The 72,089-nt window shown below is 36.7% G+C and overlaps 2 protein-coding genes and 1 pseudogene across 3 annotated transcripts; all 3 read right to left on the bottom strand.

Moving 5' to 3' along the window:
• Nucleotides 1-9,271, bottom strand: part of LOC120770693 — a 26,019-nt pseudogene extending 16,748 nt beyond the window's left edge.
• Nucleotides 9,272-34,988: 25,717 nt separating this feature from the next.
• LOC120770692 lies at nucleotides 34,989-36,799 on the bottom strand. The gene is made up of 4 exons (XM_040098275.1): nucleotides 35,517-36,799; nucleotides 35,173-35,456; nucleotides 35,076-35,107; nucleotides 34,989-35,031 (listed from the first exon to the last, which is right to left on the bottom strand). The coding sequence occupies exons 1-4, from the start codon at nucleotides 35,566-35,568 to the stop codon at nucleotides 34,989-34,991; spliced, it is 411 nt and encodes a 136-aa protein (XP_039954209.1). The 5' UTR covers nucleotides 35,569-36,799.
• Nucleotides 36,800-37,807: 1,008 nt separating this feature from the next.
• LOC120771922 (odorant receptor 74a-like) lies at nucleotides 37,808-42,159 on the bottom strand. Of its 2 annotated transcripts, XM_040100212.1 has the most exons (6): nucleotides 42,101-42,159; nucleotides 39,469-39,856; nucleotides 38,830-39,373; nucleotides 38,454-38,555; nucleotides 38,164-38,346; nucleotides 37,808-38,085 (listed from the first exon to the last, which is right to left on the bottom strand). In XM_040100212.1, exons 1-6 carry the CDS (start codon nucleotides 42,150-42,152, stop codon nucleotides 38,035-38,037), a joined length of 1,320 nt encoding a protein of 439 aa, XP_039956146.1. In that variant the 5' UTR covers nucleotides 42,153-42,159; the 3' UTR covers nucleotides 37,808-38,034. The 2 variants fall into 2 exon arrangements, with proteins under 2 accessions (XP_039956146.1, XP_039956147.1); XM_040100213.1 differs by lacking the exon at nucleotides 37,808-38,085 and having other exon boundaries at nucleotides 38,255-38,346; nucleotides 38,416-38,555.
• Between the last annotated feature and the right edge of the window lie 29,930 nt (nucleotides 42,160-72,089).

Genomic DNA, 72,089 nt, shown 5'->3' with positions numbered 1-72,089 from the left:
TTCATACCTTATTGGCTTTCGTATACTTGGAAATCGATATTCTTTCGTATATTTGGGAATCGATATACATATATATTTTTTCGGTTTCCTAATCGATTCCCAATAGATCTGTCGCCAACCTTTATCATTTTTTTTCGGAAATTTAATTTAAACAAGCAAACTGATCAAGCCAAAGCCAACTATCGCCAACCTCTCTCCTAGTGAGAAGTTGATCGACTTAAAGTCATTAAAGCGTCAAAGGACGATGGCGAAAAGTAGCATTTTGCTCATAAACACGGGTCTTCTAGAAAAGACTATGTCATTAGATTCAAGCGAATAGGAATGTCGTCTTGATATACTAAACTCACATAGTGAAAAATTGATGAAACGTCAATGTAAAACTGAAGAGATTGATGAAAACGACATGGCCCAAGAGGAGTTAGAGGACATAATTGTAGAAAAAAAATTATAATTGAAACAATTTTGGCCAAAAAAAGAACGCCTATTGCTGAAACATCATTCGTAACGTCTCACAGCTCCCAAAAATGAATTCGCCGAAATTCAAGGGAGAATACTCGGAATTTAAAAATTTCATGAATTTTTTGAGAGTTTGATTTACAATGATCCAAACATCCCAGATATTGAAAAATTTAACCATCTGGTTAATTGTCTATCTGGACACGGTAAAAGAATTTCAAATGTCGGATGAAAACTATCCGAAGGCGTTGGCAAGTCTCAGAAAGGTTTACGACAATAAATGTTTAATTTTTTTAATACAATTTCAAAACTTTTTGAGCTACCAACTATCCCGAAGCCAGCTGGATTACGACAAGCTACCATTTGGGAAGGATTGTGAAGCTACCTTAAATAGACGTTACCAGCACCTATCAGCTGTAGGAGCATCATCTTCGAAGACGAGACCCATAGCAGCAGCCAGCGCGAACCACGTGAAGCAGTCTCACATAAATGGGATGAAGTCCGCTTTAGTTGCAGCGAATGCAAAGCAGCCGACATGCAAGCAGAGTAAATCGAAGTGCTATTTAACAGCTTGCCCCATTTTTTAAACTCTCTCTGTTCAACAGAGATTTGAGTTTATCAAATCGGTGACCTTATGCATAAATTGTTTGCGTAAGGGACATACGGTATTCAAATGCAAAGCGGTTCGATGTCACGTTTGTAATCTGCCCCACCACACATTACTGCAGCAGTATCCTGTATCCTGAACCTCATCCGCAACCAACAACAACTACACACGCAATGCATATAATAAGTGTGGCTGATCGGGTAATGTTGGCAACAGCAGTTATTCTTGTGGAGAATACCTGCCCGCAAGAGCCTTGTTGGACTCAGGTTCACAAGTCAACTTCATGACGGAGGATTTGGCCCAAAAACTGCGGATATTAATAAAGGTTGTTGCAGTTCTGCGTCACTTTTTCCTTACCTCGGGTGGGGGGCAATAAGTAATAGCTAACGGCTCCTTTATTTGAAATATTCCTTTTTAAGTTTTCTTTTATCCCTTACCACTGGTGGGGGGAAGTAAAATATGTAAATAAAAAGAATCTTTTCAATTGAGATTGTCTTTCAAATCTGATTTTTATTTAGTATTTTCCTTGCTTATGTACAAATTTTAAAACTATCTTGAATAACTAAATATATATGTATGTATGTATGTTTATATGTATTGCAGTATATTGTTTATTGCTGCTTGACATGGGGTTGTTTTGATACATTTTAATACATGTGTGTGTGTGTCTAAGGCACGTGAGATTTTTGATGAAGAATACAATAACCACCATAAGGGTTGTTTTTCTGTATTGTATTCTTATTACATATTTATACTCTCGCAACAATGTTGCTAACGAGAGTATTATAGTTTTGTTCACATAACGGTTGTTTGTAAGTCCTGAAACTAAAAGAGTCAGATATAGGGTTATATATACCAAAGTGATCAGGGTGACGAGTAGAGTTGAAATCCGGATCTCTGTCTGTCCGTCCGTTCGTATGTCCGTGCAAGCTGTAACTTGAGTAAAAATTGAGATATCATGATGAAACTTGGTACACGTATTTGTTGGCTTCATAAGAAGGATAAGTTCGAAAACCTATAAAGTGTCATCACTCAGCCAAAGATAAAGATATTAAAGTGAAATTTGGCACAAAGGATCGCATTAGGGAGGGGCATATTTGGACGCAATTGTTTTGGAAAAGTGGGCGTGGCCCCGCCCCTACTAAGTTTTTTGTACATATCTCGGAAACTACTATAGCTATGTCAACCAAAGTCTATAGAGTCGTTTTCTTCGGGTGTTTCCATATACAGCTCAAAAATGGAAGAAATCGGATAATAACCACGCCCACCTCCTATACAAAGATTATGTTCAAAATCACTAAAAGTGCGTTAACCGACTAACAAAAAACGTCAGAAACACTAAATTTTACGGAAGAAGTGGCAGAAGGAAGCTGCACCCAGGCCTTTTTTTAAATTGAAAATGGGCGTGGCGTCGCCCACTTATGGACCAAGAACCATATCTCAGGAGCTACTAGACCGATTTCAATGAAATTCGGTATATAATATTTTCTTAACACCCTGATGACATGTACGAAATATGGGTGAAATCGGTTCACAACCACGCCTTCTTCAAATATAACGCTATTTTGAATTCCATCTGATGCCTTCTCTGTATAATACGAGTATAAACATTAGGAACCAATGATGATAGCGGAATAATACTTTACAAAAATACGGTATTTGAAAAATATGTAAATGACGTATTATGAAATCTCGATTATCACTTTACCATGCGAGAGTATAAAATGTTCGGTGACACCCGAACTTAGCCCTTCCTTACTTGTTTTCTTTTATTTTGCTGCATTTTTGTATGCGGTCAACTGATAGTGGACTGTATTATTATTGTTCAAGTAATTTGAACATACTGCCTAGGGCCAAAAAATGTGGTTATAATAATATAATAATTACATTTTTTTTGATTACATTATGTGTTCGTGCGATTAGAAAGATTAATCGTAATTTTGCCCTTTGGCTTGGATTTGTAGCGTACATAACATATAAAAAAAATAACAATTATTATAATAACTAATATAAGAGATATGTGTCCGCTATGATTTTTTAGATTTAAATTCTTTAAATTAAAATCATTATTACTTATTCTATTGATCTGCTCCTTAATTATTCCATGAGGTTGTAAACATCACGTAATTGACTGTCGCTTTGGTGTCGAGGAATTTGAAGTTTTGCAGGTATTTTTTCTTTAAGAGCATCAATTCTTCACTCAGTTGTAAGGGAGTTAAAAGAGCTGGATTAATTCTTCCCTGATTCAAATCGATTAGTAATTCAGTTATGGATCTTTGTGTGTTTTCAGATTCGCTCATAAGAATGATAATTTGTGTTACCAGCATTTGAAATTGTATAGCCATTTTATATCGATTAATATCTTTTATTATCTAAGAATGATACTTATTAATTTGAGTTTGAAGTTTTGTAAATTGCTCATTTACTTCATATATGCTCTTGTTGATAATATTTGCTGTCGCATTGATTACAGAAATTTGCGCCTTGAAACCTTCTTTTAAATGTTTGGTCTTGGTCATCGGCATCCATCAACCCAAATAGCATATTGTAAATGGAACCAACCCATTCCAAAGGTGCTCTTTTTTGTCTCTTGTTATATACAATCAAATTGTGATTATGCGTTATTGCTTCAACGTTACCACACGAACGCGGCCATCATTTCCTTGATGACTTTTTATAATTTTAGCAAGAGATCACTTGGCGGGTTCGTCTTTTGGTATTACCACATCGCCCACCTTAATATTGTCTGCCGGAGTTTTCCACTTGTTTCTTTGCTGAAGTGTATGAAGGTATTCATTTTTCCAACGATTCCAAAAATCTCGTTGAATTATTTGTGCTAACTTCCATTTGCTTAGTGTTGAGTAATTGACATCTGGTTCGAGAGATGGAATTGACTTTATTGGTGTTCCGATTAGAAAATGACCCGGTGTTAATGCATCTATCCCATTATCGTCGTTTATTGCATATAATGGACGCATTCCTCCGAAATGTGGGCCTGCCGGGGGAATAAAATACCAAGTTATTTGTTTGTTGGCCAAAATTACATCTGAGTTTTGCTTTATTGCTGCTGTAAACTCTTTATCAAGCCACGTATTTGCTCCAACAAAATTGGATCCATTGTCCGAGTAGATATGAAGACACTTTCCTCTTCTGCCGAAAAATCTTCTTAGCGCTGTCAAAAACGTGTCTGATGATAACTTACTGACTGCTTCAAGATGACTAGCTTTAGTTGAGAGGCATATAAAAACTGCTATGTACCCTTTGAAGGACTTTTGACCACGTTCTTTTGAGCATCTCATTTGGGATGGTCCAGCGTAATCAACTCCAGTATAAGTAAACGGACTCGACATTGATACTTTGAATTCTGATAGATCGCCCATTATTTGTTTTGCAGAGACTTATTTTTATCGTATACACTTACAACAATTTCGTATACAACTTTTTATTGCGTTTTAACTCCGATTATCCAGTATTGTCTCCTGATAATTGCTTCTGTTAACCGGTTTACATCATGTATTATTGCATGGGGTGGGTCTTTAATTATTAATGCAGTTAAAGTTGATTTATGAAGAATTATTGGGTGCTTCGAACTAAAAGGCAATACCGCGTTTGTCAGCTTACCTCCAACTCTCATAACGTCACTTTCATCTTTTAGTTTATTCCTTTTTTGAAATTTATTTTCCATACAAACAAGCCGCGCCACAGCTTGCATGCGAGAATCACCCAAAACTCTATCTTCTTTGAAAGGGATTTCTTCAATAAATCGCCCATCATCATCTTGTTTGATGGTTTCTTCAAACTGCTTTAAACATGCATCACCTTCTTTGACATTAAGGCGGGTCGATTCGGGATCTCTAATAGTGCGGAAAAGTTGCCTTAGTACTTCCTGATTCCAATGCAACTTTTTGTTTTGAGATCGGATTGCATCTTCAACCCCAACTCCGGCCTTGAAATTTCGGAAATTCGTCTAAAATCGTGAAATTGTCTACCTAGCGCCTGAAATACGCATCTCATGGCAAAATGTATAAAACAAAAGTTATTTGTCACGTCATTTGCTACCGAAATGGTATATGTGATCATGGCCGTAGGACTAACCGTTCCCGTGATACGAGCGAAAAGGCGGCGCGCCACAGCACAAGGTGAAAATTGTTGAAGCTCTCAGCTAACCTGTATTGCTCACCTAGAACCCACGGCGTGGAGGTGGCTACTCTTCGGGTTCCTCCCAAGCCCAACCCAACCAACCAACCATATGTCAGGCTTGTTTTAGTCTTAATCTGTGTCAAATTTATTGATAAAATAAGATTTTGTACTAAACTTTGGTACTTATTGCCTAGATTTCAGTGTAGAACGTATAAAATGATCACGAGATTAGGGGCCAATAACTTTAGAAGATGCCTCTGTCACCAGTTTGACGGTTCTCTCAACTGCCACGGTGTGAGAGGGGAATTCACTAAATTTCCATACCTCTGCAGTGTCTCCCGACAGCCCTTTTATGAGTTCTTCGTTAGAAACTGAACAAAGAACTGGTGGAACAGTCAAGGTAATAGTCTTCCAGTTAATCATATCGTAATAATTATTAGCTTTGAAATTCAGCTTTGGCACTTTATTACATCTAACCCTTCCATTTACAGTGTCAGACTCTGCTTCTCTGGCTGCCAGAAGACGGTCAAGGGCCAACTTTCTGACTTCTATCCGTTCCTCAGTCATCATACTAAGGAGAATGTTTTCTGGAAGAGCAAAGAAAGCATTCTGTTGAATGGATGAATCGACAACCTTGCGCAGTTTAGCAGGTAAGTATCTCGACCTTTGAATTGCAGCATAGAGATGGCGCGAGCCATCTTTGATTGAACTGTTGAATCTTATTGAGACCCACAAAGGTGAGTAAACTGTAAATATGTACTTGACCAAAATCTTTATTCCCTTTGTTGGTTTGTCAGTAGAAATGTATAATCTCAGAATTCTATTTGCTCAGGTGAGCCAGCGAGATTTGCACATGTTACCTGGATGCATCGACGCTAAATCTGAGGAACATTGACTGGAAGTAACAGCTTCTGATATTTTATAGAGATAAGCTTGGTCTGTGCTAAGTTGGGTCGGATTAATAACCTCAGAAGGTAATTGGCAGGATGGACAACTTTCAAATTTGGAAACAAGCAACTTCTCACAATCAGGGAGCAGTTTACCTATGTCGCCAGAGGATGTATTTGGACTCTTTGAGACACCATCTATGTGTTCGAAAAGAGCACGAAATGGAAGTTCGTTGAAATGTAGAAGACAAACAACCCACTGTAATGGCATACCTATTCTTTCTTCTAGTTTCCGAATGATTCCACCTTTCCAACCTGTGTTCGTGTTGGTGCCATCAGCACCGACAACTTCTAGATGTTCCACATCAACTGAATTGTCTTGTAAATGTTGCCATATAGCTTGCGTCTTATCCTCAGCTGACCCGGAAGGAGAGGTGACGTGGCCAAAGTAATGACAACCAGGTTCCGCTATAAAAGAAATATGTTCCTCTTTGCCAGTGTCGCGGTAGTACTTTTCACCTTCGCTGACTTGTGTAAGTGTATTGTCTTTGCGGCGGTCAAAATACAGCCCATATACAGAGTCAATACTTTCGGTGTTTTGGAGCTTAACTCCAACACTTTTTTTTGCCCGACTAATCTTGCATTTGTCAGTGACAAAGCTAGCCTGATCCTCTGTTATCAAACCTTCTTTTTTGGCATCCAGAAAAGCAGATGAAACAATCAAGGCCGCTGCCCTATCACTTACTCCAAATCTTTGAGCAGCTAAAGCAGTGTGTTCTAATACCAGTTTCTTTTGTTTGGTTTTAGAGGATGGAAGAGAAAATTCATCATCAGCATCGTTTTTGGAAGAATCCATGTGCAACGCACCTACATTGTTGTCGTCTGTATGAGAGTCTGGTTGATCTGAATGGTCACGTGTTCTAGCTGATACTTTTCTGGTAAGTGTTGATGTTGAATGACGTTTTGAAAGCTGTTCTTTACGTTCATTTTTCTTTGTAATCTTTTTTGTTTGAGGTAGATCAACACTTCCAATGCGACCAATCCTTCTGGTTCTCTGGTCTAAGAGAAATGGTTGTTCATTGATAGGAACTTTCCTTTCCTTTGGACAAGTGCAAGAAGAAAAATAAATGCATTTACAAGCAGCGATGTCAAATAATTTTCCGGCAGAAGAGACAAAGTCGTCTCTTTTAGAGCTCAAACCTATTGGGTTCCTTAAAAACATTTGTTTAACAGTCAGAAATTTCTTGTGGTTGTGGTGAGCATTTGTACAACTCTGGTGTGTGAAACTATCGGAATAGATGACTTTTTGAAAGTATTTTCAACCTTTTTTGCAACTATTTCTGTAACCTCTTTATTCCTAGGTTCATAGTTGTCGCCTCGGAGCCGTCCTATACGAAATCTTTCAAACTGATAACACAAAAGAACATCCTGGTAAGTAGGTAACTGGGACTCAGAGAGATTGTACGGATATATGCCAAACAGGGCATTTCTGTCTAAATTTAAATTTAGATACAGACATTTTGAGTTCTGTGTTCTGTTGAGAGAATATATGTGATAGAACTCGGCGAAATCACCGACAAGAGTGAAGGAACTCGATGAAAAAATATTTGTGTGGAGACCTATCCGAACGTGTCCTTTGGCGTAGGTGAATGAACGTGAGTGATAGCACTCGGCGAAACCAACGTCAAGAAGTGTGGCCGCAAGCCGATTTTAACCTTGTGCTGTAGCGCGCCGCATTTTCGGTCGTATCTCGGGAACGGTTCGTCCTACGGCCATGGTTACATATACCATCACATATACCACAGCAAATGTCGTGACAAATAACTTTTGTTTTATACATTTTGCCATGAGATGCGTATTTCAGGCGCTAGGTAGACAATTTCACGATTTTAGACGAATTTCCGAAATTTCAAGACCGGAGTTGGGATTGAAGATGCAATCCGATCTCAAAACAAAAAGTTGCATTGGAATCAGGAAGTACTAAGGCAACTTTTCCGCACTATTAGAAATCCTGAATCGAAAAAAGTCCGGAATCGACCCACCCTATTCGGCATTGTTTTCATCTGGTATTTCCTCCAGTTCCCAAAATCGCTCTAAGTAGGTAGTCGTGGATGTTATCTTACTGAATTTTTTTTTGATTGATGATTCCGGATAAAATCAAACCGAATTTTGTTGCTTGTCCCAGGACTCATTTACTTTTTTTGACACCGTTTTCAATGATTCGGCTAAAAATGTCTCCACCAATTACCATATCTATTCTATCTGTTCGATTAAACAATGGATCAGCAAGTGTATAATTTTTCCAATGTCATATCATATTTAAATGATTGATCTGGTTGAGTAGTGGTCAGTGATGTTAAAACTACTGCATCCACTTTTTCCACATGTTGGCATAGGAATCTTGGTGTTATTTGTACATGTACCTTGAATTTTGATTCGCCAACTACAACACCTCCCAGCCCATGGAGTTTTGTTTGGATTTTTGTTCTTGGTGCACCTAATATCTGCGAAGCTTCTTCAGATATTGATGTTATCTGAGACCCTTGGTCAATTAAAGCTCTTAACAATGTATATTCGCCATTCGCAGCTTTTGCTTTTATCTGACCTGTGGCCAGATTTACTTTTGTTGATGTTGATTTTGTAGACATTGCTGCTTTACTATCCCCAGACTCTGGATGTAGAAGTTCGTTATGACTTTTATTGCAAATTTTGCATTTAAAATTATTATCACAATTTTCGAACCAATTATGGTTGAGGCATCTATAGCAAATTTTTTTATCTTTTGCATATTTACGTCTTTCTTCTAAAGATATGTTCTTAAATTTTCGGCAATCAGTAATTATTTGACCCAATATCTTGCAATAGGTACATTTTATACTTTGCTGCCTTACGTTGAAAGACAAATGGTTTACTTTGTATGTTTACAGCTTGCGGTTTTTGTACAATTGTTGATTATCCTCTACTGCTTTTAATGTTTGGAAGTGTTGGTCCAGGAATCTTTCTTACAAACTGCTCATATAATCTGAGCCCTTCCTTGTCTAGCTTCCGTACAATGACTCGAGCTATAAATATCTTCTGTTTTAACGCCCAATGACTTTATTGCATTGAGACATTCGTTTGTAGTGTCTAGCAACTGCCTTACACTTTCGGCGTTGTCACTATTAATGACTGGCTGATCCATTATTCTGTCCCACTGTGTCGTGAACAAAATCCGTTTGTTGTCGTACCTTTCTTTAAGGATATTCCACGCTGCTTTGTAATTATCGGCTGATATCTGTAAATGCTGAATCAGACGAGCAGCTTCACCTTTCAAGCAAAGGCGGAAACGAAGCATTTTTTCAGAACTAGATATGTAATAGTTATTATTATTATTATTATTTATTGAAAAGGATAATACAATTACACCTTAACATTCTAAAAATTTTACAGCATTAGCAACTAAGGCCATCAGCTTCTTAAATATTGGTAAACGAATATACAATGGTTTCGTTTTTTAAGAGTATCAAACTTCAAAATAGATATCTAGTGTACATATAAATTTAATAAACTCTTTTATATTAGTATGTGTTACGTTTGTTAGTAATTCTGTTAAGTTTAAGTTGAGACGGTTGTGTTCCAATGATGTGCAGTTTTGTATTAGATGTTGAGTTGTGAGATTCTCGGTATTACAATATCGGCAAACTGGTGTTTGTGAGTTTTCCAATATATGTTTGTGTGTTAGTTTGGTGTGACCCAACCGAAAGCGAGTGTATACAATGCAATGTCTTCTGGATATGGTTGTAGGGAAGAGAGGCGATCTTCGTTGAGGGTTTATTATTTTGTAATAGTGGGAGTATTGGCTCCAGTGTTCATTTTCTGCCTCACGATAGGATTTTTTAGCAAAATTTTTAATGTCGTTTTTGTTGTTGGTATTTATAAGTTTTAAGGGTGCTCTTGTCGCATGTTTGGCTTGGGCGTCGGCTAGAGTATTGCCTTGTATACCAATGTGGCTGGGTATCCATAATAACTTGATTTTACTAATATTGTCGATGAGGATATCTCTAATTTGAGAAACGGTTGGATCAGCATAATTGATGTTTAGTATGGCTTTGAGCGACGATAATGAGTCACTGAAGATGAGGTGCTTACGTCTACTCTTTTTTGCTATTAGGCAAGCGTGCAGGATGGCTGTTGCTTCTGCTGTGAAAATTGAGGCAAAAGGAGGTAGCATAGCTGACATGATTACTGAGTTATCCTTAACGACACTGAAGGCCACATTATTGTAATCCTTTGATCCGTCTGTGTAGAGTGTATCCCAATTTTTATGAGAACTTATTATTTCTGCGAAGTATTTTAAATAAATGTCTGGAGGTGTAATTTCTTTTTTAAATTTAGCCAAATCCAGAATAACGCACGTTTTTGTAAGACTCCAAGGAGGAGCGCGAAGGCTTGGGATCACTGGGTTATTTAAATGAATATTCATTTCCTTTGCAGAATGGATCAGCGTTTGCAAGGCTGAGGTTTTCCTGGTTTTTCTTTTCCGGTGTAGCCTGTTTGTTAGTGCGGCTTTAACAGGAGAGCCTTCGGCATTGATGATTTTCGTAATCATGCTTCTGGTGATGTAAAGCAATCTGTTTTCTAAAGTAGGTAGTCGGCTAGAATGTTTTCTATAGGGGTAGTACGGAAAGTCCCAATGGCAAGTCGGGCTGCAGTGTGGTATGCTGACGCCATCTTTGACCAGTTTCTTTTTGATGTTTTGCTGAATATAGGGAACCCATAATCAATTTTTGACAGAATTATTGATTTAACTATGTGAGTGAGTGTGTTGGAATTACTTTCTAATTTTATATTGCTGAGGCACTTAATTACGTTTAATCTATTATGAAGTGATGAACATAATTCTGTTATGTGATCATTCCATGTATACTTATGATTAAATATTAAGCCTAAAATTTTAAGTTTATTTACATTTATAATATTACAGTTGTTGATGCTTAATGAGGTATTATTACAATTTCGTTTGTTACATATGTGTAGGTGTTTAGATTTATTAGTAGAGATTTTAGTACCACTGATATGACACCAGCTTAAGATATTGTTAAAAAGAGTGTTAATTTGGTTAGTAAAAGTATTTGAATTTCGCACGACGTTGAAGATATAAAGATCATCGGCATGCAGTAGATGTTTAAAGTATTTGTGTTCATTTATTATACGGCTTAAATGATCGAAGGCTATAAGGAAAAGTGTTACAGACAAAGGAGAGCCTTTTGGAATACCGTTCTCAATTGGACATTGCTCACTTATAACACCATTAACTTTTACGCGAATTTTTCGATTGAGAAGGTAGTGCCGTATATAGTTAATTATTTTTGTACCGAGTTTCCAAGTGGTTAGTTGTGCTATGATAGTATGGACACCCACTCGGTCGAAAGCTTTTTCCATGTCAATCGAGATAATTGAAAAATGGTTTTTACTAGAGAGAGAGTTTGATATTTCCTCATCTAAGGTAAGAAGAGCATCAATTGTACCGCGACCAGGCTTAAATGCTGTTTGTCGGTTAGAAAGTAGATTATTATTTAAGAGGTACCACATTAATCTTCTTGCTACCATTTTTTCCATTACTTTCGATAGACATGGAATAAGTGAAATTGGGCGATAACCTTCAGTGGTGTTTTTTGGTTTATTGGGTTTTGGTATGGGGATAGTGAGACTTGTTTTCCAAAATTGAGGTAATACGCTATTTGTAAATATTATGTTGTATAATTGGCATAGTTTAGTTTTACCAATGGGGGGAAGGTTTTTAATAAGCGGATAGGGGATTTTGTCCAAGCCTGGAGTTTTACCTTTCAGTGTAGAGAGGCAAGAATTAAGTTCAAGTGTAGAGAAAGGAAGATCTATTTGCATTGCTTTTTGACTTAGTTGGTAATTAATATGGACAGAATTAATATATCGACTTTTCCTAATTACGTATTCATCGCTAAAATTGCTATTTTTTGAATAGTTTGACCAGGTTTTGGCGAAAATCTGTGCTATTTCCACTGGAGTGGAAGCGCTTAAATATGTAATAGTTGTTGTGTACCATGTCTTGGAACACGTTGAAAAAATTAGCCCATTCTTTTATTTCCCCATAGAAATTTGGAATTTTCAGTTTTTCCAATTCCAAATTATGGCGAAATGCTACTTTTGGCTCTTAAATTTTTAAGAAATTTTTTAGACGAGGGAGCTCTTTAAAATATTGTGCTACTATTTCGTCGTAAGTTTCCTCAATTTCCAAATTAAAATATTTTGAAAGATCGCTGCTGTACATGTTTTCTATGTTATTAAACAACGTTTCCAAATATGCGCTTTTATTCTTCAAAGGGATCCTTGGAGGTTTAATGATTGGTCGCCTAGTTGAGTATCCCTTTGAATCGCAATTAAAGGATTTTTGCGTATAGTCTTTTGCTATTACGGCTTACGTATCCTGTTCCTTATTCTCAGTATAAGGCTTTATATTACTCAATTGCTGAGTTTATTGTCGCTTGAGCTAAAAATATTGAGGCTCAAATGGACCAAAATATTAATAAAGGTTATTGCAGTTCTGCGTCACTTATTCCTTACCTCGGGTGGGGGCAATAAGTGATAGCTAACGGCTCCTTTATTTGAAATATTCCTTTTTAAGTTTTCTTTTACCCCTTACCACTGGTAGGGGAAGTAAAATATGTAAATAAAAAGAATCTTTTCAATTGAGATTGTCTTTCAAATCTGATTTTTATTTAGTATTTTCCTTGCTTATATACAAATTTTAAAACTATCTTGAATAACTAAATATATGTGTATGTGTGTATGTTTATATGTATTGCAGCATATTGTTTATTGCTGCTTGCATTTTAATACATGTGTGTGTGTGTCTAAGGCACTTGAGAATTTTGATGAAGAATACAATAACCACCATAAGGGTTGTTTTTCTGTATTGTATTCTTATTACATATTTTTCTTTTATTTTGCTGCATTTTTGTATGCAGTCAACTGATAGTGGACTGTATTATTATTGTTCAAGTAATTTGAACAGCGGATTCGACGCCAAAACAGAACTCTAAATATTATAGGAATTGGAAATTCAAGTACAAAAGTCGGGGCCAAATTAAGCGCATTTGTTAAGTCGCGTGTAAATGATTGTGAATTTTTGGCGGAATTCTGGATTATGCGATGTTTTTCGGCTAATCATCCAGACCATACCATTAATATTAATGGTTGGAAAATTCCGCACAATATTAATTTGGAGGATCCAGAATTCCAAAAATCTCAAAAGATCGATATCTTATTAGGAGCAGAAACCTTTTTCGATCTGTTAGTTGTTGGCCAAATTAAAAATGACCTTAATCTACCAACGCTACAGAAAGCTATTTTGGGATGGATTGTGTCTGGCAAATATGTCAGCAGTCTTAGTCCTTCTCCCGAAGTAAATAGCACATTATGCCAAACTGAAAAAAATGTAACGTCAATAGATTCAGTAGTCCAAAATTCTGGGCTCTAGAGGAACTTCCTTCAGAAACAATTGGCAACAAACTCACACCTGAACAAAAGGGGTGTGGACAATTTTTCGTCAATACAACTGAAGTATTAACTTCAGGAAGGCTTCATGTCGGAATGCCCTTTAAGGCTGACCGTAAGTTACTCGATCACTCTTATGAAATCGCAGTTCGGCGGTTTCAGGCCCTGGACATTGAACATTGAAAGATCCAGAACTTTGTAAAATGTATCTGGACTTTATGAATGACTATAAAGCGCTGGGTCACATGAGCCCAGAAAATAATAAGATCCCGAGTGAGCCACACTATTTCATTCCGCATCAGTGCGTTTTGATGTCCGAAAGCACAACAACGAAATTGCGAGTTGTCTTTGATGCGTCGAGTCTTACTTCTTCTCAAATTTCATTAAATGAACTTTTGATGGTAAGGCCAACCATCCAAGAAGAATTGTACTCAACTCTTCTTCGTTTTCGTTTACATAAGTACGCGTTAACGGCAGACATTACTAAAATGTACCGCCAAATAATCATGCATGAAGAAGACAGAAACTGTCAGCTCATTGGAGAGAGCATCCGTCACTTACGGCACTGCCCCTTCACGATTTGTTGCAACTCGGTGTTTACAAATACTCAAATACCCACTCGGTTTATTGGCGATTAAAAGAGACTTTTATGTTGATGACTTATTAACATTGTCTCAAAAATTTGAGTCTCTAGATCTTATAAGGAGTGAAGTAACTAAAATATTAAACTCGGCCGGAACCACCTTAACGAAGTGGTTTTCGAACCACCCTAAATTTTTCGACAGTAATTGTACTGAAAAGTCATTAAGCTTCGATGACAAAAACTCAACTAAAACACTAGGAATCCATTGGTTGTCGAAAGAGGATTTGTTTCGATTTGTTTTGGATGCCAATTTTAATGATCTGAGAGCTACTAAACGAAACATACCGTCAGTCTCTGCTCGCCTTTCCGATCCTCTACCGCTACCCGCAAACTTGCTAAAACTCAATCCGTTCTTGCATGAGTACTCGGATATGTCGCTTTCATTCAAATTAATCCGAGTAAGAGGTCGCCTTTTAAATGCGCCTCTCCCATGCGATGCCAAATTACCATTATTACTAATTAAAAATTCGCACTTCGTTATGAATTATTACGATGGCAATTTGTTTGCTGTCTCCAGCAACAGTTTTGGCGACAGTGGTCCAAAACGTACATTACGAATCTTAAGGTGAGCAACAAATCTCATCCTCGTACACGAAGACAACATGTCACCGCAGCAGTGGACACTAGGACGAATCGTCGCAATCGTAGAAGGACGAGACGGAAAGGTACGAGTGACAGACGTGGCAACCAAGGCAGGCACAATTAAGCGCCCTGTTCACAAGCTCGCCCTTCTGTCTGTCGAACTTGAAAGATCATGATCCTGCCAAGGTGAACGGTGTTGCGTCAGGCGACTTTATAAATCTAAAAATAATGTTTAAGAAAGAAATTTGTCTAATTTGAATTATATTTGAATATATTTTAAAATGTTTTATATCATGTGAAATACTTAAAATTTTTATAGTATATTAACAAAAACATCATCTACTACCAATGTATTAGAATACTCTATTACCATGAATTATGAGATTGCTGAATTGAGTTATAACTACATATACTTACCCCTATTTTTGTATACATACTTACCACTAGTCTAAGCCGTTAGGTTAAGGTTTAGGCTAACTCATGAAACTAATGTAATAAAGAATTCTATTGTTAAAGACTATACCCGCGAACAGTTGTTTTTATAATCGGAATTCTTAAATTCAACCAAAGCACAGGCAATTAGCTTTTGAATCAAGTTGCACACCTCCGTGAGTCTAACTTTGTAAATTCAATCTCAAAAACGCTTAAGTTTTTTTCGGCTGTATTACGGCCATCTCCCAATCACTCCCAATAGGTCTCTTTTGAGAGTTTTTCTGATATATCTCACGTTTGAACCCAGTTCTTAAAGGCCGCTGTCACATTTTATTTATTTTTTTATTTTGGCTAGCGTCTGGTTTCGTTCTAATTCTCTTCTCGATCGGTTTCTTTTTCCTAACCACGTCTACCCATTTTTCGCCAGTGAGCTTATCTCCCGAACTGTTTTTATGCATGATTGTAGTGACCTCACTATATGTTGCCTGCAGTTGTTGAATCATGCATTTGGGCTTCTTCGTTGCTGGTAAATATCCCAATATCTCGCGTGGTCTATTTGCTGTATTTCATCAATTTTTGATAGGGGATACCTTTCCCTACCATGGCTCTTTACGAGGGGTTCTCTTTTTTTTCTGCTTTGTCATATAAACTTGTGATACAACTTACAAGATCACGCATTGATTTATATGCCTTTGACCAGACTTCATGCTTTCGAGCTCTCTAATTTTTTACCTAGTTTGCAGAAAATGTTTTCACTATCTCGCAGCTGCTCAGATTTGCCGTCTTTGGCCATTTGGTCCATATTTTCACATTTTTTTGTTGATCCAGCCGTGGTGGATTTTTCATTTTTGCCTTTTGGAGGCGTTCTCAAAATTTTTGAGTTCCTCCGAAAAGGATTATCTGGTGTACATCCCAAACTATACTCAGAGGCCATAACTTTGCCATGAAATAGTTGGGCACACCTGTCAGTGGGTACGTGCAGTCCTTTGCCCTAACAAGTCTTACTTGTGTTGTGCCAAAAGCAAAAAACGAAGAAGGAGAGAAAGGAGAAACGCAAAGAGAAAACAGCTGATAGACCAAATCAAAACAGCAGAAAAGAATTTAGTGCACGTTTTCGCTGTTACTTGGGGAAGTTCCTATTTAAGTTTAATTTTTATGCTCTTGCAACCGTTGCTACAGAGAGTCTTATAGTTTTGTTCACCTAACGTTTTTACGTATCACCTAAAACTAATCGAGAATGATATAGGGTTATATATGTATATATAAATGATCAGAATGACGAGAAAAGTAGAAATCAGGTTGTTTGCTGCCGGGATGGGATATAACTTTGCACGAATAATGTCTTTAGTATATAATAAAAGCTGTTCAAGCCCCTAGGCACTGAATATTTGGACCCGGTACTTATACAAGTAGTTGACTTTTGATCGAAAATGTCGATCAATGTGTGATATATATAACTGAAATTAAGAGTTAACCCTTCTCTTATAATGGTATGTCAAAAAAGGGTTGATTCGGACCATCCTGCTGACTTTACTATATATGATTGCTTTTACACCTTAAAGTATTTCCCTGGCTTTGATTTTTGCAATTTGCAAGAGCATAAAATGTTCTTCCTTAGTTGTTTATATATAAATTTGCCAAGAAAGGATCAGGTAAGTGCAAAATAAATTCAATTGAACCAAATTTCTTGTACTTATCTAACTTTAATGTTAATTTTCCCGGTACGCCCTAAACAAAAACCAATTTGCTATAACTACTAAAAACCACAAATTCTTGCAGATGTTGAAGACCACTAAGAAAACAAGTATACTTTCACTGGCAGTAAATGTATTGTCCGTCGTATTCGTGTTTTTGTTTGTATGTAGGGGTAGCTGACTTTAATAAAGGCTTAAGAGGATCGGCATCGGCGAATTATGCTTTATAAACAATAGTTGTTTGTGCTGCGCGCAAGTACGTTGGCGTAAAATACAAAAGCATGGGTACCTAAAAGTAGATTACGCCGCTGATTACAATGGCTGCTGACTTGTGGAATATCTTGCTGCAAGCGGAAAAGCCACGATAGAAAGTGACTTGCGTTGTACAAAATGTTTGAGTATTTAAATTTAATACAAATAATAATTACGTCAGATTTTATTGTAGTTGCCAGAGAGAGCTGTAATTTTCCTGCATTTTCGACATAATGTTTATAGGTACTTCAGAGTGCATTAATTATGTGCTTGCATAAATTCAGTGCACATACTCCTGCAAAATAAAATTAAATAAATGGAATGGCAAAGCATGAAAAGTTAATAGAATTTTCATTAATATTTGTCGCCCTATTCTTGGCTGATACTATGTTTACTTTCTTACTATTTCTGACTAAGTTAGTCAATTTGGATATAGTAGGAGAATTTGAACTGTTTGAATTTAAAACCTATGTTTTAGGTATATATTTTTTAAAAACACATTTTTAATTTCAAAATCCAATTTAGAACAAAAAATTAAAGGCTTTTCAACACCGTTTAACACTTTGTCTTATTTACATTTAAATATTTTTAATTATATAGTAGTTTTATCCATTTTCATTTCAGCTTATAATTAACAAAAAAACAAGTAAGGAAGGCCTTAGTTCGGATGCATCAAAATATTTTATACTCTTGCAACTTGCAAGAATCGAAGCCAGGGGAATATTTTAAGGTGTGAAACCAATAATATAGAGTAAAGTCCTCTGGATGTTCGAAAATCCTGATACGTATATTAGTTATATAGTGGCATGGTCAAGTTTTCGCTCAAATTTATCTATTTTAGGCACAAAGATACAAAACTAACATTTTGGCCGATATATGCGTTACAATGTCACCCGGAAGTTCGAAAATCTTAATATTAAGTATATGAGGCTAAGGGAAGTACTGCTCCGATTCAACCCATATTTGACATACAGATATGACATTTTAAGACAAGGATTATCCCCTAATTTCAGTAATATATACCACAAATTTATCGACATTTTTGATCAAACGTCAACTATAGGTACCGGGGTCTAAATATTCGGTTCCTAGGAGTTTGAACAGTTATTATTGGATTTTTAACAATTTTTGATCATTAGGTGGCACATACTAAATACATTATTCCTTCAAAGTTTTATGCACCTATACTAATTACATTTTGATTTGTGTACTGGAATGTGAAAGAATCACATGAAGTTTTAAATTGTGTTATATGGGAAGTACGCGTGTTTGTAGTCCGATTTCGCAATGAGACATAAAATTGTCAAACGAATGCCCGGTAAGTAATTTTGTAATCGGTTCAATCGGTTAGATGGGTCCCGAGATATGGGATTTCACCGAAAAGTGGGCGGTGGCACGCCCATCGTCCAATTTTCACGCCAACATAATCGTCAATTTTAATTTAAGTAACAACTGCCGAGAAGACCAATTCCGAAAAAAGTGTTGCATTATGGAAGACCACACGTACAAAGACCACCCATTATAAGATATGCTCTTGTATACTGAGTAGTATTCTTGGGTTACAATTAAAAGAAAGATAAGTTCAGAATTAATTATTTTCCTTAGTAAAATTTATCGAATTTTGATAAACTCGTTGAAAATGGTTATTATTCATTATATAATACTTATTATTCGATATATAACTTCAAATTGCTTACTTTTTCTAACTTACTTCCTTCCGCAGCCCAGTACTCTTACCCTCCTATCTAGCTAACTGCCTCTTGGATTCTAAATAACGGAAGGTAGTTTATATATGCAACTAGAGCAACAAAACCACGTTGTCCACTGTTGTGCGGTAATTATTTCAAGAGTTTGCTAAACTTACGAGGCTCCATGAAGCAGTCGCTTCAGATACATCCGCGCGGCAATATGCACTGATATGCATACCACACAAAAATACATGAGTAAGACATCATTGTCAGTTCAGTTCTGCCTTGCACTTGGCAGTGTCGTGGCTGGGCGGAGCCCTTCACATAAAAGCTCCGCTATATATACCTTCCTTGAGGCTTTCATCAACGTACGACCGGTTGCGATTATTGCAGCTTTTAACAAGTTTGAGCTTCGAAAATAGTCTCAAGCATACCACCTATAGTCTCCTTTTTGACAGAACGGTTCTGACGAAGAAGGAGCTGTCCTTCGGAAAGTAAGTAGGGGCACCCCGCTAGGTGACATCCTTTCCCCTTTTCTCCTAATCATAGTGTTCTAAACACCGTTTACGATTCCAACCAACCTAAATGTGGTAACCAAGTGGGCAGAAAGAAATTAAATAGCCATGAATCCAAATAAAACTGTGCTTGTTTTATTTAATAGGAAATAAAAAATCTCTGATGCTACTCTTCCCTCCTTGGCAGGCAAGTAGTTATCTGGTGGAGCAGCTGGAGCATTTCAAACAGCAGCTGGTAGAGGAGTATATGACATTAGTAACATCTTAAAGTTTATTCCATATTAGATTTGTAAGGGTTCTCGGCCACAGTAGAATCTCCAGAAATTAGCGATGAGCTTGTTATAGAAAGCTCTGCCTTAATAAATTTGCGGTAAGTTTAAAGCGCTTCGTCGATCTATGAGAATCTGGTTATCCACTTTTATCAGTTTAAGTGAAAAACAAAGGACGAATATCTATCTAAGTGAGATCATACGATTTTGGATCAACCTTACGACCTAACTTAAGGGGGTATTCTAGTATAGAAGCATGAATTTCAGGTAATTTTTAAAGAGTATTAAAAAAAAGCAATTAATATTTTTACAATCCATTTTTTCTCAGTTATTTGTTAATTTTAGAAGAGTACAGAAAAAAACTAAAAACTAAAAAAAGTAAAAATTTTCAAAAATTATGAGCTGACGAAGTGGGGGTCTCTAAAAATTTCCACCTGACCGTACCCATGATTTTAACTCTCCTAGTTATCTGAAACCAAAAAAAAAAGATTATTAATTTAGAATAATGTTGCAATGGCCGGAACTACGGACAAGTGGGAAACAATTTTTTTCACAAAAGGGTGACTGCCTGAAAAAAAAAGTTTTTTTGGATAACTTTTTCTGACAATTTCGAATTTTTTAAAAATAATAAAAATAAAAATTTGGGAATGAAGCTAGTTCCAACCATAGACAAGCCTATAAAGAAGACTGCATAAAAATTTCAAGTAAATCGGTCCAGTAGAACCTGAGAAATCGTAGGTATCGTTCCGAAAAAGTCAGTTTTGAGAAAAACGCGTTTAAAGTTTCGCGTAAAGTCTTTTGTTCGATTATTCCGGCCAAACCAGTTTGGATGCTGGGTCAGAAAAATGCCTACATCTCCGAAAATAATTTGAATTTTGAAAAATCCTCTTGTACACATATTCTTGAATAGCTAAACTTTGAAAATATAAAAAAAAAATCGATTTTTTTTTTAATTTCTAGACCAGAATACCCCCTTAACCCAACCATGGGCACATTAAGGTGGCATCACTACCGAATGAATACCTAACTAAATCATATGTTAAGAACTTATTCAAATGTGTATGTGTGCAACAATGGGTGTGTATATCGGTGTTGTTGTAATCTTTGTGCATAATCAAAATACCGTTGCAACGGCAAATAAATCATTATTTGCTCATTTGCTGATGGATGTGCTTCTCTGTGGCCATGCGTGTGTGGTGTGTATCATTTGCTTTTGGCATTACAATTAGCACAAAAGTGATACTAATTACATTATAACCGCAACACTGGCACTTAACTGGAGCAAAAGCATACCAATTTACACTTCAAAGGCGATTGGATATTAAAGGTATAATTCATACAAAATAAATGTATTTTTTATACAATGTGAATGGTATATTCCTAAAACAGGGTGGTTCATATGTACGAAGTGTTTTGAAATGGAATTTCATAAAATATTATTTTATAATTGATTTTAACTAATTTCTGAAGTGTAATTTTAAAATGAAGTAGCGTGTATATCTATTTTAAGAAGGCATACCACAGGTTGCTTTTTCAGTATGTACTATGCTTCTTACGGAAAGCTAGAAATACCACCTCACCTTCTTCTAATTAATACAGAATCTGGGGGCACGCAATGGGCGTCTTAAGGATAGTGCATTATGTTAAATTATAAAAAATAGACGTTGGAAGTACTAACTATTGTAATTTTTCTCATCCCTTTTTAGTAAATATGATGCAAAATCTTAACAGAAAACCCCCATTCTGAAGCGAATGGTAACAGGAGACGAAAAGTAGATCAAATACGACAATAATGTGCGGAAAAGATCTTGGTCCAAGCGTGGTGAAGCTCAACAAATGTTCACAAAGGCAAAATTGACGCTTCGAAAGGCTGAGTGTTTGGTCGGATTTGGAAGGAACCATCCACTATTAGGTGCGCCAGCCTGGCCGAACGAAAGATTCTACATTTTACTGCCAAAAACTAATGAGATTTTACGTTTGCATACGTACGTGTGAAACAGACGTGTTTATTTTGCGATCTTAAAACTTCAGTGTATACTTCATGATTTTTGTTGTGGAAAATTGTTATTCTCAGCGAAACACTCCAGGATACAGAACCACAAATGCGGATACCAAATTTGGAGGAAGAGATAAGTACAAATTGATTTTTAATAACATAAATCTCATTTGCACTTACCTCTCCGTTTCTTGGCAAATATATAGGCAAATATAATCTTTTCACCTTATAATAGCTTGCAATAAATAATTTTTTGTTCTGTCGTTTTGTTTTGGTCGATCAGCAGTACCCGTCCTCGTGTTTTCGTTTTCCTTTTGGTTTCCGCATTGCCAACCATCGAAAATACAAAAATCAGCTGTTCGCTTTCTTTCTTGGTTTTGGCATCATTTCCGATCATTTTTATTTTTAATTTAAGTAATAAAGTTTAGGACTGAACATATATGTACGCTAAAACGGTGTGCCCAATAGGGTGCTTCCCAAAAAAAGTTTTGAAATTTTTTCAACTCTTACCCCCTCAAATGTTAGTGATTGACAAACCAAAAATCCTCCCTTAAGCCAGGCGCTGTAGCTTAACTCTAAGGGGTCGCTATTTTTTTTTTTAGGTTCCCATACATTTTACATAGGAATTTTCGTTTTTTCATTCAAACTAAAATTTCACCCACTAATTTTCGTTTCTCAGAAATATCCATCACATATTCATATAGTTGTCTTTTCAAACTTTAAATATTTCCGCGACAAATTATTATTCTCAGAAACTTTTTTTATTTTTATTGAAAAAATTCCAAATTTCAAATTACTATATCTAATAGTCTAATTGTGATAATCAAACTTTGACGCAGTGAAAAGTGAACTTTCTGAATATGTGATGGTTATTTTTGAGAAACGAAAATTAGTTGGTTAAATTAAGATTGGGTGGCCGATCTGTCGTCTTCGAGAATACTCGCCTATCCCTAGATGCTATAAGTGTTCCCAACGGGGTCACATAACGTGTAATTGCTGCAGTTCGACAGACAGATCTTCTCAATGCACTAACGTTTCGAGCTGAATACTCTATATAAGGGAACACTCAGTATTGAGCACCACTTGCCTCAAGTACCAAGAGATGATAAAGTTTCTAAGAAAATGACGATTATACAGCTAAACTTAAATCATTGCACATTGCGCAGGATTTGCTAGATCAGACAATTATAGGAGAACATTGATGTCGCCATACTAAGTGAGCAATACTCCTAGCATCCGGAAAGCACATGAGTTGCTGATAAACCGGCAAGGCAGCAATATGGTCCTGCAAGTACAACCTCTTAAGACCTGTTCCAGAGAAGCTCATAACTGTTTCACATGGGCGAATATACAGGGGATATATTTTGTAAGCTGCTATGCTCGTTCCAGCGCAGCAAATACAGAATTCGAAGATTTCATCTTAAGATTGTCTTTAAAAACCAGAGGCAAAACACCGATTGTAATAGCGGGTGGTTTTAATGCACGGTCTTCCCCATGCAGCAGGTGTACAAACCTTCGCGAGCGGCTAATTCAAAAATTTCTCAGTCAAACGAACCTAACAATAATAAACAGTGGAATGCAAAACACGTACGAAAAAGGAAATAAAGGATCCATAATTGATATTATGTTGGATTTGTTAACAGGCTCATTAAGTGGGCGGTGTCAAACATATACGCAAATAGCGATCTTAGCTCAAATTTCGTGCTCCCGAGAGCCGGAGCCCCTTAGCAGAAACACTTCCCGAAAGCGAAGCGGGAAGCAACAGAAGTTCGACTCAAACCTATTTGAGCTAGTCTGGAGTGCATCAAAAGTATCAGGTGACGACACCGCCCACTTGGTATCGGCAGTGCGAAAAGAACTGGTCGCAGAATGCGATGGAACAACGCGTAGAATAACCCATCACAACAAGTGGCGGCCTCACAAAACGACGCGTATCTAATGAATATTTTGACGGGGAATTTAGCATAGATGTCATTAACAGTACTACCAACTTACAAAAAACAAATTTATCGATTTGAAAAACACGCGAAGTATAAATAAAAAATTCACCTTTCAATATGAACTCAGTAGTACAAATTTTTTTTTTTTTTTTGCATTTATTTATTTACAATCTATCAATAAGACAATAAGTAAATTAGTTCAAAAATAATATTATAACATAAATAGTTGAACTCCAGTGAGAACAGCTATTATATTCAAAATTCTATAATTAAGAATTTATTTACAATTTATTTACAATATTTACAAAGTTTAATCTCTAAAAGGTAAATCTAAAACGTGATTTCTTTTAAGCCTTCGAGTTGTATCGCTACTATCCAGTAGAGTTATTGCCAGAACATTTTCATGACCATGTAGCTTTTCAACATACCTTGTGCTTATACTTTTTATTTCTTCTTTAACATATTTAATATTTAAATCTTTGTGTATTTGATCATTAGCCACAAACCAAGGGGCGTCAACAACAAGTCTAAGAGTGATGGACTGATATCGTTGAAGGATTTCAATATTTGATTGGCTTGCAGTACCCCATAACTGGATACCATAGGTCCACATAGGCTTCAAGATAGCCTTATAAAGTCGAACTTTGTTCTCCAAACTAAGCTGTGATTTTCGCCCAAGAAGCCAATTCATTTTTTTTTGTTTTAATATTGAGCTTCTTTCTCAAGCTTTTAATGAGGCTTTCCCAAGTTACTCTTCGATTTATATCGAGTCCGAAATAATTTGCGGAATCACTATGTCGATTTGTGTATTATTCAGTCTCCTCTTCTCAGAGCAAATGTGACGTGTTTCGATTTCTCAGCATTAACCTTTATTTTCCATTTCTTAAGCCATCACTCAATTTTTATTATTTCATTTTGAATAACTTGAGTTACTTCCACCGCAGTATTTTTGGATGCAATTACAGCTGTATCATCAGCGTAAGTGGCTACTTGAACATCACCAACAACAGGAAGATCAGCAGTGAATATTGTGTAAAGGACAGGTCCCAGAACACTGCCCTGTGGGGCGCCAGCACGGATTTTGCATAGTTTTGACGTTTCTCCTTCCATTTGAACATAGATGTGGAAAAGAACAGGTGGTACGATGAGGAGTGCCGTGTCGCAGCGGAGAGAAAACAGACTGCCTACCTCGCTCGACCACAACACGAGAGGGATGGGATAGATATCGAGAGTTGAAGAGGGAAGCGAGACGCATTTGCAGACAGAAAAGGAGAGTATCCGTAAGGCGTGAGTATGAAGAGCTTTACAAGCTGGCCAGCAGGGGTAATGATCGAAAATACCACGATCATCAGTGCGGCTTTAGGCCTGGAAGATCAACAATCGAACAGATATTCACAATGTGTCAAATCTTGGAAAATACCCGTGAGAAGAGAATCGATACATACCCCCTCTTCGTCGATTTCAAAGCTGCTTTCGACAGCACGAAAAGGAGCTGCCTTTATGCCGCGAATTTGGTATCCCCGCAAAACTAATACGGCTGTGTAAATTGACGATGAGCAACACCAAAAGCTCCGTCAGGATCGGGAAGGACCTCACTAATCCGTTCGATACCAAACGAGGTTTCAGACTTCCTCAATCTTGGAGAAAAGAATTCGAGCTCCAGAACTTAATCGAGCGGGTACAATCTTCTATAAGAGTGTACGGCTGCTGGCGTATGCTGATGAAATTGATATCATTGGCCTCAACACCTGCACCGTTAGTTCTGCTTTCTCCAGACTGGATAAGGAAGCAGATGGGTCTGGCAGTGAACGAGCGCGAGACGAAATATCTTCTTTCATCATCGCACTCGCGACTCTATAAGTTTCTCATTATTCCCATCCTTATATATGGTGCAGAGGCATGGACAATGACAACATATGATGAGTCGACTTTACGAGTTTTCGAGAGAAAGGTTCTGCGAAAGATTTATGGTCCTTTGCGTGTTAGTATGAGTTATATGACGACATTATCATTATCTTGCTGTAGTATCCATTTCAGCTGCATGTTCTTGGGCTACACCTCCGTGAGCTCTGTAAGAAAAACAGCCCCAAACCATGATTCTCGAAATGCCATGCTTCAAAGTTTTTATGGTGAATCTGTGGTCGACCTCTGTATTAGGAAGATGTCGTACAGTACATACAGACGGAGCCGTAAGGAACCACTTCTGACTCTTCAGTCCACAAGATGTTGCGTCATTTCTCAATCGATCAAGTTAATGTTCTGTGGCGAATTAAAGATTAGAGCTACATGTTTTTTTGTTTTAATAACGGTACTTTTCGAGGACTGTCGGCCTGTAAATTATGTTCACGTATAATTCTTCTCACTATATAAATACCGGAAAGAAGGTTCAGTTCGTTCCGAAACTCCACAATGACATTATAAGTCGAGCCTTAGCACGTCTTACAACTTTTCGTAGTAAATGTATAGCTATGTTTATGCTATATAAGTCCGATCTGAACAGTTTCTTTAGGTATGAAACCGTTGCCTTGGACAACAATCTGTGCTAAATTTTGTGAAGCCATCTCTTCAAATAAAAAAAGTTTTCCATACAAAGACATGAGTTTGATCATGCAGTTTCTATGGAAGTTATAAACTAAAGTAAACTGATATTGGTGGTTCTGACAAATGAACAGCTCTTCGGAAGGAAATTACTTGTATAAAATTTTTTCCTAATAAATGTCTCAAAAAGTGCGAAAATAGTTCGCGTATATACAGTCAGACAGACGGACCTACAGATGCACGTGGCTAAATCAATATAGTAGTATGTATTGTGATAAAAAAATACGCCGAAATTGTAATTAAATTCACCGGGTAAAGGATAATTCAAAAAAATGTATTTTGTTAAGTTGGCAGGGCTGTCCTTAATTGCGATCCCAAATTGATCTGTCAACCACGTTTACAATAAATAAAAGTGTCGAACAAAAAAATTGTATTAAAATTTTGTATTTCGTACATAATTTCGTATCCGGAATAACAGAATGCAAATATTGGAAAAGGCTTACAGTGATTTTGTTTTATCAATATCTCAATCCCACGAATAGTAGAAGCCTTCAAAGGCTTGCAAATCCTCAGACAAGTGTTAGAGAGATGGCGAGAGAGCCTGACATCTCCCGTAAATTCGATCAAACGATTTTGGCGGATATTTTGGGTACGAAACAAAAGTTTGACTTGCAAAGAAGTCAACAATTATAGAAATGGAGGGAAGAAAACGAGCCGAAACCAAAACCACGCCAAAGCCGCTCAAATTAAATCAATGTTATGCTCATTGTTTTCCGATATTCGTAGTTTGGTAATATACAATTGTATTTGTCCCGGAAGGATGGATGGTCAATAAGCAGTTTTAGTTCTAGTCATCCGTCGAAACCGACCGAAGTTTATGTATTTTACACGGTGATAACACACCATCGCATCGAGCCACGATTCTGACCTAATTTAAAGCCAAAAACGCAATGAATAACATCAACCATCGTATTCACCAGATTTGGCTTCGTGGGATTTTTCTTGTTGCCCAAACTGAAATGCCGCTCCGTGGAACGCGTTTGTAGTCGATCGAAGAGATAAAACGAAATTCGCAGCAGGAGCTGAAGGCCATTCCAAAAAGTGCTTATGAAAAGTGTTTCGAGGAAAAATTAAATATTATGAGTTTTATTTACAATTTCCGGATAATTTTGTTACAAATACAGGACGTCCACCGTTTCCTTCGGGGTGTTACAAGATTTCTAACAAACTTAACATATAACAAGAGAAAACGTTAACTTCGGCTGCACCGAAGCTAATATACCCTTCACAGGTGCATTTCTTTTAGTAATTATGTGTTCAGGTTGTATGGAAGCAATATACTTACCATAACATAATCCGCGAAAGTTTTCCAAACAAGCCCTTGATTCCGATCGTTAGGTTTGTATGGCAGCTATATGCTATAGTAAGCCGATCTGTGCAATTTCTTCAGATATTACATTATTTCTATGAACAATAGCTCATACCAAATTTCGTGAAGATATATCCCATGCAAGCATTTGATTCCAATCATTCAGTTTGTATTGCCTTAGAAAATAACCTGTGCCAACTTTTGAAGGTACATTGTCAAATGTGAAAGTTTTCCATACAAGAATTTGATTTCAATCGTTCAGTTTGTATGGCAGCTATATGTTATAGTTGTCCGATATCGGTAGTTCCGACAAATGAGCAGCTTGTGGTAGAAAAAGTAATGTTTGCAAAATTTCAAAACGATATCCTAAAACCTGAGGGACTGGTTGGTATATACACAGACAGACGGACAGGCGGACAGACAGACAGACGGACATAGCTAAATCGACTCAGCTCAACATACTGATCATTTATATATCGTCACCTGAAATGCAAAATAACGTATCATCAAAAAATTCAAAATTGAGGTTTTTACTGATTACGATTCACCACATTGTACTCGTATCACATATGCGTCACAAATTTTAAGCTTCTGCGATCATACATACCCAAGCTATATTAAAAATTCAAAAAAAACGTATCATCAAGTGCCTGATTTCGTTAAACAAAATAATACAAATCATCACTCATATATGTAAATATAATAATAACAATAACAGAATGTTTGTTTTTTTAAACTCTCGCAACAAAGTGGCTAAGGAGAATATTATAGTTTTGTTCTCATAACGGTTGTTTGTAAGTCCTGAAACTAAAAGAGTCAGATATAGGGTTATATATACCAAAGTGATCAGGGTGACGAGTAGAGTTGAAATCCGGATCTCTGTCTGTCCGTCCGTTCGTCTGTCCGTGCAAGCTGTAACTTGAGTAAAAATTGAGATATCATGATGAAACTTGGTACACGTATTTGTTGGCTTCATAAGAAGGTTAAGTTCGAAAACCTATAAAGTGTCATCACTGAGCCAAAGATAAAGATATTAAAGTGAAATTTAGCACAAAGGATCGCATTAGGGAGGGACATATTTGGACGTAATTTTTTTGGAAAAGTGGGCGTGGCCCCTCCCCCTACTAAGTTTTTTGTACATATCTCGGAAACTACTATAGCTATGTCAACCAAACTCTATGGAGTCGTTTCCTTCAGGCATTTCCATATACAGTTCAGAAATGGAAGAAATCGGATAATAACCACGCTCACCTCCCATACAAAGGTTATGTTGAAAATCACTAAAAGTGCGTTAACCGACAAACAAAAAACGTCAGAAACACTAAATTTTACGGGAGAAATGGCAGAAGGAAGCTGCATCCAAACTTTTTTTAAAAATTGAAAATGGGCGTGGCGTCGCCCACTTATGGACCAAAAACCATATCTCGGGAACTACTAGACCGATTTCAATGAAATTCGGTATGTAATATTTTTTTAACACCCTGATGACATGTACGAAATATGGGTGAAATCAGTTAACAACCACGCCTTCTTCCAATATAACGCTAGTTTGAATTCCATCTGATGCCTTCTCTGTATAATATATAAATACATACGGAATAAAACTTTACACAAATATGGGATTTGAAAAACATGTAAATGACGGATAATGAAATCTCGATTATCACTTTAATTATGCGAGAGTATAAAATGTTCGGTGACACCCGAACTTAGCCCTTCCTTACTTGTTTATATCGAAGTTAGCCTTCATTTATTGTTTATGTTTATTTTTAATGATTAAGTTCAATGTGCTTTGGCTAGTTTAGGCTACATCGTTGATCGAACGTGGACTACTATATACATGTATGTAGTCCGTTGTGAGGCCATAGAAAAGAAGAACCCCTGTGTTCGAACTTATAAAATAACAAAACCCTTTCCGCCAGTTCGGTGGGATGTCTGAAGGTATGCGCCTCCAAGTGATTAAGTCTTGACCTCCCTAACGCAAGACAGCCAAGAAGGAAGTGTTGAGTTGTTTCCACCTAATCTTCTTCCATACAGCTTCTGCAGATGGTGTCTGGTAGGATTCCCAGCCTTACTGCGTGGAAGTCAATAGGGCAGTGGTATGTTACAAGTCCCAAAACTAAGGAAAGGCTGCCTTACTGAGGGCAAAGAGATCACTAGATCTCATGCGAACGATCTAGGGACAAAATGCTTTTTCAACAGTGTGTGTAAAAATTGTGGCCCAGCTCCGCTCTGAATTCTCTCATTGTTAATGAGTTCAAGGCTGTAATCGTCGCTCTGCTATCTGAGTCGATGGTCACACCTCTGAAGGAGGCTGCACTCCGGAGTAGTAAATCCACTGCTACCTTAATGGCTCCAATCTCGGACTGGAAGACACTGCAATACTTGGGAAGTTGGAGAAACTGGAGTTGATAGAGAGCTCCTGACAGTAGACCCCTCCACCTTTGACCCATCCGTGAAGAAGCTCACTGTCCCTTTTCTCCAACGGCTTCTTCCCATCCACAACTCCCTCAGTATATGGGTAGAGAAGGAGCCGCCAGAGTTCGGTTTAGCGACTTCATGACCCAAGCGATCAGACCCGTGCTTTTTTAGGAATTCAGCAGCCTACTCTGTTGCAAAGTTTAACAATAACTAAAAAGAAATGGCAACATCTGCAGGACCTAGAAGCTTTTATTTCAACAGACTGCTATTACTTTTATGATAATATACCTTTTGAGTAATTAGTTATTTAATAAGTAATAATTAAACATTATCCTATTTTTTTTAGCTTGAAATATTTAAATTTTTTCTAGTACTTCTGTACATATTATTAATAAAAATAACATGAAATATTAAAAACTTGCAACTGTTTTTATTTAAAATTAATAAAAAGTATTAATATTCAAATTTTTAGTTTGTATTCAAATTTAGATACTACTATAAAATTTGCTTAATTTTTTCCTTATTTTTTTTTTTCTAAAATATACTTATAGTTTCATGTTAATTCAGATTTGAAAATTTTGTTTGAATGTTTATCTGTTAGTAACGCTAAGGCTCGAGAACGGCTGCACCAATCTTGATAAAATTTTCAGAGGTTGTTTTTTGTGGATCGGGGAAGGTTTAGAAATAAAAAACCTTATAATTTTCATGAGGAAAAGTCGGAATATTGAACAATTCCAAAAAGTAACTTGTTTCTATAAATTTTTTTTTTTAATTTTTTTGTTTTTAAATATTTTTATTTGTAATTTATTTGAATCGTTCAATTTCGGTCGCTTGCTTTTTTATTCCTGCTATTCAAAAGAAAAATCAGTGAAAATTATTCAGTGAAAACTTTATGTGTGTGAAACAAAGTGATCAATTACAGATTGAAATTTGTTACGAAGCCAAAAAGAGGTCGCGCTAATATCGGTTACATTGCCGAAGACATTTTACATTGTATTTTATAAGAATTGGAATAGGCAAATTTTGTGTGATACCTCCAGTGGTTTGATATCAATTCCACCTGCCTTTTGCCAATTCACTTCAACGAAATATGAACTCATCACGAATGTTTATGCCAACATTGGCCAAATTATTCTAACTACAATTGCTTGAGTGTACGCGCAATTTTAGCTGCCAAAAATACGAAGCCGTCAATTATACATTGGAATTTCTAAAATCCTTGGAGAGGCTTGGTATGCAGCCGCATTATTTGCGTCTCAAAGTTGAATCCGTCATTATTATGTTTCTCAATTTTCATGCGCCGAAATTTTGTAATGGAATCATACTGACTGCCTCAGCTATGAAATACAAGGGCATACTGCTTGATTCTACGAATTCTCTTGAGTTCCACCGAATTGCCATTTTAGCTCACACGTATTCAATTTCCAATCAAAATTGCATTTGCGATGACTATCAACAGGACACAAGGATAGCCGCTAGAAGTGTGTGGCATAAATCTGGAAATGCCATGCTATATGTGGCGTGTTCACGAGTTGGAAAACCGGAACAGGAACAAAAATTGTTGTTTATCAAGCTGTGTTACATTGAAAAAAAAATATAGAAAAATCGAAAATAAATGATTTTTAACGCAACGTAAATTCAACTTTCTTTGCAAAACAAATAATATCACGCAAGACAACGCCTGCTGGTCAGCTAGTTAATAATAAAATTGGAAACATTAAAACTCATGGTATTATTATATTTTATAAATATCAAATAATTTTCTAATATTTAGTATTATAGAATAAAAACTATCTATAATGAATATGAAAAAAAAATTCCCGCTACTTTTAAACTCCTTTCCAGTTAGTAATGGGTACACCGCATAATAATTCACCATAAAGAATAATGCCAGACTAATAATAAATTGGTAAAATAACAAGGAAACTCAATTACCTATATTCGAAAACTCTTTTGTCTCTTACTATAACCTAAGGCTAACTAAAGAATTTCAGGTTCGAAGTACGTTCGAAGTACGTAAGCATGTAAGCAAGGTTTATTTTATTGTAAGTCAAATTTATTAATCGAGAATGATTTCATTATATTTCCATTCATTCATTCATTGTAACAAAAGCAAAGCTATTAAAGGGATACAAGTTGTGTACAGATGTTATATATTTCATTCTACAATATATTATACTTTTAAAGCTAAAATTAAATTAAGCCAAGAGGGGAAAATAGATGATTCAGATTATTGAATTCGCGAAGATGCTATCAATAGAGAATTCTCCAATAATTCCTATCGTTCGTAAATTCGAATTACTTACATATCTAAGTATGTATATCGACACCGATCTTATTCCAACGCCATTGGAACACGTTAAAACTTGGTATCTTAAATAGATATGTATATGTTCATATATGTTGATTAAACATTTTAACGATTTGTATGAATACTCCCTCTAAATTTACCTTTCCAAGTTATTTCTCAGAATTTCTCGATATATTTCCACAGCTAAAGGAAATGATATGGCGTATTTTTAACATGATTCAAATGGGAATAAGCTCTAGCTTATCCTCACTTTAACCTTAGCTTCGTTTCATTTGTCTCTTAGAATGAACTCGTTTTATCTTGCATCCCCTAGCGTGCCCTTGCTTAACATCGAACTTAATTACGCTATGGGTAACAAACCCTTCTCAATGACATTTCACCTTAATGTCAGAGAGAGATTCTCTGATGGGGTAGATTTCTATAACTCACCAAGGATTTTCTTATTATAAGACTTTCTTGCGGTTGAGAACCATTTTTGCAATAATCATTGCATACTTTTTTCAGTATCAGCTTCAGCCGAACGATATTTGGGTAAATTTGACCAAGTCTCCGTTGGAATTTTAGTCCAGATTCAAAAAATTGAATGAACTTCCAACCAATACACAAACTCAACAATTACTTGGCAAACAAGCATTCTTCGCAATTATGCTCTCCTTAAAGGCCAAATTCCCGTTTTCAACTCGACACGACTTCGCAAATAAAAATGATGTCGTAGCCGAATTGAAAATAATATGTGACCTGGTCTACGAAAAGGGAGCTAACGTGCGAAAACTAGTTTTCTGGGAAACAGCTGTTAAAAAAAAAGCATCTCACCTTCCATCCGAATCAACTAAAAAGTGAAAATTGATTTTTTGACACCTAAGCCCCCTTTCCGTAGACCAGGTCACATATAAGTATATGTGTAGAGCAGTGGTCGGCATGAGAGAATCTGTCACTGTGTTGGTGAGCACGAAAAAAAAGTAGCCCAGTGAGAAATTGCAATTAAATTTAAGCAAATTTTATAAATAATTATTAGTATAATGAAAATTAACAAAATGTCTTTTAAGGATATTATTCCCTATTATCTTTAAAAGACTTAACATAAAAGGCATTGCATGGCACCAAAGGCATTTAGAATCGTAAAATATTTCTCGCAGGGCATATTTGGTTTTGCGGTATAGTCCTGCGTGATGTTAATTCCAGAGATAAAGAGATGTTTAACTCCTCTCTCACTGGAAGTGTGAGAGCAATTGCTAAACGTCAAAACCACCTAAACTTTGACAGTTGATCGAGTTCAGGAGGTTTTGACGTTTAGTAATTGGAACCGAGCGATGGCCAGATTGAAATCTTACCAAAAAAATATGTAAACGGAGGGATTTGTTGCATCGTTCAAGACCACTTATAAAAATGAAAATTAAATAAATTTGTAAAATTTAAAGATATTTGATGAAACGTTTTGTAATTTGAAGCATAATAGTTTTATTTTCAATGAAAAATGATTAAAAACGTTTAATGATTGAGAGCTAACAAGCTTAAATCCAATTATTGGGCATTGAAAGGACAAAAGTCAGTTGTTATAATATTCTTTCAAAAGATTTAAATAGTTTCTCCATATAATAAATAACCGCTATATAGTAATTTTTATACATACTAAATGTTGGGTGTTTGAATTTAAATGCCCAAAAATTGTAATTTTGTTCAATCTGGCCATAATGGAAAATGTTATAAAAAAACGCTAATTTTGAGGCGCTCTCACACTGGAATAAGTTTAACAACCCTTTATTCCTGGTTAATTCGTTGCTGGCTCGACAACGACTGAACGATAGAGCGTAAGCGTACGTGTGAAGTTAGTTTGCACAATTGTGCTAAGAAATGCCGACCGCTGATTTACGAGCATGTGGCTCATACATACACACGCATAATCGCTTCAAAACAGCTGCTACCACTTTAGCCACAACAAAAGTGTACGTGTGCTACTCAATAAACACTCCTGCACGCGTGCATATTTTCACAACTGCGTGTTTTTGTGGCTTGACGTCTAACAACACACATACATCTCTACACGTGACTAAATATCCACCCAGCCAGCATTTACTATCAATCTTTAATGGAAAATTACTCATTTTCAATAGAAAAATTGATAGAAAACAGTCAATTTCTATATCAATATTCATTGAAAATTGACTGTTCCCTCCGGAGAAAATGGTCGAACAAAATTGAATGATTTTGATTGAGTCATTTTCAGGGTCAATTCCCAGTCAATTTCCAGTAATTTTATTACAAATTTCGATTGTTTTTTCCAGTCATTTCTCAATGAATTTCTAGTCAATTTTCAGTCAATTTACAGTCATTTTCTTATAAATTTCGATTGTTTTTTCCAGTCAGTAAAAAAACGCCGTCTACCTTTGGCTGAAAATAAATGATTGTATTGAGCTGTAAGGAAAAACATGTTAATGAATTTATTTAAAATATAATTAATTTAAAATATAATTAATTCATTAACATGTTTTTCCTTACAGCCCAATACAATCATTTATTGTCAGCCAAAGGTAGACGGCGTTTTTTTACTCTTTCGTTTGCATAAACGAAATGTTTTTGTAGCGTTGATCTAACGGCTTTTTCGTCCACTTGAAACATTTCATGGCAAATATCTAAAGAAAGAGGAAAGAAATGTAGTTATTGTTAAAAGAATTAATACAATATAAAATAATATTACTTTTTATTATTGTTGTAACTAAACATTTTTCCACGCTTGGCTTATCTGCCGTGCCCCTCCACGAAAAAGACATTGCCAACTTGTCTGAAAAAATACGCCTGATTGCTGCTCTTAGAAAAGGGATTGACGCTTCACCCCCAGTCTTCTTAATATATAGTTTCTATAAATAATTCTTTGTTATACATTTGTAACTGGTAAAAGCAACATAACAAGCATTATACATACAAATTTCTCCAACAACTCTGGCTTTTGTAAAAGCTGTGCTTCGAAATCGTCAAGATCCTTCTTATGGTAAAATGGTAGTTGGTCGAATTGTGGGCTTTGACTTTCAGAGGGTTTTCCCCTGTTTTCCAATTTGACCGCAATAACTTCCTCTGTCAGCTTCAACAAATTTCTTTTGCTTTCTTCCTTTAGCTCCTTCACTTCTGTCTTTAAAGCCCGCACTTCCATCGTCAACTCCGCTATTAAATTTTTAAGAGACTGTTGGTCTGTGCTGTCTAGATTTTGATCTGAAAAACATAAAGTTAAATAAAAATGAAGAAAATTTAAAGTGTTTTATTTAGACTTACATATTATTTGGCTGCTGTTAGGTTCATATCCATAATTATTTATAGAGCTCATGATGTCAATCAGTTAATTAGTGGTGTGAAATAAAATCCACTTCTTGAAGATTCATTCAAACATATAATCTTGGAAGTTATTTTTTCTTTTGTAAATTCAATTTCCCTATCGTACTGAATGCCAGCCACATAATACAAGTTAAATTTATATGAACTTTTAGGTGTGCAAAAGTAAGGTGTTAAATTTTTCAAGACAAGACCGGTGAAAAGTGGAACATTATTGGAATTAATGATTTTTATAATTTGGATAACTGTATTCACAACGAGGCAGAAATTATGTTGAAAGTACTTCTGCTTTATACAAAGGCAAGGAGTAATGTTCACCTCTTTTCTTAACCCATGCGTTCAAAATCGTTCTCATAACCCCCAAGCAAGCTACATGCATATAATCCAAACAACATTGATGAATAATGTCTATATTTAAATTTTCTAATCTAGATTTGGACGATTTCATTTGTTCTCGCAACTAAGTTTTGAGTTTCGGGGAAAACGAGGCGATGTTTTACTATTTCACCTTTTTGGGTGCAACGTACACATGAATAGTACCCAGTGTCGCCTTTAATACCTAACACAAAAGACTTAGCGGGCGCATCCATTACAAAACATCGGACCGCCACGTTAAAAAATTTTGTTGCAAAAACGAGACCCTCCTGTTGCAGGACTTTAAGTTCAGAAATAAATTCACTTAAAAAATAAGTTCAGCAGTGCGGTTTTGAATTGCCTTCAAATATTCCTACAATGAAAACATAGTCCACATTGACAATACTGCCTAATATTGGCCAAACTTGCTTCGAGCTGCTCTTGAACAGTGGCAGACCATCAATGCCGAAATCAAGCATTATATTTGGAAGACGGAAATCATTTAATACTAAGAAGTCTGTCAACGCATTCTTTAGACCATAATGTACATAAATCCCATCTCCCACATTTCGCTTGACCACTTCAGCCGGTGTTTGTAAAACTGTCCTAGATTCTTTGGGAACTTTTATGTTGCTTTTTAAATTTAATTTAAATAAATTAAATATTAAATAATAAATTTATTTAAATTTATTCCGAAGTCTGACGCCCATTTGCTAAGCTCTGAACGCAGATCATAGGTTACATCATTTTCATCATGGTCTTGAAATTGAACTTCAACACTTGAATCACTATGCAACAACTTTGAATTTATAATTTTTTTAGCTTCCTTTCTAGCTTTTCTTTTTATTTGAGTGGCTGACATTATAAAATAATTAATTTTTATTACTTTAATTGGCAAATTCAAAAATAATGAATTATTAAGCTATTTTAATTAATTACTTTCAAATTATGTTTTATTTTATTTATTTCACGCACTAGAGAGCTGTTGCTTTGGAGATGAACTATATGGAAGTGAGAAATGCATGCATTATTTTGTCACAAAAAGAAATATTTTGATGTTGTTAACTGTATACTCATAACGGGATCACGAAACAACACAATTCATATTTAATCAACTTGTTGAGCGTTTTTTGATACTTGTACATTTTGTTATTGTAAACGGCAAATTTATCAAAAAACAATCACCAATAACAATCAATAATGATACGTAAATCACCATACAATCAACTCAATGCTATCTGGGCATTATATAAATATATATGACCAAGACAATCCACTTCTTCTTCTTTAGATTTTTCTCCAAAATTTTCAGTCAGACTAAATGTGGCTTTTGCAACTCATCAAAGAAATCCAAAGTGCAGTTCAAGCTTCCAATGCAAAAGAGGAATAATAGTGACTGCACTTTTTCTTCTCTTATGATAATCGATTTGACGTGATCCAACAAATTTTAATACAAATACACATCTTATTGCAATAAGAAAGCTTACTTATCAGAGGCACCTTCAGAGGTTAAAACTAACTTCTTATAAAAGGCAGTCGTCAAAAAACCTTTTTTAATTATTTGAGAAATTTAAGACAACTATTCCTCATGTGATCAATTCTGCAAAGTAACTTTAAGTGGGCCGTGTCGGATCTAAGCCCAAATGATTGAATTTTTAAGCTCAGTAAATTAGAAAAATTTACAAATTATGATAATAAAGTGCATTAAACTTTGAACTTATAGAGAGCGGTCCTTAAGTTAGTAACTAGGTCATCCAGAGAACCATAAATTATTGTTTTCTCCACAACGTTTTACTAAAAAGATCTTACCGATTAGAATTAGCCTTGGTAAGCGTATCTAATAATGAAAACCTAGAGGCGAAATTTACTAGTCGAAAATGTTTCTATGAAAGTCAAACTATTTTCAGAGTCTAAAGCAGCACAAATTACTTATATGCAGCCCAGTTTCACTCTCTACGAATAGTATTTATTTTTTACTACATTTATGTCTGTTTCCAAGTATGTATATTGAACTTTATGAACATTATCTCCTTCTTCCAGTATTAACTCTTCCCAATAATTTTTTCTTATTTACTACCGTTCCTATATCTTGTCAGTTTCTATTCATTTATCTATAGGCATAAATGACTGTAAAGTAGGAACCTGCGCCTCTGAGAATCTAAAATGGAACGAAATGAAATGCGAAGAGTTATATATAATGAGTAAATATGAATATACGGATTTTTTTTCCACTTACCGCTACCACTGTTTCATAGTTGACAACGGAGAAATTAAGACCAGTTAAACGAAAAGGATTACTATTTAAATGAATCGCCAAGGCTATAAGCTTCATCAATTTCTTGTTCTCCTCAGCGTTAGTTGATTGAAGTATAACATCCTCCCAATCACAGCAATAATACGATGTGCTCAATTTGTCTGTCTGTGAGGAAATACAATACTGAATTAGTTATATTATTTAAAAGTTCATATAATAACATAGTGCAAGAACCTTCAGTGTTTTTACATATGAGAAAATACAATCCTTACGGTTGTCGAGAGTGTTGTGCCCAGGCGTCCAAAGATCAGCAATTCAACTATCTTTCCAATTATCCAGCTTACAAATCGAATATTCTGCGCAGTTATACCTAGCTGAAAATAAAGTAACGATAACCTAAATCTTTACACCCTAGAACACAACTTAACTAGTCTCTTACACCTGCCTGTATGGTGGCGTTCTAAAAGCCGTGTTGAAAAAAGCTGAAACTTTACATATATAATAAAACTGAAAGTATGCCAGTTCGAAGGTATCTGCGAAATTGCGCCTAGACGAGTCAATCGTATCTACCTACTATAAGGTCCCTATATTCCTTATTGTAAACTATTACGCATTTCACCCTTAGAATCACAAAACATTTTAACTTACCGTTGCCGTTAAAAATCCCAAAACACACAACAAAGTCGCACTCAAGGCCAACATAACGAACACACGGAAAGAATACTGCTCCTGCATTGATTTGGCGAAGTCATTTAGCTCCACATTTCGACGAATAATGTCGTATAAACGATAACGAAAGCGTTGGGTGACCAACATATTGTCTTTCCGCTTACATTTCTCATGCTCGACAATAGATTCCCTAGAAATATTCCGTAAATCTTCTAGTAACAACGAATAACGACCATTCAAATGTAATATTTGCATAGCTAATATATTCGCTTCGGCGACCAAGGGACCCACAACAGCGAAACCTGTCCACATCGACATAGTGAGAAATACTAAATAACGCGGCCAAGGCACAGTATAATCGAAGCCAAAATTTATCGGAAAAGGTACCAAGCGCTCATTTTTGATTAAACCGCTTACCGGCACATAGACATAGGTCACCAGTGTAATAATATAGGTGAACGTCGAATACTTGGTGGGCAATTGTTGGCGGCGTATCTTCTCGAAAAGCTCCGGATTCCAGGTACTATGGAGTAAAGGAATTAAACGAGAAAATGAATATTTAAAAATAAATTGGTTATTTAAAATTAAAATGGTTTCTGGTTTATTGTTGTTACATACCGTTGTATATAGATCTTCTTGTAAAACTCCTCAATGTGCGTTCGAAAACTATTGCGCCTATAGATAATATTATAAGCGCGCAACATCATTTCAAATAATATCAAATTGGGTGCCAAGACGGTACAGACAAAGCTGATGTTATCTAAATTGTCATGCATGACTACAGCTTCACCAATGAGAACCATGCTTTCGGACATAAACTGCATAATGGTCACCATTATATCGGCTATGTAACGGGTTTTCGTAATATGTGCTGCGAGTGGCCAACCATTTGAGCAGAAAAAACCGTAGAGTTGCCAATCGATCGGAGGATGGAGCCCATTTGGTAACAGAGGTTTATGGTAACTTATCGGTAGGTAACGCATGATGGACACGACAAGGCGTAAAACTGAAAAAGAGTTCATTCCGACCCAGCAGTAATATTTTGTTCATTCATAACTTTTATATTCTTGCATCATGCTGCTACAAAGTACATGGTAATTGTTTTGTTCACCTATACTAATCGAGGTAGATTTCGAGTTATATCGTGAAATTCCAGAGGTAAATTTATAATTTTTTTTTTATAGTGGGCATAGCTCCGCTCCTAACAACTTCATAGTTGCATCCAAAAGTGAGAAAGAGGCCGCTCCAGTAATTTTCAGGATGTACTTTAAGTTTATTAGTAAAACTTCAGATTTATCGTAAAATTAAAAGTTCCAAAATAACTACATTTTCGTAAACAAAATAAAATTTGTACAGTTAAATTGAAATTTTATGAGAATAATCCAAATTGTGTGTAAGTTCAAGAGGTATATATGCTTATATAAATTTCGTGAAATGAAATAAGTTTATGGCGATTATTGCCTATCCCATAGCAGAGTACACAAGTGGTTTCAACGTTTTCAAAGTGGTCTTGAGGACGTAAATGACGATAGACATGTGGGCCAATCAAAATCTGTGATCACCGGAAATTCCTTCGAAACTGTGCGTGAATTCATCAAAAATAAGCCGAAGTCATCATTGAATTTCATGGAAATGGAATTGAACATCTCCAAAACATCGATTTATCGCATTTTGGGGCTTTGGGGAACATTTGGGCTTACGGAACATCATTAAAGAGGTCAAAAAGGACAAATACTTCCTTTACAATATTGTGAATGATGACGAAACGTGGTGTTTCCAATATTATCCCAAAATGAAACGCCAGAGTGCTGAATGGAAGGCACCTGACGAGCCGAAACCCAAAAAATCGCGCATGAAGATGTTAAAAGTGAAGACAATGCTGATTTGTTTTTGATTCCAAGGGTAGTGTCCACAAAAAATTTGTTGCACCTGGCCAAAACGTTAATGCGGTATCCTACTTTGGAGTTTTGAAGTGTTTGGTGCGCCGTATTCGACGTTTTTGGCCCGAACATCACGAAGATGAAAGTTGGCGTTTGTGCCCCATTATGCGACATCTCATCGATCGACGCTTGTGACCGATTATTTCACCAAAAATCACATTTTAACCATTAACCACACCCTTATTCACCTGATATAGTACCATGCTACTGTTTCCTTTTCAGAAAAATGCATTTGCCCATGAAAGGAAAGCGTTATGCAGACGTAGAGGCCATTCAAAAGGCTTGCCCCGGCATACTGGCGGCCATACCGGACAACGAGCTAAAACACTCGTTTGACATGCTTTTGGACCGTACAAAAAGCTGTATTGAAGCAGAAGGAAACTATTTTCAATAAAATTAATAAATAATTTTGCCGAAAAAACCATTTGTTCTGTGTTTTTTTAACTCCTTTTCTACTTTGGAAGGCTCTTTGTACACTAGTCGTTTAAAACTATAACTTCCTACACTTATGAGTTGTAGAGAAATGCTTGATGTTATGTTCTTAGTAAATAACCTAAATAGAACAGTTATAACTCTTTTCTTTCCTATCGGTAGTTAAATTTAATATCCCGGTTCACTTTTCGAGGCAGTTTAGACCCTTACTGTTAAAATCTTGTTGATCAAATTCTGAACTTAACAATTCATTCAGTCGCACATACCATGATTTTAATTCTCATTCCTGCATTTTTAATTAAGCCTGATTCAGTTTTCGAAATTAAGAAGACTATATTAGCCGTGTTTTCTTTGACCATCACAAGTTAATAGCTAAATCTTCTTCTTCTTAATTGGCGTAGACACCGCTTACGCGATTATAGCCGAGTTAACAACAGCGCGCCAGTCGAGCTAAATCATGGACAAATAAAACGCACTTAGCTTATTCCATACATTCGCTTAAAAATGAAGTGGGTTGGTAATGCGGACAAGAACAATCAGATGATACTATATGTACAATTTAGTTGGAAATTTCAAATTTGTAAACGGAATATTAATATGCTATACGTATATTTATTTTAGTTATTTGAGGTCTAGAATACAAAAAACTGAAAACAAGTGTTATCACAAAATATTCTCAAAATAGGAGTATTTTAGAACTACTCTCGGTTATAACAGTTAGTTATAAAGCTGAGTTAGATTAGCCTCAATTTATTTCTCTTCACTTTATAAATCTGCACGAAATCATATGTCAGAGTTCTAGTTAATCTGTTTCTAAATTCTCTTCACCAATTCATGCCTATTGTCTATGGTTCACACTGCGCCATTTAATCACTTACGTTTCCTTGTGCTCTTTATTCGTCCACTATCACCGTCTGTTTCGTAGTGCATGCACTTTAAGCGGAAAATCATCAATCAGTACGCTTTTATACTTGGCCATAATCTTTTTCGCACTAACAAAACCTCTTGTGTGTGCATGTGTTAGTGTGTGTTATGCATGAGCTTTTACTAGTATTGTTTATACAGATCGGCTAACTTGGCCAAACGTTAATTAAAAGTTTCGCCAAGCAACTAATTGGCCTGTTTGAATGAGTGTGTGGGCTTATATGTGTGTGCATGAATCGTAAATGTGGCCATCGAAAAGTTTTGCAAATCGTTCCTCCCCATTGGATTGCAACTGTTCTTGTTCATGCCACTTTGTCCCGAAGCCCTTCTGTACTCCGCGCAGTTTAAATTTACTCCCGTATTCACGTCGTAATTTGGTAAGCTTGTGGCCGGGTCGTTGTTGAGCGGCGTCATACGGACCCCTGAAGGGACATTGTTGCTGTTCAGAAACGGAAGCAAGGAGGTTGAATTGATTGATCACTGGTTGATGATGTAGACATGTAGATTTGTTTCTGCCATATATTGCTCGATATAGTTGTAGTACTTACTGTTTACTTCTGTTTAGCTTCTACGTAAATAATAAATAATGTATGTGCAGGGAAATAGATAGGCATTAATAATTTGTATAGGAAAACTTTGGTGAGTAGGAATATTAATTTTCTTAATAATAATTTGGCGAAATTTAATCTGAACCTTTTAGACTAAGTTAACTATTAAAGAACCTGTCAATTTACAACGTCCTTAATAAGTTTGTAAGCCATGAATATAATATTACTAGGGTATTGTTATATATTATATTATAATTCGGTTTCATACTTTAGCTAAGTTTACAGCTATACACATGTTCTTCTTCTTTACTGGCACCTCTACGCCGAATTAACAACAGCGCGACAGTCGTTTCTTCTTTTTGCTATTTGTCGCAAATTTGAAATACCAAGTACAGCCAGTTCATTCTCTCCTTGAACGGAGTGGAAGTATTCCTCTCCTCTGCTTCCACCGGGGGGTACCGAATCGAAAACCTTCAAAGCTGGATTGTTATATTCTATCCGGATTACATAGCCTAGCCAGCGTAGCCGCTGCCTCCTAATTCGCCGAACTTCTGGTTTTCGGAAAGCTGTTACTTAACTTATAATGAGCTGGGATTATCATTTTATAATGAACAGACTTACTCCAGAATAACGTTTGCAAATCATGGAAACTTATTACCAAAATAATGATTCGGATCGCTCGCTGGGTTCAGTATTCAGTCGAAATAATCGCCCAGCAGAGTCGGTAATTCGAGTAATCATGAATTGCGGGATTACAAAATCAAATGAAGCCGGTCATAATCCTACAGTCAGTGGAGAACGCTATAGAGCCATTCTTAATGACTTTTTCCTGCTTGAATTGGAAGATTCTGATGGGGACCGTCGTGACGTGACACTTGATTAGAAACTCACCCTGTATTTGAAAAACTAAAAATTTACCACATTTTACATTGTACTGTTGTTATTCATCCCTTATAAGAAATATTTTTCATATTTTCTCTTTATGTAAAAATAAAATAAGAGTTCAGAACTTATGATCGAGAAAAACGATTACAGCAGCTCACACGAATTTAAATAGTTCCTTTCAGGATATGATCCCAAAGGATCTATTTGAATATTGTTGATACGATTAAAGGATGAAATATTGCCTGAACCCACAAATAATTTGAAGAAAGAAGCAACCATAGCCACGGTCTTATCGTTTACTCCCTCATATTCTCCGATTTGGTTTTCATAAAAGAAACCGTCAAGCGGTGAAGAAATGTATACTTTCTGTTGTAAGGTTGAAATTTTAATTACACATCACACTTCATCGAAGCCTTAGAAAATTCGTTTAAACGTGAATAATATTGTGAGCAAAGAAAAGTCAAATCAAGTAAACATTTTCGAGAAGTTTTATTTTACAATAGAAAAACGAGGACAGAGGCACTAAGTTTGGAAAGAATTTAGTATACCGTCCCAGGATTTCAAGGATAAAAAGGATATGGTCGGATAGAGGAGATTATCCTGATAAAGGATATATATAGTTATAACCGCAGGAAGCTTATAGTTTTCGAGATATTCACGTTTAAAGTTCAAAATTTGCAATATTTTAATTACATATTTTCGATATATGAAATTAATTTTGCACTTATATTTTTCACTTTTATATCCACTAGCACTTCACTAATTCATTTGTACACATTTATTTTATATAATATAGTGCAAAAATAGCTTTTAATATACATTTAAATTATTGTTGAATTATGATTATTTAAGAATAACAAATGAATTATAAATTGTTAAATAATCAGTGCTACCTTATCGACATCATTTGTAAAATAACTAAAAGAAATAAAGTGAACAGATTATACCCCAAATACGAGAATCAACAACATATAAAAAAATAACCCTGGTCGGTCCAACACCGGGGGGTATCAAATTATTTTCGCGTTGAAATTCTTTTTTCGTAGGCGTCCTTCGGCGGTGCTCCAAAAAATTACCCTTGTCGGCCGATTTTTTTCTCCCCTAGAACTCATTTTTACATTGGCGGCCTTCAGGCCGCTTAAATTTTTTATATATTTTTTATTGTTTATCAACGATTATGTTTCCTGTATTTAGGGTATAATATTTCTTTATATTTTTTTGTTTTAGTTTGTAAAATATTTTAGTACGGTATTGATTATTTGACAAATTTACAAATTTATTTTTAGAAATGTCCATGTTTAAACCTCTCAATGATAGGGTATTCAAAATTCACTTACATCCGCGATTAATATTACAAATGAAAATGCGCGGGTAATTTGGTGCACAATTACTTTAATGTTTTGTATATTTAAAATACAATCAAGTTTTAAATCTATACATATAGACGAATTTAGAACGGTGTTGTGTTCAATTAAATTATTGTTGAGTTGAGACAGGATGCAGCTCGCAGGAACTGGATTGACACGAAATTGTTTCTAGCACGTGGGAACTTTGTTGTGGCGAATATCCAATCGAATGTTGATGTGCGATGAGTGTCTGGCGAATGTGTCGAACGACTGTTGACGTGCGGATTGCATGAGACGAATTGAGTCTGCTTTCCCGTTGCCCATCCTTTTTGTTGAGTGGGTTGGCGTACAGATGTGTTGAGTTTTGCTGTAGTGTCATCAGGTGTGGTGAATTGCACTGTAGCATTAGGATGCGCCAATTTTACCGGGTAGAGGGGGTGGATGCTTAACTCATTTAAACATCCTGGGCCCCCTAGGTGAATATTTTGCCTAGTTTTGTATATGCATATAATCTGAGACATGTAATATGTAATGGTTTTAATAGAAAATTGTATTTTGTGGAAGTATTGGTGCTTGAGGTAGTAATTGCTTTTGCGTGTTTTGACGACTTATTGTATTATTATAACAAAAAGTTGTTTGCTTGTATTAAATTGTTAGCGGTTATTTAAATTTCTTATTTCATCGGTATGGTATACAGGTTGTTTATTATTTGCCTTTTCTATGTTATCGGCTTATAAAGGATAGTAACTCCATGCTTGGCTCAGATGTGGCCAAAATGGGTACTCCTTTGTCCTAGATTTAGGACTATGAAATTAGAGGGATCTTGCGAGAGAATGGCCGTGAATGGAGAACGGCTTCGATTCATAGAGTTAATGCGTTGTATAGCTGATTCCCATTAATCACCAACGTGAGGATCGCTTATGTCGATGTAGATAATTTTATTATATTATAAATATTAATAATATTTAAGTGCGTATGCATAATTTGACAAGTAGTAGCCCACCACCGCTCTTGGATTTGTTTAGAAATGGTTTTTTGTTTTCATTATTGGCGAAAGCCATCCTGCGGGGTCGAAAGGTTAGGAACATATATTTGTGTTTTTATATGAGGTTGTCGGAGGGAATAAGACCTTGCTTTTTCTACCTTTATGTGGGGTATTGCAAAATTGTGGCTCTAGTGGTTGTCGTACGACGTACCGGTCAATATTTGATCGAGTAGTTGTGGCTTTAGAGAAGTCTTCACAATACTGATCTTCTACAGTTTTGTTTTTTATACGGGGAAGTTTCCTTAACTTTTGAAATTTCCTTAATTGTGAATTAAGGTATTTGTTTTTATTATACTCAACTTGAGTTGGTATGGTGGTAACTGGTTCTGTAACTAGTTCGCATTGTATTTCGCTGTCTAGCGTTTGAATTTTTTGTGCCTTTGAGCAACATGGTGTCTCTTGGCAATTTTTACAGTTTTGGGTTTCGGAATTTGCTTTTGCAATAAACTCGTAAGGAGGATGGAGTCATGTGTAGAAGTTCACGCAAGTGAGGAAAGTTCTCTGATCGCCATTCACTTGGGAGTGGCCAGAAACGATTCTTTTACACATGGCTCAAGCAGCTCACAACTTCCGGTCTTTGACCAAGTATCCTCTGGGTAGCCTAAGAACATCCGTTCGAAGGCGAGCTAATGTGAGAAGGCGAAACATCCCCTGCTTAGGGTTGTGCGCTGGGTTTGGGACCCGCCACGTAAAAGCACCCCCAATGAAAAGAAAGCGACAGCCTCGGAAGAGAAACCCCCTTTTGATGACGACCATGGCAAACGAAATAAGGACTACGAGATAAGGGCATGCACCTGGAATGTCCGGACCCTTAATTGGGAAGGTGCCGCTGCCCAGCTGGTTGATGTCCTCGCGAAAATAAAGGCTGACATCACCGCCGTCCAAGAAATGCGATGGACGGGACAAGGACAAAGAAGAGTAGGTCCTTGTGACATTTACTACAGTGGCCATATAAAGGAGCGCAAGTTTGGTGTTGGAATCGTGGTGGGAGAGAGACTCCGTCGCCGAGTACTATCATTCACTCCGGTGAATGAACGTCTAGCCACAATCCGCATCAAAGCGAGATTCTTCAACATATCGCTGATTTGCGCCCACGCCCCGACGGAAGATAAGGACGATGTGACCAAAGATGCCTTCTATGAGCGCTTGGAGCGCGCTTATGAGAGCTGCCCCCCGCCACGATGTCAAAATCGTGCTTGGCGACTTTAACGCCAGGGTGGGCAAAGAAGGTATATTTGGCACTACGGTCGGTAAATTCAGCCTCCACGACGAAACATCCCCAAATGGGTTGAGGCTGATCGACTTCGCCGGGGCCCGAAATATGGTTATCTGTGGTACTAGATTCCAGCACAAGAAGATACATCAAGCTACCTGGCAGTCTCCGGATCGAAAAAGCCACCAACCAGATCGATCATGTTGTGATAGACGGAAGACACGTCTCCAGTGTTCTAGACGTGCGTACGCTCCGAGGTCCTAACATCGACTCGGATCACTATCTTGTTGCAGCCAAGATACGCACCCGCCTCTGTGCAGCAAAAAACGCACGTCAACAAACACAAGGAAGGTTCGACGTCGAGAAGCTGCAATCACAACAGACAGCCGAACGATTTTCTACTCGGCTTGCACTCCTGCTCTCTGAGAGCACTCGTCAACAACTCGGTATAAGGGAACTGTGGGACGGCATTTCAAATTCCTTACGTACAGCTGCAACCGAAACCATTGGTTTTCGGAAAGTCCAAAAGAACAGCTGGTACGACGAGCAGTGCCGTGTCGCAGCGGAGAGAAAACAGGCTGCCTACCTCGCAACGTTACGATCGACCACTACACGTGCGGGATGGGATAGATACCGAGAGTTGAAGAGGGAAGCGAGACGCATTTGCAGACAGAAGAAGAAAGAGGCCGAAATGCGTGAGTACGAAGAGCTTGATAAGCTGGCCGACAGGGGTAATGCTCGAAAATTCTACGAAAAATGCGGCGCTTACAGAAGGTTTCAAGACCGGAGCATACTCTTGTAGAACCCCCAAAGGTGATCTAGTCACTGATGCCCAGAGCATACTTAAATTATGGAGGGAACACTTCTCCAGCCTGCTGAATGGCAGTGAACGCACAACACCAGGAGAAGAAGAACCCGATTCCCAATCGATGACGATGGAGCAGACGTTCCATTACCCGACCATGAAGAAGTTCGAATAGCAATTGCCCGCCTCCAAAAACAACAAAGCGGCAGGGGCCGACGGACTACCGGCCGAGCTATTCAAACACGGCGGCGAAGAACTAATAGGTGCATGCATCAGCTTCTTTGTAAAATATGGTCGGACGAAAGCATGCCCAACGATTGGAATTTAAGTGTGCTATGCCCAATCCATAAAAAAGGAGACCCCACAATCTGCGCCAACTACCGTGGGATTAGCCTCCTCAACATCGCATATAAGGTTCTATCGAGCGTATTGTGTGAAAGATTAAAGCCCACCGTCAACAAACTGATTGGACCTTATCAGTGTGGCTTCAGACCTGGAAAATCAACAACCGACCAGATATTCACCATGCGCCAAATCTTGAAAAGACCCGTGAAAGGAGAATCGACACACCACCTCTTTGTCGATTTCAAAGCTGCTTTCGACAGCACGAAAAGGAGCTGCCTTTATGCCGCGATGTCTGAATTTGGTATCCCCGCAAAACTAATACGGCTGTGTAAGTTGACGCTGAGCAACACGAAAAGCTCCGTCAGGATCGGGAAGGACCTCTCCGAGCCGTTCGATACCAAACGAGGTTTCAGACAAGGCGACTCCCTATCGTGTGACTTCTTCAACCTGCTTCTGGAGAAAATAGTTCGAGCTGCAGAACTAAACAGAGAAGGTACCATCTTCTATAAGAGTGTACAGCTGCTGGCGTATGCCGACGATATTGATATCATCGGCCTCAACACCCGCGCCGTTAGTTCTGCTTTCTCCAGGCTGGACAAGGAAGCACAGAAAATAGGTCTGGCAGTGAACGAGGGCAAAACGAAATATCTCCTGTCATCAAACAAACAGTCGTCGCACTCGCGACTTGGCTCTCACGTCAATGCTGACAGTCATAACTTTGAAGTTGTAGATAATTTCGTCTACTTAGGAACCAGTATTAACACCACGAACAATGTCAGCCTGGAAATCCAACGCAGGATTGCTCTTGCCAACAGGTGCTACTTCGGACTGCGTAGGCAATTGAAAAGTAAAGTCCTCTCTCGACGAACAAAAACTAAACTCTATAAGTCCCTCATAATTCCCGTCCTGCTATATGGTGCAGAGGCTTGGGCGATGACAGCAACCAATGAGTCGACGTTACGACTTTTCGAGAGAAAAATTCTGCGAAAGATTTATGGTCCTTTGCGCATTGGCCACGGCGAATATCGCATTCGATGGAACGATGAGCTGTACGAGATATACGACGACATTGACATAGTTCAGCGAGTTAAAAGACAGCGGCTACGCTGGCTAGGTCATGTTGTCCGGATGGACGAAAACACTCCAGCTCTGAAAGTATTCGACGCAGTACCCGCCGGGGGAAGCAGAGGAAGAGGAAGACCTCCACTCCGTTGGAAGGACCAAGTGGAGAAGGACCTGGCTTCGCTTGGAATATCCAATTGGCGCCACGTAGCGAAAAGAAGAAACGACTGGCGCGCTGTTGTTAACTCGGTTATAATCGCGTAAGCGGTGTCTACTCCAATTAAGAAGAAGAAGAATAAACTCGTAATTTTTTTAATATGCGCCCTTTTTTGGTGTGATAGGGGATATGTGCTATAATGAAGCATTGTATGGTGTCTTTTATGACAATATAAGCATTTAAATTTGCTTTTGCAATTTGTAAATGTATGCGCATGTGACAGGCAATTTGTGCAAAGTCTTTTTGACCTGACAAAATTATTTCGTTCGTTAACTTTTAAGTTTTTAAACCTCTCGCAAGATTTAAGTTTATGCCCTCTTTTACATAGTTCGCATGACGAATTTTTTCGTTGTTCAGATGTGAACGATTGCGTTTTGTGAAAGTTTTTGTTACTAACTTGGGGTCTATTGTTCGTGTTTGTTCTTAGTTATGATTATTTTTTCTTCTAACCTTTCCGCGATTTCATATTGGGTGGTGAGAAAATCTTTCATTTGTTGCCACGTTGGGCACTTTTTCCGTGATGAGAGAGATTGCTCCCATAGAAGTAACGACTTTTCTGGTAATGCGGCGGTGCAAATGTTTACCAGAATTGGGTCCCAGTTGTCTATGGGAATATTTTGTGTCGACAGAATCGACAAACAATTAGAAACAGTGGATTGTAGTCTTACAAATTCTTCACTTGTTTCTTTCTTGATTTTAGGCAAGTTTAATAGTGTCGTTACTTGTTTATCGACCAGTATTCTTTCGTTTTCATATCTAGCTTTTAGAGCTTCCCAAGCCAAATTGAAATTATCGTCATTAAAAGCGAACTGTTTCACTATTATGCCTGCTTGAACTTTAGCTTTGTATCTGAGGTGATACAATTTTTGCGCTTGTGATAATTGAGGATGGTTTATGTACACGGCCGTGAACATCTCCCGGAAGGACGGCCATTCCTCATAACCTCCGTAAAAGGTTTCTGTGTCACATGCGGGCACCTCGAGTTGGATGCCTGAACTTGCCTTCTGACTGTCTTCTTGTGGCAGTTCTACTCTCGGATGTGGAGTAGGTGCAGTTACTTTTATTAGCTTTAATTGATCGGAGATCATAGCTTTCGTTATTTCATATTGGTCTAAGCAGTTTTCGTAAATATCTTAAGCCGATGATTTAAAATTTGGTGGTAGATCTGAATTGTCAGAATCTAATCTTAAAATTCTACTCAGCAACCAAAAACATTTAAAAGAAGGTTTCAAGGCGCAAATTTCTGTAATCAATGCGACAGCAAATATTATCAACAGGAATATATATGAAGTAAATGAGCAATTTACAAAACTTCAAACTCAAATTAATAAGTATCATTCTGTGATAATAAAATGGCTATACAATTTCAAATGCTGGTAACACAAATTAGCATTCTTATGAGCGAATCTGAAAACACACAAAGATCCATAACTGAATTACTAATCGATTTGAATCATGGAAGAATTAATCCAGCTCTTTTAACTCCCTTACAACTGAGTGAAGAATTGATGCGCATTAAAGAAAAATTACCAGCAAAACCTCAAATTCCTGGACATCAAAGCGACAGTCAATTACGTGATGTTTATAATCTCAGCAAGAGGTATTATTATTGACCAAAAATTAATAATTAAAGGAGAGATACCATTGATGCAGAGTGAGTCATCGGAAGTTTTCAAATTGGTAGCCATTCCTTCCGAATATAAAAGACGTGTTGTAAAAGCGAAATTAAGAAATGAATTTTTAATTTATAACTTTGGGCTTAATTCGTATTTCTTTATATACCAAGCTCAACTCAATAGGTGTACAAGAAGCCTAAACAAACACCTTATCTGTAAAGGAAAAACACCATGGCAGCCTGCATTAGACCAAACTTGCGAGCTTTCAGCACTATTCAACACTAGCCATGCAGACTGTCAATATGAAGAGACAAAGAAGACACCGTTCTGGGCGGAGCTTAATCCAGACAACACGTGGATTTTCAAAGTATTCAAACGATCTACATTGCATGTCGACTGTCTAGGTGGTAAAAGAGAAATAATAGAAATCCCAGCACAAGGTGTTCTTTCCATTGAAGCAGGTTGCACAGGCCGATACGAAGGTATCACATTGTCAAGTCATCAAATATTTACAACGCAAAATACAATCAGCTTAATACAAGATCCAATAATATCAGTAATACATGATATTACAGAAGACAAAATTGTACCGCTTCAGATTGACCGCATCAACAACAACAAAGATGTCGAACAAATTAAGGAGCAGATCAATAGAATAAGTAATAATTATTTTAATTTAAGGGATTTAAATCTAAAAAATCATAGCGGACACATATCTCTTATATTAGTTATTATAATAATTGTAATTTTATTTATATGTTATGTACGCTACAAATCCAAGCCAAAAGGCAAAATTACGATTAATCTTTCTAATCGCACAAACACATAATTTGTAATTAATTGTATAAATGTAATCTAAAAAAAAAATTTAATTATTATATTATTGTAACCACATTTTTTGGCCCTCGGCAGTATGTTCAAATTACTTGAACAATAATAAGTTATACAGTCCACATACATATATTAGATAAGACAGAGGCAATACATACATACATGACGCACGTATGCATTTAAATACAATACGCATGCACTCAAGATATGTAATATAAACATATTTACTTAGGTTTGGGCAATTGATTACAAATGCACTTGTGCACTTAAAAACAGCCCAAACCATACAACATAAATTATATGACAGCACACACACACACACATGTATTAAATTGTATACTGGAAACAACCACATGTGGTGTGCTGTAACATACACACATACGCATATATCTATTTAGTTAGATAAGATAGTTTTAAAATTTGTATATAAGCAAGAAAAATACAAAATAAAAATCAGATTTGAAAGAAAATCTCAACGGAAAAGATTATTTTTTAATTACACATTTTACTTCCCCCCACCAGTAAAAGAAAATTTAAAAATAAAAATTTCAAATAAAGGAGCGGTTAGCTATCACTTATTGCCCCCCACCCGAGGTAAGGAATAAATGACGCAAACTGCAATAACCTTTATTAACACATAGTGGTCACTGGTCTACAAAACAGCGTTTTATCTTTTCAACCTGCGGAAAAGATCTTTGGTATCTTACAGAGATTATTCCTAACCTACAGTTACTTAGAGAAATCAACTAAGTGGATCGAAACATACTTTCTCCATTACTCTTCACACCATTCAAGTGTATTGTACTTGAGTTGAATAGTTGAGACGGTCCAATATTACATTTGTACACCCAACTTAAGAAAGTCAAAGCTGATCACAGAGGAAAATAATTTTGTTTGCTGTTTTGATTTCGAACTATAATTACGACTGACTGTAAGCGTTGTCTACGCCAGTAAAAAAGAAGAATAGAAAGTTCATCTGCGTTCCTTAAGTTGAGTTTATCACTATTTTTATACTCTCGCAACAATGTTGCTAACGAGAGTATTATAGTTTTTTATACTCTCGCAACAATGTTGCTAACGAGAGTATTATAGTTTTGTTCACATAACGGTTGTTTGTAAGTCCTAAAACTAAAAGAGTTAGATATAGGGTTATATATACCAAAGTGATCAGGGTGACGAGTAGAGTCGAAATCCAGATGTCTGTCTGTCCGTCCGTCCGTCTGTCCGTCCGTCTGTCCGTCCGTCCGTGCAAGCTGTAACTTGAGTAAAAATTGAGATATCATGATGAAACATGGTACACGTATTCCTTGGCTCCATAAGAAGGTTAAGTTCGAAGATGGGCAAAATCGGCCCTCTGTCACGCCCACAAAATGGCGGAAACCGAAAACCTATAAAGTGTCATAACTAAGCCATAAATAAAGATATTAAAGTGAAATTTGGCACAAAGGATCGCATTAGGGAGGGACATATTTGGAAGTAATTTTTTTGGAAAAGTGGGCGTGGCCCCGCCCCCTACTAAGTTTTTTGTACATATCTCGGAAACTATTACAGCTATGTCAACCAAACTCTACAGAGTCGTTTTCTTCAGGTATTTCCATATACAGTTCAAAAATGGAAGAAATCGGATAATAACCACGCCCACCTCCCATACAAAGGTTATGTTCAAAATCACTAAAAGTGCGTTAACGGACTAACAAAAAACGTCAGAAACACTAAATTTTACAGAAGAAATGGCAGAAGGAAGCTGCACCCAGGCTTTTTTTAAAAATTGAAAATGGGCGTGGCCTCGCCCACTTATGGACCAAAAACCATATCTCAGGAACTATTAGACCGATTTCAATGAAGTTCGGTATATAATATTTTCTTAACACCCTGATGACACGTACGAAATATGGGTGAAATCGGTTCACAACCACGCCTTTTTCCAATATAACGCTATTTCGAATTCCATCTGATGCCTTCTCTGTATAATATACATATGTATACATTAGGAACCAATGATGATAGCGGAATAAAACTTTACAAAAATACCGTATTTGAAAAATATATAAATGACGTATAATGAAATCTCGATTATCACTTTATCATGCGAGAGTATAAAATGTTCGGTGACACCCGAACTTAGCCCTTCCTTACTTGTTTATATGTTGATTTCTGTTTTGTTTCACCTTCACTGTAGTTGTGACACAAGCCTAAGAAAAGCGACTTAGCGACAAAAATATATGCCTTTCAACTTGAGCAATTCCAGGGAACTTCACCTATTCGAAGTCGGAAATAATCGGAAACTTAAATGTATAACAACTACAGACCAGCCGATTGAATTGGATTTAGAATTAGCTTTGTTAAATATATAAACTAATCTCTTTAGGGTTTAAAAAATTCTCAACTTTTTATGTATACTCAGCAAAAAGCAGCACAAGTTCTTATTAAGTGTACCTATACGTACATATATGAATGTTCAGCGTGGCAAACTGAGACGATGTAGTCACATCCGTCTGTCTATATATACATGAACTAGTACACCCCCGGATTTTGAGATATTCCGACTTTTCCCTGCAAGAATGCGCTAGTTTGTATGACTACATTCTGTCAAGAAAGTATCGGGAATTCTTCATTTCCCCTCTCATCTCCCGCTTATATGGTAGACAGGTAAATTTTTTTTCTGTGTTGGTATAATTTAATTATGATGCCAAAAATTGGCGCGAGCTGTCAACCAGTGCGCTTACAGCAGCTGTTTATATCAGTCGACACATATCAACACATTTAATGTATTTGTGTTAAATTTTGGCCAAACACTCAATAAATATCATTGAACAAGTACCGAATCACCCTGATTTAGCTCCATGTGAATTTTATCTTTCTTCACATTGAAATATCCACTTCGGGGAACACGCTTTGACACAAGTGAAGACATCAAAACAAATTAAACGCGAGAGTTGAAGGCCATCCCGGAAAGTGCCTATAACAAAATGATTTGACGATTAGGAGAAGCGTTGGCACATATATAGTACATCGCTTCCAAAATGATGTTACTTTGAAGGCGATAAAATAAATTTCGGTGATGATTAAAAAGTTTCGTTTCATTTATAATTTCCCGATACTTTCTGTGCTAGTTTCGGGACCTCTGTTGGATATTACTGTCGTACAATCTGATCAATCCAAATCAAGTTACTAATATGGAATTTTTTTTCTGACAATATATCTTCCCAAACTATTGCATAGATTAGTGAGAGGCGAGAAAAGTTGAAATCCGGTTGACTGTCTTTCTGACCGTCCGTCCGCCCGCCCATCTGTGCAAGCTGTAACTTCAGTAAAAATTGAGATATCTTGATAAAACTTGGTATGTGTGGGTTCCTTAGTACAAAAGAAAATTCGAGTTCGTAGATGGGCCTAATTGGACAACTGCCACGCCAAGAAATCGCCATTAACCGAAAACACATAAAAGGCCATAACTAAGCACCAAATTAAGATATAAAGCTGTAGTGTGGCATTTTTCTTACATTCTTATGTCACAGTGTGAAAGTGGACGAAATCGGACAACAACCACGCCTACTTCACATATAGCACCATTTGGGTAAGAACCCAATAAATGGGGGTAACCCACCTAGTGAAAGTAAATTTAAGAATAGAATGAATTTAAGAATCTTATAATTGAAAAATGAGTTAAAAAATAATATGGAATATTTTAAAATATAAAAGTTAAGCTGAAAGATAAAAATGTATAAAAAGAAAAATAGATATATCATATTGATTCATTTGCTTGTATTGCTGCTAGTATTCACCCTAGGTGGTTCAGTGATGAGAAAGCTATTAATTTTCGTAGAGAGCACAATTTTAAATTCCACTTGATTCGTTCAGTTTCCAGTTCACAAATCAAGAAGCAATTAATATAACGGGATAAAACTTTGCCCACATAATGCCTTTAGTGTATGCCACCTTATGATAAAAACATTGATTAAATCCCTAGGTACCGAATATTTACACCCGAATATACGGAATCGAAAATTTCGGTCAATGTGTAATATGTACAACTGAAATAAAGAGATAATCCTTCTCTTATAATGGTAAGTCTGTATGTGAAAAATGGGTTGAATCGGACCAATACTTCCCTTAACCAACATATACTTAATATAAAGATTTTCGAAATTCGGGGTGACTTTGTACCATATATTACAAGTATATATCGACTAATATATGAGTTATCCCAATTAAAATAAGAGAGCGTGTTTTATTCATAACAGTGTACATACATTCGTGCCTAAAATACTTGTAGATAAATTTGAGCGAAAACATGGCCTAGACCCTATATAACTAATATCAGGATTTTCCAAAACGGGCTGATTTTAGTCTATACGTTTGGCCTTACAACTTAAATTATTTCCCCGGCTTTGCTTCTTGCTAGTTGCAAAAGTACAAAATGTTCGGTTGCAACTGAACTTAGCCCTTCCTTACTTGTTTTGTCTTATTTTTTTTGTCATCGCGTTGCAACCACACCTCCCAACCACAGTCTTCACTCAGCAGTCAATTCTCTCAGTCGTCAGTTATCGTTTGCTCGATTTTGTCGGTCATCAACACGTAGCCTAATGACCGCATTTTGTATGGCTGCTGATGATTGCGTTGATTATTATGAATACGGGTATTATTGTTGTTGCTAGTCTCACGTTACGCGACAAAGGCCTCTGCCCTGTAACTTCTCATATTGTTATTGTTGTTGGTTTGTTGCCCATTTCTTTGTTATATTTTGCAGTGTATGCAAATGAGCATTCTTTGTTGCCGAGCGAAACAGAATTTTGTCTTGTGGCTTTAATGTGTTCGCATTCTACCGGTACAATATGCCAGTGGCTGCTTTTTAGCTAGCACAATCAAAGAAAAGTTCAAGCACCACGCTCGTGGTTATCTTTTAATCTCGACATTTATTGTAACCCTTGCGCCAGCCTCATGTCTTATGACTCATTTAATTACCGCAAAGCGAAAGTTTAAATTGTGTTTTTCTTTGATTTTTAGTGTTTGGTTTTAAATGGACTTGTTGCGCACTGTCTGCTTTTTTCTGCTTTAACCGAGCGCTATCACTTCCTGCCTTGCCTTTCTTAATATCCTTGCCGGTCAACCTGGTCGAGTATTTGCGCTTTTTCTTTACGCTCATTTTTAACAATCCAACCAACTTGGTTAAAAGTTAAAGCGAAATTTTTGCTTTTTTTGTGAGTTTTATATTTCTCCATTTTTCTTCTGCGGTTAAAAGTAGCGTGTGTATACTTTGCTGAAAAATATTTTTCAAAAACCTCTTACCAACACTATATGAAAGTTTACAATCCGTGGATATACTTTTCGTACCGACTGTCTCTAAGATTCTCCTCGTCGTCTCAGCCTCCGTCTCAGTAGCTGTTTACCCTTGCGAACTTAGCTTTGTGTTAGAAATTAATTATGTTGATAAAGTGGAAATTGCACTTACATATGTGTAGAAAAGCAAAGGAAATGCCGATGATTATTTGAAGTACTTAATTTATTTGAAGTTGTTGGTTTCGTTGGGGCTGTGGCATGAGCGCAGCTGTTATTAGCATGAAAAATTAAATATTGATATTGGTAATAATTATACACACAGACCTAACGTCGCGTTGCATTCTCATTTATCAATCTTATCCTCTTTTTGATATGCGTGTTTGTATACTGTAAAATTAAAAACTTATTTATAAGTAACTATATAATTATTTATAATTTAATAAATTTATTAATGATAGTTCTTGTTTTAAAAAAGCATACATCATTAATCGTTCAGTCAGACATGAATTTGTAAATTTGTATATATTATTTTATTATTATTTCCTCCATCTGTTGAAATAAAACGAATTCTAATTCGATTTAGAAATTTGAAATAGGTTCACACGAAAATGTTTAAACAAGTAAAACACAACAAAAAACGGCTTCATATTCAAATATAATTATAATAAACAGTAATAACATTTAATCACTTCCAACGGAAATTGGTTTTTCCAAAATACTTATATTCGGCGAGTTTTTTATTTCGCCGAAATTTGTAAAAATTAAATTACACATTTTGCAGGCTTCTTTCTATGCCCTTCTATCCTCCTTTGTGCTGAATTATGTGTAAGCATATTTTTTATTAACTCAAGTAAGTAATACGGACTCCTTTAACAGATTGCTCATGAGGAGTAATTTTAGTTGTCGTTGTGCCATTATTGCGAGTTTATGAATTATGCAAGTGCAACACGATCACATTTTAATTTCGCATTATTTATAAAACAGACGCCTGTTGACGCTCGCGTGAACGGCAAAATGGCAGTTGCATAGGACGGCGGGGAATTACAATGGGGGGGATTAAATTTCTTAAATACTTATGAAAAATTTGTCTAAAATTATTTTGTAGGGAGCATAAAAAACAAAATTCACGTAAAAACTAACGACTAACGAATTAACAAAGCTGCTGTGAATAGCCCTATTAAAAATAAGTTGGGTATTTAAGTTGCCAGTTCTTTGTAGATTTATTACTCCACTCCCAAAACACTAGTTAGTGGTCCCACGTTAATCAATAGCCTCAAAAGCGTAGCTTTACCTGAAAAGTTTTATAAAAACACGGATATTCATTAAAATATACCATATTATGTCCTCTTCTGAGTAGAGAGGAGCCCTTAACCCATTTGCAGCTAATGGTCGATTTTTCGACCAGCAACTTAGAAAAATCGCCGACTCGAAAATGAACGGGATATGTCCTGAAGGCAATAATTGTGTGTCATTTTGCATCTTTCTGATTTTGATAAAAATGTTAAGGAATGTGCAAAATTAACTGGTTGATAAATCGACCACCAGCCGAAAACGATACGACTAATATTTCCATTTCATTATTTTTGCGTCTTGTGAACTCCAATGTTCCAAATGAATGATGGCCACCAATATACTTTCAATTTAACAGAAAATTGCTTTGTTAAATTCTTGATTACTGAGTTCTTTCACAAACAAATAGACGCAGTAAGTATCAGAATCAAAAACATGCAGGACAAAGCGTCGTATTACAGTTCATACACTTTTTCGTAATTATATATCAGAAAATTAAAAATTCGACAAAATACTTGTTCCACTCCATGGATCATTCAAGACCTTTCTTTCCCGATATTTCTAGAAAAGAATTTTCCAGAAGCTTCCTAGGTCACGAATATACAAAGGAACCCTTCCGGGCAGGTAGTTAGTCGATTGTTGTCCACGAGCCTGAGCAGGTCTTCCAGTGGCATTCGCAGGTATGCCCCCCTGCTGTGCGGTAGTGAGGTATTCCTTTCTTGAGTAAAATATTGACAGCGAAATTTTGAGTTTTCTCTTGAAAATGTTTCGCAAAAATACCGGAGTCAAAGAGAGATTGAGGAGATTATGGGGCACGTTGATTATGAAAACGCAAATCGCATTCTCCATGCAGATACGGCCGACTTAGTGGTCTTGCCTCCGGAAACTACAGAGGAGCAAATACTCAACAATGGAAGTGCGTTTGAATAAGAAATTCATGCAGTTTGGCTTATCCTCACACAATCTGTCTACCGATGGACAGATGATTGCTTACTACGGCCGTCATTCTTTCAAAATGTTTATCAAAGGAAACCCCATTCGATTTGGCTTCAAATACTGGGATTTATGTTCCTCTGATGGCTATTTGTAGTCGTTCATTTCGTACAGCTGTGCAAATGAAAATCGAGAACCCGAATACAAAGACTGCGGCTTAGGTGAAATTATCGTACTAAAGTTATTGAACCAACTTGACGATCCACGTGAACATTTTGTTGCGTTTGACAACTTCTTCACTTCTCATAAATTGATGAGTCACCTCACCTCTTTGGGATATTATGCTACCTTAACTATTCGTGACAATCATTCGAATAAAGCGAAACTTACTGACGTCTCATCATCTAAGAAGGAAGAACGCGGCTGGTTAGACTACACATTTGATCGAAACAATAATGTGCTGATAGCCCGATGAAACGACAATTCTGTTGAGACCATTGATTGCATCGAATCATGAGGCATGAGGTGTTGACCATGAACAATTATCGAATTCGCGTTCAAGAAAAAATGTGGTATTGGCCAATGATAACAAATGGATTTGACGCTGCAATGGGCATGTCACGCACCACCGAAAGATGTATTGCACCAAAAATAGAACTATTGGATCAATTACAGTTCCATATTTACGTTGCAGAATGTTTGCTTCGAATGGCAATAACGTCGATGTCGTCTTCGGAGACGTTGACTCCACAGTCAACAGCTGTTCGAAAATCCAAAAAAGCCGCTCTGTAGAGTGTTCGTAAAGACAAAGTTGGACATGCCATTAACAAATTAGAAAAGCCTCGTCGTTGTCAAATTTGTCATAAACATTCGTCATATAAATGCACAAAATGCGATGTAGCTCTACATGTTTTGTGCTTCAATCAATTCCATTGAACTTTCAAGAAAAGTTGTTCAAAACTTACTTATGACATGTATCTATATTTTATTGTAAATAAAATGTAATGTGATATTGAAAAATCGGACTAAATAAACGTTTTGAATGATAAACTCTAATTAAACACTTTTTCACTTTAGTAAGTATCTTTTTCGGCTGATGGTCGATTTTTCGACCATATTCCCGTGGCTCAAATCAAATGAAATCAAAGCAGTGGATCTAAGTGCGGCCGGAAATGGGTTAAAAGAACCATCCCACACATTAATTGTTCAGGCAAATTGGGGTCGTGGTATTTTTCTTACATTTTTGGTTTGTTATAAATAGTTTCTGGTTTAGCTGCGAATTTGCGAATGTAATGATATAAATTTTTTGGTGTTGTTGTACGTTGTTGCCCAGCACACAAAGTCATTAAAAATGCTAATTAGTAAATTACATGAAATAGATTTAGGGGCATGATGCCACAATGCATTTAGATAGCCTGGTAGGCAGCTTCAAACAAATGTTATTATGTAAGTACGTTGATAAACAAAGGGTGTCAAAAGAGTGTAAAATATTTATTTTTATTTAACAAACTGAATATAATAAAGTGACCTGTTGAACAAAAAATTCGAAATAGAGAGACCCAATTCTAAGATAATAGTCCCGTAGATTTGTGTTTCCTTTTAACTGAGTTCGATCACACACTATTTTTGGGGAAAAAGATTTGTCTCTGAAAAGACTGGGTTACTAAGCTAAACTATTCGCTAACTAAAATTTCTGATACAGCTATCTGATTTTTACAGAGAAAGTGGCACATGAAGGCAAACTAGACCCTATAAAGTATAGTATACTACTATGAGCAAAAATATAGCTTCGCCCAAACGACGCATAACAAGGAGTATTTTTCGTTGACACCTTGGACGGTCAAAATAAATTCGGAATGCACCACACCTCGATATTAGAAAAAAACCGTCAAAATGACCTTGAGTTTTGACCAGCTTTGATGTGTTCTTTTCGGCTTCGGCTCACTTTGGTACGATATTCGGCTGATTGAACGTATGTTTCCAGGTCATAAGAATAGATCTCATCGCCGTTAATAATATCTTACCTAATATCCTGACAAGTATTTTGGAAAAAAATTTAGTGATTTTGGAACCAATCGTGGTTTCACTTTTCCTAGGCACAAATTGTCTTCCAAAATGGTTTTCACTGATCCTTTCCCTGTTCCAACTATGATATCAAGATTTTTTTCTGTTAATTGTCGATTCTTAGGCACCAATTCCTTTGTTTCATTGACGTGTTGATCATCAGTTGATGTTAAGGCCATCCTGGACGTGGGGCGTCGTCATTCGTTCTCGGCCCTCTTTGAATAATTTGTGCCAATCAAAAACACTTCGCTCCAATATTCCGAACGTCTCGGCACCGAAAATTGAATTCTGCACACAGATTTTAATGGAACTTCTTTGTTGAATAATTTCAATCATCGTAAAAACCGTCGAACGCACGTTACGTTCTTCAGAAAGACAAGCGTATCCTAAACACTACTGATTATTTTGATTTGAAATTTGACACAGATGTCACAGGCAGTCGTCCCAGTAAAGAATAGAAAATTTAATTAATTTACATTTTAATTTTTGCCAAAGAATTTCATTTTAATTTTTGAAAGTTAATTTAATGCCAAATATTTAAATTTTATTTTTAAACCAGCTGACCCCCCAGCCGTTGTCTTGCGTGAAATTATGTATTTTGAAATGAAAAAAAAAGTTAAATTTAACTTTTCATTTTTTTTCAATGTAACGCAGCTTGATAAACAACATTTTTTGGTTTCTGTTCCGGTGTACAGAAAATATGTTTTTTCGTGAGCACGCCACGTATATCTGGCCCTGTGAAAAACATAGCATTTCCAAATTTATGCCATACACTATGCGACTATCCTTGTGTCCTGTTAATTGTCATCCCAAATGTAATTTTTACTGGAAACGGAATACGCTTGAACTGAAATGGCAAATCGTTAGAACTCAAAGGAATTCGTAGAATCAAGCATTCTGCCACTAGTATTCGATAGATGCGTCACAATCAGTCGGGTTCCATTACACAGTTTCGGCGCATGCAGATTGCGAAACATAATAACGACAATTTAGAAATTCCACTGGATAATTCACGGCGTCGTCTTCATTGTCAAGACGATCGATCCATTTGTATGAGCGCAAGTCTCCCGGAATTTGTCTTTGTATCTTCTAGTTTAAGTCAACAACATCGGTATTTTTGGCAGCTAACATTGCGCGTGCACTTAAGGAATCGTAGTTACGATAATTTGGCCAATGTCCGAACATTCGTGATGAGTTCATCTTTCGTGAATTGATAAACGGCGGATGCAATTGATATCAAACCACCGGAAGTATCAACCGGAATTGACCCATTTCCAATTTTTAGCGAAGACGATGTAAAATGTCTTCGGCCATGTCATTTTTGTTCGTATCCCATAATTGACGCGGATTTGAAGGCTGATATGTCGAAAAGATTATCGCGAAAGGTGTGCGAACTTCATTTGCATTTCAGTTTTTAACATGTTTCAGCTTTGTAACTGCTAACATGCTTCTAAAAAAATTGTACGCACCGTACCATTGACAGTATGCAATGACTCAAATGAAATTCAACCACGTACATTTATCAATAGCAACCTATTGCAGTTCACGTATCGACCCATTTGATACTTGCTGATCTCATCCCGTTCAAAACCAATAATCGCCACGTTGCTTTCTTTGCTGAACCATGTGCTGTCAACTTTGATATTCACTATTTTAAATTGAATGCTGAATGGTTTGCCATTGTCCAGTTTGTGTTTCCGAAAAAAAAGTACGTGGATAGTGTTTCGTGCATTTATTGTCAGACATACAAACCGAAAAGGTATTGTGGCATCCGCAAGGTCCATGAACCGTATTGGTTTTCACCACTTCGAACAATATTGGATCTTTCTCTGGATTAGGAATTTTCGCAGAAACGAGTTCATCAATTTGATGTGGTGTAACCATCATCCACCCTCCAAAGAAGAATGTATGCGTGCGGCAAAGCTCTCTTTTGCCACTCAACAGAGTAAATCTAGCATCTAACAGCACCACACATAAGTCCATCAAACATCGTAACTGTTGTTTGAAAAGTCGTGCAGTGACATCGCGACGATCGCTTGCTGATTGACCGGCATCCATATTTCCGCACGTATGTCATCGCATCCTGGGACTACTCGTTCGTGTGGCTTGGGCTGCCAATGTATGTATGTTGACGCCAAAAGGAACGCCTAGCGATATTAGCGCGACTTCTTCGTGGCATCGTAACAAATTCACACATAATGTTTTCACAGAATAACTTTCAATACTTTTTTTTGAATAGCCGGAATAAAAAAAACATATGACAAATTTGAGAGATTCAAATAATGGAAAAACAATGTAAAAAAAATTTAAAATTAAAAAAAATAATTTTTTTTTAAATTACTTCTTGGAATTATTCAATTTTCCGACTTTTTCTAACGAAAAGCATACAGTTTTTTATTTCTAAACCTTCCCCGATCCACAGCGAACAACCTCTGAAAATTTCATCAAGATTGGTTCAGCCGTTCTCGAGCATTAGCGTTACTAACAAACAAAGATTCTTTCGTTTGTATGGGAAAAAGAATGCTCTACTTTTAGGGGTTTTCCGGCAATTATTCGAATTTTTCCTCAATGAATATTTGGAAAAAGGATTGGCCAAATTGGTCTTGGCGTTGTTGAGTTATGCGCTTAGCAACACATTTTGCGAATAATTTTTATATACATATAAGGTATCAAAAGTTTCACTTTTAACATTTTAAAAAAGATTATGTAATGAGTTACATAAAGTATTTGTATTTGTAATAATTTAAAAATTATTTATAAATATTTTGTGAAAAAATTTCAAATATTTTTTTCTAGAGTTTTCAAAATACTTGTAAGAATTTTTAAAAATATTTTTTTTAGTTAAAAAAAAAACTATATACTATATTTTTAACATTTTATGTATATCATTAATATGTTTTAATAATACTACCACTTATCAATCTTTTTAAAGATCCTCCTCTTGGCACACCCTTCATGAGCACAATCGGTGCAGTAGAACTATAAACACATACATATGCAAGGACAAAACTCCAAACCAATTAGAGCCCACCAACAAATAATTACAATGCATACTACATCATTGCAGTGGCAAAGAACGTATAAATATAAAAATTAAACACTCGTTGTCCGCGTAATTCCGTGCATGTGTGCCTCTCTTTATACTCTCGCAACAAAGATGCTAAGGAGAGTATTATAGTTTTGTTCACATAACGGTTGTTTGTAAGTCCTAAAACTAAAAGAGTCAGATACAGGGTTATATATATGTGATCAGGGTGACGAGTAGAGTTGAAATCCGGACGTCTGTCTGTCCCTCCGTCCGTGGAAGCTGTAACTTGAGTAAAAATTGAGATATCATGATGAAACTTGGTACACGTACTTATTTATTGGCTCCATAGGAAGGTTAAGTTCGAAGATAGGCAAAATCGGCGCACTGCCACGCCCACAAAATGGCGAAAACCGAAAACCTATAAAGTGTCATAACTAAGCCATAAATAAAGATATTAAAGTGAAATTTGGCACAAAAGATCGCATTAGGGAGGGGCATATTTGGACGTAATTTTTTTGGAAAAGTGGGCGTGCCCCGCCCCTACTAAGTTTTTTTGTACATATCTCGGGAAATACTATAGCTATGTCAACGAAACTCTATAGAGAGAAGAAATGGCAGAAGGAAGCTGCACCCAGGCTTTTTTTATATTCTCTCAACAAAGTTGCTAAGGAGAGTATTTTAGTTTTGTTCACATAACGGTTGTTTGTAAGTCCTAAAACTAAAAGAGTCAGATATAGGGTTATATAAGTTAAAAAACGTTTCGTTATTTTTACTAAAAAAATGTTTTCTGGGAGCTATGCTCCTTTATTGAATTCCACTTAAGAACTGAATTTTACAATTATTTACGCTTAACTCTAAACCTACGTTTGCCGCTGCAACGGGTATGGAGTTTGCTGACGCTGCGCTTCCCACAGGTTGGCACTTCGCTGACGTTGCGCTTCCCACGAGTTGCCACTACACGTGTCGCACTCTCAGCGATTTAGTGGTGTCATATTATATTGCTTTGTATCATATGATATTAATGCATCATATGATACTCTTTAAATGGTGCTAACTAGTCCCCCCTTGAAATTCAAACGTCCTCGTTTGAGTCTTTAGGTGTATTGAAAGTTTGGTTGAGTCCTTCTATTGGTCCCGTTTAAAAATGTAAATTCGTTGTTTATTGAAATTTCTCCGATGTATTTTCCAGGTCCCATTTTCTCTATAGTTGGGATATGCTGATTGTTGACCTCCGTGCAGTTTGGCAAAGACTTTTTAAAAGATTATTCATACAAGTATCATTACTTAAATCTACTACATTATTGCTTAAGCATATTTGTAGGGAATTGTATTTCTTACAATAATTTTCTATTCCATAAATTCCCTTTTCGCAGTTTAAAGTTGTATTAAAATTGATTTTATTGATTCTCCCGTTATGTTTCGCTGCTTAGTATCTAATGTTTTACAATTTTGGTTATCTACGTTTTTACTTCGGAAGTTTCGAGTGCTTCGTCTAAATTTACATATGAAATATTGTTATTGTCTATTACTTCCTTCACAATATTTATTTCTTCATTTAATAGAATAAAAGAATTTATTATGTTGGCTTTTGCCCAATGCATTGTGTGTGCAATATTTAAAATTTCTTCCTTATTTATTTCTAATTTGTATTCTAGCTGTAAAAATGTTTCAATTTCTAAACTTTTTCTTTTTGTATGGTTTTAATTATATTATTTGTGATATTTTTTATCTCGCTAATTAAATTCTGTCTACGCTCTTCCTCCAGGAGTTAAATTCTCCTGGTCGTCCTGAAAATTTCCTAAGGCATTTAACCTTGTCCGGAATTTTATCTAGTTCGTTTATGTTATTCGCGTTCAGTGTTACACTGTGGTCGGATTCGGTAAAGTCAGTAATATTCTGAGTACTCATTCGTTCGAGTACTTCTCGAACTATTGTCGTTATGGAAGTTGGGTTAGGGGTGGGAGGGTTTAAAGGATGGTTGGAGGGATTTGTAGGATGGGTGGTTTGCCCATAGTCTATCCTCATTTGATTTAATTGTTCAATTAGCTCCTCAGCTGTATCCGGCATTATGATAATCTTTTCTTTTAAGTTAATTAGTTCTTTAAAAAAAAAATTTCTTTGTAATAGCACTTTCTTTGACAGTATTAGAATCTTTTTGCAAAGCTTACGTTAATTTAAGGCTTTTTTATCCTTTTTTGTATCGGATAATTAATTTCTTTCAATTCAAGTTTCGTATTCTTTATAATTTCTTTTTTTCTTTTTGTGTCGAATAATTATTTTCTTTCAATTCGAATTCCGTATTCTTTATGATATTCTTTATAATAGTCTTAAAATATAATATTTTATAAATCTTACATTAGGTGTTGCCAGCTTTCCATAGGATGTTGTGATGCGCTCCGGGGTTGTCCCTTTTCTTTAACAGTACTGAGGTCCCTCGGCGTTTAAAAATCCCACGTTGTGCGTTGTAGCCGCTCGTTAGCACAGTATTTATTGTATTTACACTTTTCGCGTAGCCTTACTTTTTATTTTCAGGCTTTTTTCCTTTTCTATTCACAATCACTACCGTTCGCCACTCGCGATGCCTTACTTTTTGTTTTTCAGGCAATTACCACTTTCGCGCGCTGGTCCCTGCTCGGGCGCCAGTTAAAAAACGTTTCGTTATTTTTACTAAAAAAATGTTTTCTGGGAGCTATGCTCCTTTATTGAATTCCACTTAAGAACTGAATTTTACAATTATTTACTCTTAACTCTAAACCTACGTTTGCCGCTGCAACGGGTATGGAGTTTGCTGACGCTGCGCTTCCCACAGGTTGGCACTACACGTGTCGCACTCTCAGCGATTTAGTGGTGTCATATTATATTGCTTTGTATCATATGATATTAATGCATCATATGATACTCTTTAAATGTATGGGGTGCTAACTTATATACCAAAGTGATCAGGGTGACGAGTAGAGTTAAAATCCGGATGTCTGTCTGTCCGTCCGTCCGTCCGTCCGTGCAAGCTGTAACTTGAGTAAAAATTGAGATATCATGATGAAACTTGGTACACGTATTTCTTGGCTCCATAAGAAGATTAAGTTCGAAGATGGGCGAAATCGGCTCACTGTTACGCCCACAAAATGGCGAAAACCGAAATCCTATAAAGTGTCATAACTAAGCTATAAATAAAGATATTAAAGTGAAATTTAGCACAAAGGATCTCATTAGAGAGAAGCATATTTGTAAGTAATTTTCTTGGAAAAGTGGGTGTAGCCCCGCCCCCTACTAAGTTTTTTGTACATATCTTGGAAACTACTATAGCTATGTCAACCAAACTCTATGGAGTCGTTTTCCTCAGGCACTTCCAAATACAGTTTAAAAATGGAAGAAATTGGATAATAACCACGCCCACCTCCCATACAAAGGTTATGTTGAAAATCACTAAAAGTGCATTAACCGACTAACAAAAAACGTCAGAAACACTAAATTTTACGGAAGAAATGGCAGAAGGAAGCTGCACCCAGGCTTTTTTTAAAATTGAAAATGGGCGTGGCGTCTCCCACTTATAGACCAAAAACCATATGTCAGGAACTACTCCACCGATTTCAATGAAATTCGGTATATAATATTTTCTTAACACCCTGATGACATGTACGAAATATGGATGAAATCGGTTCACAACCACGCCTTCTTCCAATATAACGCTATTTTGAATTCCATCTGATGCCTTCTCTGTATAATATATACATTAGGAACCAATGATGATAGCGGAATAAAACTTTACACAAATATGTAAATGACGGATAATGAAATCACGATTATCACTTTATCATGCGAGAGTATAAAATGTTCCGTGACAACCGAACTTAGCCCTTCCTTACTTGCTTAAATTGAAAATGGGCGTGTTGTCGCCCACTTATGGACCAAAAACCATATCTCAGGAACTACTAATCTAATTAATTTTACAGTAAAATAAAAAAATATGTAAATGACGGATAATGAAATCTTGATTATCACTTTATCATGCGGTGACACCCGAACTTAGCCCTTCTTTACTTGTTAATGTAACTAATGTAAATGTAAAACAAGTAAGGCAGGGCTAAGTTCGGGTGTCACCGAACATTTTATACTCTCGCATGGTAAAGTGATAATCGAGATTTCATAATACGTCATTTACATACATATTTTTCAAATACCGTATTTTTGTAAAGTTTTATTCCGCTATCATCATTGGTTCCTAATGTATACATACATTATACAGAGAAGGCATCAGATGGAATTCAAAATAGCTTTATATTGGAAGAAGGCGTGGTTGTGAACCGATTTCACCCATATTTCGTACACGTCATCGGGGTGTTAAGAAAATATTACATACCGAATTTCATTGAAATCGGTCTAGTAGCTCCTGAGATATGGTTCTTGGTCCATAAGTGGGCGGCGCCACGCCCATTTTCAATTTTTAAAAAAAGCCTGGGTGCAGCTTCCTTCTGCCACTTCTTCCGTAAAATTTAGTGTTTCTGACGTTTTTTGTTAGTCGGTTAACGCACTTTTAGTGATTTTCAACATTACCTTTGTATGGGAGGTGGGCGTGGTTATTATCCGATTTCCTCCATTTTTGAACTGTATATGGAAATGCCTGAAGGAAACGACTCTGTAGACCTTGGTTGACATAGCTATAGTAGTTTCCTAGATATATACAAAAAACTTAGTAGGGGGCGGGGCCACGCCCACTTTTCCAAAAAAATTACGTTCAAATATGCCCTCCCTAATGCGATCTTTTGTGCCAAATTTCACTTTAATATCTTTATTTATGGCTTAGTTATGACACTTTATAGGTTTTCGGTTTCCGCCATTTTGTGGGCGTGGCAGTGGGCCGATTTTGCCCATCTTCGAACTTAACCTTCTTATGGAGCCAAGGAATACGTGTACCAAGTTTCATCATGATATCTCAATTTTTACTCAAGTTACAGCTTGCACGGACGGACGGACGGACAGACGGACGGACGGACAGACAGACATCCGGATTTCGACTCTACTCGTCACCCTGATCACTTTGGTATATATAACCCTATATCTGACTCTTTTAGTTTTAGGACTTACAAACAACCGTTATGTGAACAAAACTATAATACTCTCGTTAGCAACATTGTTGCGAGAGTATAAAAATTATCAATGAATAAAATAACAATAATTCACGTATTTGGCAGTATGGTGCTGATATTTGTGGTTGTTGGCAATGCTCAGCTGCACTCTGTTTTTGTTATAGTCATTGAATATTAATAATTTAAGTAATGTTGACGCTGATGATGCTTCATTACTAACTAATTTTTACACATACACACATTATTTATTTGAATTAAGTCTAATTGAAATTTTTCATTTACCTTTTTATAGAGAAAATTATTTGTTTGAGTGCTTGCCAAATGGAAAATATTATTTAATGAATATTCAAAAGCAAGTTAAATGACTACAAATTCCTCACCTTATTTACGTGCGCTTCATTTATTCGCTGCTAATATGTGATTTCGTTTGCGATGGTCGTCATCAAAAGGGGGGTCTCTCATCCGAGGCAGTTGGTAATCCCCAAACCCAGCGCACAACCCTGTGTAGGGGATGTTTCGTCTTCTCATTTTAGCTCGCCTTCGAACGGATGTTCTTAGGCTACCCAGAGGATACTTGGTCAAAGACCGGAAGTTGTGAGCTGCTTGAGCCATGTGTAAAAGAATCGTTTCTGGCCACTCCCAAGTGAATGGCGATCGAAGAACTTTCCTCACTTGCGTGAACTTCTACACATGACTCCAAATCGACACACACCATCTCTTCGTCGATTTCAAAGCTGCTTTCGACAGCACGAAAAGGAGCTGTCTTTATACCGCGATGTCTGAATTTGGTATCCCCGCAAAACTAATACGGCTGTGTAAACTGACGTTGAGCAACGCGAAAAGTTCCGTCAGGATCGGGAAGGACCTCTCCGAGCCGTTCGATACCAAACGAGGTTTCAGACAAGGCGACTTCCTATTTCTTCTTCAACCTGCTTCTGAAGAAAATAGTTCGAGCTGCAGAACTAAATAGAGAAGTACCATCTTCTATAAGAGTGTATTGATATTGATATCATCGGCCTCAACACCCGCGCCGTTAGTTCTGCTTTCTCCAGGCTGGACAAGGAAGCACAGAAAATGGGTCTGGCAGTGAACGAGGGCAAGACGAAATATCTCCTGTCATCAAACAAACAGTCGTCGCACTCGCGACTTGGCTCTCACGTCACTGTTGACAGTTATAACTTTGAAGTTGTATATAATTTCGTCTATTTAGGAACCAGTATTAACACTACCAACAATGTCAGCCTGGAAATCCAACGCAGGATAGCCCTTGCCAACAGGTGCTACTTCGGACTGAGTAGGCAATTGAAAAGTAAAGTCCTGTCTCGACGAACAAAAGCCAAACTCTATAAGTCGCTCGAAATTCCCGTCCTGCTATATGATGCAGAGGCCTGGACGATGTCAGCAACCGATGAGTCGACGTTACGAGTTTTCGAGAGAAAAGTTCTGCGAAAGATTTATGGTCCTTTGCGCATTGGCCACGGCGAATATCGCATTCGATGGAACGATGAGAGGAAGAACTCCACTCCGTTGGATGGACCAAGTGCAGAAGGACCTGGCATCGCTTGGAATATCCATTTGGTGCCACGTAGCGAAAAAAAGAAACGACTGGCGCGCTGTTGTTAACTCGGCTATAATCGCGTAAGCGGTGTCTACGCCAATTAAGAAGAAGAAGAATGTGTGATTAGTTGTGGTTTTCTTCAATAATGTATTTGGCATTTATTTTCATTTTTATACTGTTGCAACCAGTTGCTACAGAGTATTATAGTTTTGTTCACCTAACGGTTGTACGTATCACCTAAAAATAATCGAGACAGATATACGCAAAAAGTTGAAATCCGGTTGACTGTTTGTCTGTCCGTTCGTCCGTGCAAGCTATAACTTGAGTAAAAAATTGAGATGGCTTTACGAAACTTAGCACCTACGTTCCTTAGTACAAAAAAAATTTAGAGTTCGCAGATGGCCGTAATCGGACCGTTATCGGAATAACTAAGTATTAAATCTGTAATTTGATACAGAGGATTGCAAGAACAAGAGACACCTGCGGGTAAAAATTTTTGAAAAGTAGGCGTGGCCCCGCCCTCTAGCAAGCTTAATGTGCTTATCCCCTAAACCCCTTATGCCACAACAAATAACTTATGAGAAAGCTTTATAAGAACTGGTATAAAAATTAGATGACAGGTGTGGCACCGCCCACGAATTTTTACATATGGCTCAAGCAGCTCACGACTTCAGGTTTTAGACCAAGTATCCTCTGGATAGCCTAAGAACATCCGTTCGAAGGCGAGATAAAGTAAAAAGGCGAAATATCCACTACGCAGAGTTGTGCGCTGGGTTTGCGACCCGCCACGTAAAAA

The sequence above is a fragment of the Bactrocera tryoni genome, chromosome 3 (genome assembly GCF_016617805.1).
Source record: "Bactrocera tryoni isolate S06 chromosome 3, CSIRO_BtryS06_freeze2, whole genome shotgun sequence".
Classification (NCBI taxonomy): domain Eukaryota; kingdom Metazoa; phylum Arthropoda; class Insecta; order Diptera; family Tephritidae; genus Bactrocera; species Bactrocera tryoni.
This window is presented reverse-complemented; position numbering and strand designations above follow the sequence as displayed.

Excerpts from the sequence above, each read along its gene's own strand:
- LOC120770692 (XM_040098275.1), bottom strand. The coding sequence starts at position 35,568 with ATGAGCTCTATAAATAATTATGGATATGAACCTAACAGCAGCCAAATA. Across the intron at positions 35,457-35,516 it reads TAACAGCAGCCAAATAATAT|ATCAAAATCTAGACAGCACA; the intron begins GTAAGTCTAAAT and ends TATGTTTTTCAG. Across the intron at positions 35,108-35,172 it reads CAGAGTTGTTGGAGAAATTT|AAACTATATATTAAGAAGAC; the intron begins GTATGTATAATG and ends AATTATTTATAG.
- LOC120771922 (XM_040100212.1), bottom strand. The coding sequence starts at position 42,152 with ATGCACTACGAAACAGACGGTGATAGTGGACGAATAAAGAGCACAAGG. Across the intron at positions 38,556-38,829 it reads TGGGATTTTTAACGGCAACG|CTAGGTATAACTGCGCAGAA; the intron begins GTAAGTTAAAAT and ends CTTTATTTTCAG. Across the intron at positions 38,086-38,163 it reads ACTATGAAACAGTGGTAGCG|ATTCTCAGAGGCGCAGGTTC; the intron begins GTAAGTGGAAAA and ends GTTCCATTTTAG.